The following is a 72,089-nucleotide window of genomic DNA, read 5'->3' as shown; positions in this document are numbered from 1 at the left end:
TCTGGTATCCATCAGGCTGTGTGCAAACTGTCCAAAATATAAACCAGAACTCACAGTATTAACAATAGCAATGTATTGAGAGCCTTTCGCTGTAATTAACCCATGCATTAACCACAGAGGAAATAACAGATAGACAGTTCATGCAGAGGAAGTTTTCAGGGAGGCTTAGGCCCACCAGCCCATTATTATGGGTTGCCTCAGGTTGAAAGTATAATGTTTAATCATACACATTTCTTTTATAAAGTGTAACTTAGTAGTCAGCCTCACATCATCTGTTTTACCAAGGATTGTGCATTATTTTTTTCTGATTTCCACACAGTGTATATGCTCAGTGTCAAAACATCTTTGACCTTCCATGACACCAGACCCAGCATCAAATTGAATACATTTTCTACAGTCATAAATATTGACTGCTGTGTCACTCAATGCAAGCACATCCTTGGTAATTAGAGGGGAACTGGATACTCCAGGCATTAAGTCATTCAGTCAATCAATGAGGCAAGACTGGTATTGCCTCTAAAGTCGAGAGAAGAGTGTCTCTCCTTCTAACAATCAAAATAATTATTTACAGCTGTCAACTCCATGTCTGAGAACGGGACATATTCAGATTTATTTTACTGTATATGAAAATATAAATTGTGTGCTGCTTAAAATAGTTTGAGCGAAGTATATGACATTTAATTTGAGTAAAAAGACAGCTTGACTTAGTTAAAAGGTCGAAAACAACATTTCCCAAAGGCAGGAGTAAATAAACTAGGGGGGAAAAAGCTGATAATACTTTAAAATCACAAATTACATGATGATGTTCGATATTTCATGTTTGTTTATTATTCTGTGATACAGTACAGATTACATTATTCTGTGCTTTTCCTTCCATTTACTTCATAAACACATTAAAACAAAACTAACTTGAAAAAAGTATAGTATAGTATATATGCTTATATATATAATCTCAAAACAAGTTTTAACCATTGTTTTACTGTACTAGTTGGAGGAAAGGAATTGTCTTAACCTAGTCACTATGTTGTTTTTGTTTGTCTGTAAAATAATTGAATATTTATTCATGTATCTAGATCTGGTTTGTGTATAAATTAGTAAAATTGTACTGTGATGGATTTTCCATGTTTTATGTTTTGTGTTGCTTTTAACTAGTATGTCTGCACAACCTGTTTTCTATTAAACTGAAAAGAAAGGAGCTACAGAGCACATTTGGTGACTGTGAAAAGTATTTGTAAAGAAGGAGACATGGGAAAACATGTTCAGTGCACTAAGTGGTATGCAGCGGTGGAGTCGACAGCAGTAGCAATTAGACAATCCTAACTTTGCCTGACAGATTACTGCTGTGCGCGTGCAGCCTGCAGCAGACACACATTATGAGCCATCGCAGGATGTCCACTGGAGTGGAAAGGCACATTACATAAAACAAAATGCAGGAGCTTGGGAAATTAGGAAACCTCTTTTTCAGAAGAGAAAGTGTACAGAAATTCCTCTCTTCTCAAAAACAACAAGAAAATTCAAATTGATATCACTCCAATATGTAAAGCATCTCTTCTCTAGGTCACGCCAGCAAAGCAACTGATGTCATCTTCCTAGTGTCTTCTTTGTCTTTGGTATCTCTTGGGATTCAGTCTATAGCTTCCTTTTTTCCATCATTGGTCTGTTCCTCTTGCAAAGTGCCTGGCCCATTGCCATTTTAACATCTTCACTCTTTCAATGTCACAGATGATTTTTTATTCTCGGATCCATTTATTTGATTTGCAGTCTCTTCTTGTAATTCCAAGTATACATCTCTCCATGCTTCTTTGTGTTATATGTTATATGCAGTTTCTGTATGATTTGTGCATTTAGTGACCCAGTTTCACAGCCAAGTGAACACTGGCATGCCTTGATCAACTACTTTTCTCTTAAGCCAAAGGGGTAGATTTCCTTTGAACAGTGTGCTGTTTCTTCCAAATGGACTCAATTAATGTTTACTGTTCATATGAATGCTTTTGGATCTCCAGTGAAGAAACATTAAAGAAATGTAATATCTTAACCTGGTCTGCTTGAAAAGCTTGTGGTCGTTTCTTCTGTTTCCCAGTTTTGGTTGACTCAAAATTCACTTAGCATCTCAATCAGGATTTGAAGCCTGAAATACAAAAAAAAAAAAAAAAAAAAAAAAACATACAAAAAAATCTTTGGACAGTGGGCAAAGACTTCATTGTGAAGTCAAGCCTTGCATATTGATTTTTAGAGAATATTAAGTGAAGCTTGAAGGACAGATACAGGGTTTTCAACAGTTTTAAGGGGAATGAGGTTAAAGACTTCAAGGGGGTTTAGCTCCCTTGTTTTTGGGATGTCATATTATGTATTTTAAAATTAATTAAATACATATTTTTTTCATTTGTATATGGATTACTTGAAGACCGCAGGGAGTTTTCCATCAATCTGTGTGTCAACCATCCTGATCGCAAAGGAACTGTTTCTGAATTACTCCTGTTAGAGGAAAGCGAACCTCTCTTACTCACTGCAATGACCTTTTCAAAGTACGTCAGCATTTGCTATTAAAACTAAAAATGGAAAGATAGTTGCTGCTAATGGACAATTGAGAGGTAGTAGGATGTCATCCCAGTATTTTACAGCAGTTACTGTGTCTCCATAAAATTCTGTGAAGTCACGGCAGGTATCCACATTGAATCCTTTAGGTTCCATTAAGCTGCCTCCGCTGTAATATCCTTTTTAGAGATAAGAGTTCTCACTGTATATTGATTTGCATACAACACCACAAATCATTGTTTATGCATGCAAGACATTCTCAAACAAAGATGATTTAATGTTACTACCACAAACTTTCGGGAACGCATCTAGGCCTTACTCATCAGCTGAAATGGCGAAAGGACAGGATAGGTAATAAAACCCTTTGAAAACACATAACAAATGAAACAGTAAATCAATACATTAGGACACAATCATGAAGCATTGTAGCATGACTGCACAATGAGGTGAAAATATATTCTATTCAAAATGTAAGCACCGAGTTGCCAAAACTGATTTCTACAAAGAATTTGGAAGAAATATCTATTTTTCGTCATTGAAATAGGTCGCAATGCTTTTTCTTTCTCTTGTTTTTTTCTTAATAATTGTTCATATCATCTATTCATACTATACCACAGACAGTCATTATATTTGAATGCATCTGTCACATCATATGAAAAGCTAACTGGATATCTTTATCTGTAGGCAGGATGGCATGCATTCAAAACTTTGTAAGAAAGATGTGACAGCTTACGAATTTGATAAATTAAGTCTGTCAAGGTTTTCTTGAAACTGTGCAAACGGAATACTAATTCGATTATATTAGTACCTTCACCATTATGTGTGCCCTCCTTTAATACTACAAGATAACCACAATTTAAACATATATGCAAAGGTCATCACAATTATAAGCTTTAAACCATTGGTTTATCGTTTATTTATAAAGAAAATGTCTGTAAGATTTTACTTCTTTAATATAAAATATATTTTACTTTTATTACACTGCAACACACTTTCAGAAACTGCACTTTTGAAATAGAGAGGAATGTGAAAATGCACAACAAACTGAGTGACCCAGGTAATGGAAATGGAAAACCTGAATATAATATTCCAGCTCATTTTCAAGTATTAAATGAAAATACCTATGATTTTTCATTTCGTGTACATATTTCTCATCCCTGTTAGTTTCTGGAGTATGCTTGCTCTGTCACCAGAGCATGATTTGCTGCTGTCATACAGCACTGTAGTCAATTGATTCTGTCATGGCACTATTATGAAGAGAAATATAATCTTCCACATACAAGTTATCAACTGGTGCATCATGAATAGAGCCTGCAATACACATGCGTTGCAGAATAATACATACTCTAGATGCATATATGTAGATGCTGAAGTATACACATTGAGACCAGAAATAGCTAAACCTTCCGATTTATCAGTTCACTAGTCAGGGTAACTTGTTGCTTCAAATTCACTGTTCACTCCATTATTGAAGATGAATGTAAAACAATATAACAAACTAATAATAATAATAATAATAATAATAATAATAATAATAATAATAATAATAATAATAATAATAATAATAATAATAAAACAAATCGGACCCCAAAAGATTGGTCAAATAAGAAATATAAATAAATATCATAGACTGATGAAACCTGAATAGAAACACAAATGTCAAAATGCTGTATTGTGTCTGCAGTAAAACATGGGAGTTGGCAACATGGAATTCACTTGAAAAAATAGGGGACATTGATAAAGGATCACCATCCTTGCATCTTTTAATGTAAATGTCTTTTGGAATGATTGTTGGTGAACAGTTTGATTTTCAAGAAGGAAGTCAAGATTAGATGACCAATCAATCAACTGATCTGCTGGTCAACTGACAGGAGAGCGGGAAAAATATGTTCTGGGGGATGATTAGGACAGAATGGCAAAATAGCAACTTGAGCAAAATACCTTTGATGTCATGTGAGAGACTGTCTAGGGTATGTGTTTGCCAGCAATAGGACCTATTTAAGATGAAAGAGAAAGGTAAAATAATGCAATGTAAAAGGGGACATGTTTACTTTTCTTGCTTGTTTACAGTATATTTAAAAAAGTGAGTAATGCATGAATGTTACATCTTTTACTTTTCACCACAGACTGGAATGCAGAGTCAAGCCAAACTGAAATTGTTTAAAATGTTTTTCGAACGCATAGTTCATGTTGGCCTACTTAGCAAAAGACTTATTTTTTTTCTGCTGCTTTAACTTGGCAGAGGAAAATATTTGGAAAACTCTACTTTAAGGGCAAGGCTTGCGTGAACACATAATGTTCGAGCACTCACAGAAGACTGATTTGTAAGGTCCCATTGGGAATACAGATTTAGCAAAGGGTTCAAATTGGAACATTAGCATTCTGTACAGGTACAATATCTCAACAAATTGACAGGTTTAATACATGTAATTGGATTTACTTCAGTTCTCGAGTGATGATGACAATTCCTGTGTACAGATTTAGAATGCAGTGTGCTGGAGAGTGAGGATATAATGTATTGAAAGGAGGTTGTTTTTCAGAATGTAGTAATTTAAAAAAATATGTACAGGTTATTATGGCTTACAGAAATGTGATAGTTAAAATAAGAGTGATGCATATAAAGAATGCTTTCATAAAGGCATCGAAAATACATAATGTGGAAATACTGTGATTATTGCAGAAGGATTCTAAAGTATAAATCTGCGAGGTGTGCTTTAAATTGTGTGCACTTTTGTTTATATGTTCAGAATTCTGCAAACACATCATCAAATAACTTTTGCATTTTTTAAATGCAGTTTGAAACAAGCAATGTTCACAAGTATCTCCCCTGGCTCTGCTTTTACTTGTATACTTTGAATTGCCTGAAATATGCCAACATATTGCCCTAGAATGGCCTAGTCTTGTTTACATGTTATGTCTTTTTGCAGAATTGATCGCTGGCCTTTTTAAAACTTGTCTGAACAGTGTTTTGTTCTGATCTGTTATGTGTTGATTGTTTTAAACAAAATCTATTGCATGAGAAGTTTAATTTGTGTTACCACTTCTCTGACAGGAATTTAATCTTTTTAATAGTTTTGCAATTACATAATTTTCTCTGGAAACTTACATGTGATATTACATTATGCCAGCAACTTTACTTATTAACTAGTGTTTACTAGTGTTTCACAATGTGCCTTGGTCTATCTTCTTGCATTAAAAGCATGTTTACTGTCAGCTGTTAGCCCGCTGGCCCTACTTCCCAGAAGATGGTGTTTACCATACTAATGACATTATCACTATTTACAAATACTGTTGGAATATAACTGTTATGTTGTCAACTGAATCCACCTTTGCCTCTAACTACCATTCTAAGTAGTTCTAACTACCATTTTTTTTTCTCATGCATCCAAAAATATTATTTTTCACCCAGACAAACTCAGTTCCATTATGAGTAAAGTTCTCAATATGTTAACCTGTGACTATATGACAAATCATCTTAATGATGTAATTGGCAATACCACTTTCCTTTGCATAAATTGTGAAAGATAAAGAAACCAACAGTTCTCCTGTATGTTGTTTGTATTTAGATTTGGCATTTTAAACATTTAGAAATGTCAGATAATCCCATGGTATTGAGTAGGCAGTGGATTGACAAGTGGAAATATTTGGGGTTTAGACCTCTTGTTTTACATTTTTTTTTAATCAATTTTAATATCTAATGGTAGCCTTATGAAGCCATGGCCAATTAAAAAACAAAACATATCTTATGATAATGATAATGGTAATATCAAGATCGAATGATATTTTATCTCATGATCATGCCATGAATTATAGCTGGTTATTTTGAGATCCTGAGATAAATCTCGGTAGAACTTCTAAGCTGTCTGTTATGAAAGCAATATTTGGGAGCTGCAGTACTGCCTTGTGTGAAACTGTTTTTGAACTTGAATTAGAAAAGGATATAGTGGGACTTTGGGAATACCAGGTCTGAACTGGAGTTAATGAGGGTTTCTGAAAATCAACAGAGGGTAGTGAGTAAGTTATGTTATTGGGTCAGTGGAGAAAGAAACTGGGGCTTTTGCAGTTTGTTTCCCAGCTATATCTTTACAGCGGGGTCAAGAACACTAAGGGCCAATTTTCTTGAACTTGGCATATAGAAGGCATACCGATCTCCGAAATAAAGTGGAACTGAACTGAGACACAGAAAGAGAATGCAAGATTATGATTTATTTTAATATGGTATTTTAAATGAGTCCAAAACATTAGTTAGGATCTGTGACACATTACCTGAAAAACGTTGCCTTTGTTGCGGTGTCAGCAGAATCCTATTGAGCAAGAAAGGCCCTTGTGGGTTTCCTCGCTGCAATGGTGTTGTGATTCTCAAGCTGGATATCTCTTTTCTAAGTCTTGCCCTCTGACGATAAAAATAAAAAGCCTATCAAACACCCTGTGAAAGCTGATGCTTCAAACCCATAAGCTCTGTCTTACAGCAGTACAATATGTGAAATGGTAGACATTTCAGTAATCAGTTAAACAAACCAATCAACCATTTTTTTTAAATCTTCCATTGAACGAAATATGTTCCTAGTATGTCTGTTCTACACTGGATTTAAAGTTGGTTTAAGAAAACAACTAATTTGCATGTTAGCTTGCTAAAGGTTTGCACCAGAAATAACCAGCTGGAATAAAGACAGTTATACTGCTTGCAATACAGCAGACAATCTCAGAGTAGGATTATGGTTGCAATGTTATTTTTAGAACAAAATTATTTTGTAAATCAACCACAGTAGTTTTAATAGTTAAACGGAAAATGGAGAAGAGAGAAAAGGAAGAAGATGTGGGGGAGGAAGAAGAATGGCTCATTGCTTTAGTATATGGATATACATCATCTATATACATACAAAGCAACAATATGCTGGCTAATGTGGAATTGATTCTGTTTTTTGTTCTAACAGTTATTCCGTCTATTGGACCACATTCACCTCTTTTATTATATATATCTATTGATATATTCATAACATAACATTTTCTCATGTATTTTGTTTCTATGTGTCCCTACTACGGTTTGTTAAATATGGATTTCAGTATTTCAGTATTTCTGGTCCTGAGCATCCATTTAAATGTGCTAATTGCATGTTTATGTGAGTTAGAGAATATTATTTTAAATTCCAAATAAACTTTAAATAATAAACTATTTGTTCTTAAGATTTCCAGTAAAACATACGATCCCTTCCCAACTTTCCTGTCTGCAGCATACAGAAATCAATACACTATTGTAATGTTGGAGTAAGTGATAGTAGGGTAAACTCTGTCTGTAAGCACTGCAGGCACGCTTGTTACTGCATAACTAAAAGCCCTGGACTTCCTGTGAGAGCAGTAATCAGCTGCTAAATGTGTCCTCAGAAATGGATCAGCAGACATGCATGCTCCAGAATAGCTCTTTCCCAAAAATGTTTAGCTGCAATTATTTACAATTCAGATAATCTTAATAGAGATATTCTATTTTCTTTGTTCAAGATGTGTATGTTCCTTTTTCAAATTGTAAAGGTCAATATTATTTTGAACTCATGGATGGCTAAAAGGAAATCTATGGAGTTCACGTCTATGATTATTGTTCTATAAAGAAGAACACATAATTGTTCATAAGGAACTCTGCAAGACTTTAGAATATCAAGACGATTTATAATCAATCAAACCTTCCATCCATTTAAAAGCTCATAGATTTTCCTACATCTGCTAACTTAAGGATGGCAACTGATCAAAAGGCATTGTAATATCATTTACAAAAGGAGATGTTGCTTTACATTAGGGGTGCAGTGTGGCACATAAATAGTTAGAAATACTTTGGAAAAGGGCAAATCAATGCTTCTCATTTCAACCACAAGTTGATTTTTAGGAAAACAACTATCCGCATTAGACAGTATAAATGAGTGATTCATTGTGTATAAACTACTGCCCTGACTGGCCCTGAACTCTGGTTACATTCCAGGAAAACCACTGCAGAGCTGTCTGCATAATCAACCTACTGTCAATGTCAGCTTCTTCCATTAATGATAACTTGGTGCCCGTGTCTTATATATGTATCTAACTGTGTGTGTGTGTGTGTTTGTGTGTAATATATATATATATATATATATATATACACTCACCTAAAGGATTATTAGGAAAACCATACTAATACTGTGTTTGACCCCCTTTCGCCTTCAGAACTGCCTTAATTCTACGTGGCATTGATTCAACAAGGTGCTGAAAGCATTCTTTAGAAATGTTGGCCCATATTGATAGGATAGCATCTTGCAGTTGATGGAGATTTGTGGGATGCACATCCAGGGCACGAAGCTCCCGTTCCACCACATCCCAAAGATGCTCTATTGGGTTGAGATCTGGTGACTGTGGGGGCCAGTTTAGTACAGTGAACTCATTGTCATGTTCAAGAAACCAATTTGAAATGATTCGACCTTTGTGACATGGTGCATTATCCTGCTGGAAGTAGCCATCAGAGGATGGGTACATGGTGGTCATAAAGGGATGGACATGGTCAGAAACAATGCTCAGGTAGGCCGTGGCATTTAAACGATGCCCAATTGGCACTAAGGGGCCTAAAGTGTGCCAAGAAAACATCCCCCACACCATTACACCACCACCACCAGCCTGCACAGTGGTAACAAGGCATGATGGATCCATGTTCTCATTCTGTTTACGCCAAATTCTGACTCTACCATCTGAATGTCTCAACAGAAATCGAGACTCATCAGACCAGGCAACATTTTTCCAGTCTTCAACTGTCCAATTTTGGTGAGCTTGTGCAAATTGTAGCCTCTTTTTCCTATTTGTAGTGGAGATGAGTGGTACCCGGTGGGGTCTTCTGCTGTTGTAGCCCATCCGCCTCAAGGTTGTATGTGTTGTGGCTTCACAAATGCTTTGCTGCATACCTCGGTTGTAACGAGTGGTTATTTCAGTCAAAGTTGCTCTTCTATCAGCTTGAATCATTCGGCCCATTCTCCTCTGACCTCTAGCATCAACAAGGCATTTTTGCCCACAGGACTGCCGCATACTGGATGTTTTTCCCTTTTCACACCATTCTTTGTAAACCCTAGAAATGGTTGTGCGTGAAAATCCCAGTAACTGAGCAGATTGTGAAATACTCAGACCGGCCCGTCTGGCACCAACAACCATGCCATGCTCAAAATTGCTTAAATCACCTTTCTTTCCCATTCCGACATTCAGTTTGGAGTTCAGGAGATTGTCTTGACCAGGACCACACCCCTAAATGCATTGAAGCAACTGCCATGTGATTGGTTGGTTAGATAATTGCATTAATGAGAAATTGAACAGTTGTTCCTAATAATCCTTTAGGTGAGTGTATAAGAAGGGAGACAGACTGAACCCAGACAACTACAGAGGGATCTGTATAAGCAGCAGCCTGGGGAAGCTGTTCTGTAACATCCTGAACAGCCGCCTCCTGGCCTTCATACAGGAGCACAGAGTCCTCAACAGCAGCCAGATCAGCTTCCTACCCAACCACCGCACCGCCGACCACATCTACACCCTGCATTCCCTGATCGGCCAGCACAGCCACCGCACACAGAAAGGGAAGATATTTGCCTGCTTTTTCGACTTCAAAAAGGCACTCTGGCAACCCGGCCTGTATCTGAAGCTCCTCCAGAGCGGTATCGGGAGAGGGCGTACGATGTGATCAAATCCATGTACACAGGCAGTAAGATCAGCGTGAAGGTGGACACCAGGAGGACTGAAGCCTTCCCTCAGGGCTGAGGGGTGAGGCAGGGCTGCAGTCTGAGCCCCACCCTGTTCAACATATACATCAACCAGCTGGCCACAGAGCTGCAGCAAGGCCCCGGCCCTGGCCTGATGATGGACGACACCCAGATCAAGTGCCTCCTGTATGCAGATGACCTGGTGCTACTGTCACCTACAGAGCAAGGGCTCCAGCAGCTGCTGGACACACTGCAGTGCTACTGTAGAGCCTGGGCCCTGGAGGTCAACATGGACAAAACTAAAATCATGATCTTCCAGAAGAAAGCCAGGATCCAAAGCAGAAAATTCAATTTCACCCTTAACAGCACCACAATAGAGTACACAGCCAGCTACACCTACCTGGGCCTGTTAATAAACTCCTCAGGCAACTTCACCCTCGCTGTCAAGACCCTTGCTGACAAAGCACGCAGGGCGTACTACACCATCAGGAAGAGGATCAGCTACCTGAACCCCTCGGTGCTGCTGTGGTCAAAGTTCTTTGAAAGCGTCATCCTGCCCATCCTGCTGTATGGCAGTGAGGTCCGGGGCCCGGTTATCAGCACCGACTTCGACAAATGGGAGAGGAACCCCACAGAAGCCCTGCACACGAGTTCCGCAGGAACATGCTGAAGGAGCAGCCCCAACAATGGCTGCCGAGCCGAACTGGGGCACCTGCCCCTGGGCTGTGCAGTGCAGAAGAGAGCCCTGAAATACTGGCTGCACCTGAAACACAGCAGCCCAGAGACCCTCCAGCACAGCGCCCTGAGGCAGCAGACACACAGACACCCTCAGCCAGCTGGCCCTGAAGCTCTGTGCCCAGAGCCACACCAACAGCACAGAGCTGTTGAGCAGCCGAGGCAGGAGACAGCCCCCCCCTCCAGCACATCACTGTGGTGCTGCACTGCAGCTACATCGAGCACTGGACTCAACAAACCAAACAGCAGAACAAGCTGGAGCATGTTGGAAGAACAGAGTACAAGGATTTTTATATAACATATTCTACTAACTGTTAGGAATTATTAAGCTTTGTTCTGATATTAGGTAGGCATACTGATTATTTAACCTACTGTAACCATGTAACTCATTGTATTGTATTCTTATTGTAGGATTAGATTAGAACAGATGCTGCAGATTTGACATTGACATATCTCACTGGAAATGTTGCCGTGGTGCGGCGGGGCTGAAACTTGTAATTATTGCAAAAATAACATACTCGCGCATAACTGTGTTTCTGTGTAAGCCTAGACACTTGAACCCACGGCCTTCCCCTCGACTCTGTCTTGGAAATGTCAAACCACAATCTCCCTATATTTATATTATATTTTGAGGAACAGCTCAGAGCTGACAACATAAACAATATACGTGCTGCTCTTCAGACAAACCAGAAATAAGAGTCCCACGTCATCTACTGATAGGCAAACCGTGCAGATATGTCAACCGAGACTTTCCAGTGTGTTAGGGGTTATAATATCGGACACATTCCATGTCTGCCATTAAAAAGGCAAACAGAATGTTAGGGTATATTGTCAAAAGTGTAGAATTGAGAACAAGGGCAGTGATGTTCAGACTGTACAATGCACTAGTTAGAGCTCATCTGGATACTGTGTGCAGTTCTGGGCTCCACACTTCAAGAAAGATATCGCTGCTCTAGAGGCAGTTCAGAGGAGAGCAACCAGACTTACTCCAGGTCTGAAGGGAATGTCCTACTGAGAGACTGATGGACCTGAACCTTTTCACCCTGGAACAGAGGAGACTACGTGGGGACTTGATCCAAGTCTTCAAAATCATGAAAGGCATCGACCACATCAAACCAGAGGAGCTTTTCCAGATCAGCAGGGACACACGCACCCGGGGACACAAATGGAAGTTGTGCTTCAAGGCATTCAAAACGGAAAACAGGAGACACTTCTTCACACAGAGAGTTGTCACAATCTGAACAAACTCCCCAGCGATGTGGTTGAAGCTGCAAATTTGGGAACATTTAAATTCAGACTGGATAGGATCCTTGGATCACTTAGTTATTAATGGACACCAAACGAACAAGATGGGTTGAATGGCCTCCTCTCATTTGTAAACTTTCTTATGTTTTTATGTCCTTATTTGCCACAGCCAAACCCGCTCCGCAAGCAACCCTGACAATACGAGATTGCCTCCCTCAACAAAATAACTCTAACCAGTCAAAAGCTCTCTGACATCTAATTGGTTACTTGCCTCAGGAGGCAGGACAAATATAATGCGCCTGATTGGGTAATTTAGTTCTTGTAAATTACCCAATCTAAGCAGTACTAAGCACAGTACTAAGCATAGTGACAGCTCAGAGAGCTGGAGTTCCGAATCACTGGTTAGAGTTATTTTAAACAAGAAACACGGAAAATCATACATTGCAATTTGGAGCCATTATACAGCCTGATCATCTGCAAGATCTTCATTGTGAAACCCTGGAATATTACTAAAATATTACATTTTATATATTTAAAATTTTGCATTGAATAAATACTGGCATTGACAACTGTACATATTGTTTTTCCATTGTGTTTTCGTTTGTAACAATGTACATTTTTATTACATAAAACATGATCAGGTATGTAGAGCCGTTATTAATGTTTTATATAAACTGTATTATGTTTTATATTGGAAATAATAATAATATGCAGACTGAGCAAAGTAGATTTGTCAAGCTAGCAACAGGCAGTTGTCCAGAGGATATGCTCTGGACATTCTCCTCTCCACTTTGACTTCTGTTCATTATGATAAGAGGAACACCCAAACAGATAAACAGTCTATAGATACCAGTTTGTTTGTGGTTTCCTGTTCTTCTCTCAAGGCTGAAGATGCTACATTATGGTGATTGATTACCTCATTGTGCATTGTTAAATAAATGTGAGATTGGGCAGTTTGTATGCCACAACAGGAAAACACCTGCTTCCATTATGACCCCCCCCTGCTCAGAAAGACCACCACAAACATTCAGAAACCTGATCTCAAGACAACACTTTGGGAAATCTGTCTGTGCCCCTGGTTCACAGGAACCAGCAACAATGAATTTCCCTCACATTTAGTCCACAGATTCTTTACCCACATGCCATGACACATCAGTGCATAGTCTCCCCTCTCACATTGGCCTCCGCTCTTAATGCTGCGGCCCATAATCCATCCTCATGGCCACTGATGCCAGTGTGTGTGCACGGACAGGAGGGAGGGAGATGGTGGAAGCATATGATGCTTACCATATTATTGTAAAAGCAATAAACTAACTAACTCTGCTGATTCCAACTGACAACAGGAGGGTGGCGATGTCCAGGAATAGACGGACAGAGCATTAACAATTAATTTCTCCTGAAAATAACATAATTTTATCTTTCAGAAAAGTTGGAGAAAGGCCTGAAGAAACAATATGAAAATAGATTGAAAAAATATGGATAGTCATACATCTCCAACCTCTTTTAAATCTTTTAAATCTAAGCGCAACTGAAGGATACAGAGTCTGGTGGGACTATGGGCATTTCATTAACTATCCTTTCCATAGTTTAATAGAGTGACTACTGGATTGAAAGAATTGTGCTGTTTGGCTGTGTGACTGAAATGTGAAATAATATGTGATGTTTCAATGTGATGTAAGTGGATACACACTGAATAATGCTACTATGAGATACTGTATTATTGTATATGGGAACTGAGTGAAAAACTAGTTCTAAAATTGTATGTGATAACAAAGCCAATGCTTTGTAATGAATTAATAATACATATTTGCTCTAGTTAAAAAGGTTTTATAGCATAATAATAAGTCTATTGGGCGATAGAATTGGCTTTAGAGCAGTTCCAATTCGGTTGTAACTTTATAGTGAGGAGGAAATTATAGATGACAATGTTTATACAAAGATTTGTACAACAGTCAATACAAGGTTTCGTTTTGTAGAATAAGGATGGAATTATATAATCTATTATTAAAGATGAAGGTTTATTCAAAGTAAATATATATATTGAGACAATGAATGTCCATGAATGGGTAAAATACAAATCAAGACAATGGCAATGTATGTAATAATGAAAATAGGAATAATTTCTTAATAAAACTATGGAAATAATTCCAAATGATGGTTTATTGGTAAAAAAATTAATTGAGAAACAAAGATTAACAACTGCCATCATTTACCTAACAACTATAAACTATGTTGTTGAAGGAGTTGCTGTAATAATTATTAAAATGGTCTCAGATATTTAAGTTAGATAAAAGGACAAAGATAGGGACATTGTTTTGAAAGTTTGACAGCTCCACACAAAAGAGTATCTACACTAGGAAGTAAAGTTGATTCAGTAACACAGGAGATATGATGCTGCTGACGACAGCTGAGTGCTATACTGAAATAATTTATGATAAATTGGAATCAAGATTATTATTATTTTTGAATTGTTCTTATACTGGAAACCTTATAGATTGTGCGAATGTCAACTACTGTATGTGTGATAGAGATGCCTTTTATAAGGAGGATCTCTGATGTTGTGCGAACCACAAATTGTGTCTTCAGATGACCGATTTATTCCACATGGCAGATATGCACATTATGAATCGTGCCGTGAAAGGAACCGATGTCTGACCCGTGGTGGCAGAGGTGCATATGGAGAAAACGCTGGTGTTCTCGTTGAGACACAGTAGGCCGAGGGCGCGGCTTTAAAGACAGCCTCACGGCATCTTGAACAGACCGATGTTGAGGTCCACAACGCTGAAGTGATGGTTGACTTAATGGAGAAATACTATGAAAAAAGGTTTTCCAGATTATAGGGATCTACAAAACATTGTGAAACAGCTCAGATGATGTCCGCAGTAGCATATATTCTTGTATTGATAGATTAATTTATCATTAATTTGGTGGAGATGTCAAATTATTCAAATGAATAGAACAAAAGCCATGCAGTAAGAATACTCCATTGCCCATTGCAGTCCATTGCCCTTCTCTTGAGATTTGTAGAATGTACAATGTTTATAAATTAAAATGCAACAGAAATATATGTGAACTGAATTTGTAAACATAACATTTTGCTGACTTTTGTATTCTCTTAGAAGCAAAAGAATGTATGTATTATGTAACTGGGGATTGACCTTTATGACCTGGGGCAGGATGAAATATAATTTGAGATGCACTGTAAAGCACTGTAAACTGTTTGTTTGGGGTTTCCTGTTATTCTTTCAATGCTGAAGATGCTACATTATGGTGATTGATTACCTCATTTTGCATTGTGAGATGCAGTTTGTATGCCACAACAGGAAAACACCTGCTTCCATGATGACCCCCACTGCTCAGGAAGACCACCACAAACATTCAGAAACCTGATCTCAAGACAACACTTTGGGAAATCTGTCTGTGCCCCTTCCCACAGACCAACATGTCATGCATTGTACTTCTGCTGTTCAATAAGTCTCTTCTGAGGTAGAGTGCTTCCATGTCGGGCCCCTTCCAGGACAGGCATGTTGAATAAATACATTTACCATCTATGCATCCAGACTGGGTTCTTCAAGGTATCTATATGTGCTAATATTACACTATTTATGTGCCATTTGTTTTCTTCACTGCAATTCAAGACATTATTATCAAGTCAATTAAGTGTTTTTTTCTTACTCCATACTCTTAATCTTTAACCGTAATTATGGTTTCCATAGACAACATGAAGTGTTGGTGTGTCCATGGCAGTGGAGAAAACACTAAAGGCAGTGTAATTTTTCTGAAATGACAACAAACAGGAGATTAATACGCAGTGGAGATTGTATATGCAATTAAACAATCCGTCATTCAAAACCATCTGCAGCAATTACTTAGTTCCCAGTGCAATCCAACATTTGCATCACTAAAACCATCCCAGTCACCCACGCTGGTTTGTATGAATACGCTAATGCACAGCAATGTTTGTTACATTGTATAATTTTCAGAATCTAATGTCTCACAGTTTACTACCCATCCCAGGCATAGTGCTTTTTACTACACAATGTCACATTAAAATGAGGAAAGATGATGCTTATCATGCAGCTGTTTTTGCTGAAATGTCAGGGAACATGGGTTTCCATGCACAAACACAGAGAAGAAATTCTTAAACTGTGTTAAACTCTTTGTGCGTGCTGGTATTTTAATAATTTGTTTTACGTAATATGGTCAATGTGTCTTTCCTATATGACCATACTAGGACGTATCAATCAATCCCATACACCATCGCCAAACTTAAAACCACATCCCAGGTGCTTACTGTCTTGTCATTTTTCTTGTATGCAGTATCCAATCAATCTCCTTGCTGTTTTTGTAGTACAATCCACGAAGGACATTATCATTAACATTTGCATAAGGAAACCAAGCTTCCATGTGAAATGGGCGTGGCTTACGTGTGTTTTACGTCATCAGCATATTTGTGATATTGACCCTATTCTGTGGCTGTTTTCTGTGGCTAGACCCTCCAATTTGTCAATCTGATTTCCAATATGGTAAAGTAGATCGATACCTCCCGAGTAGAAAACTGTGCCAAAAGTCCATGGAATACTGTGCCATTTTTTGTACAACAGTACAGTTTCTGGTACAACAACATAAGTTCGTTTTTTGTGTCTTTTTCTTTTGCTAACCTATGTGATTGAAGTCATGACTTTATTTTCTCTCCTGGAATCACTGTGTTACATTGCTGGCTGTGTGACATGTTTGTTTGGCAAATGCACACTTTTCACTCCTTTAATTCTTCACAGTTGTCGGTCTTCACTACTCCTTTAGGCTTTCAGACAATGTGACCAATGTTCCAGTACAAGTACAATTAAGATATCTATCACTTCTGCCAGTGATGTGCATCTTAGGTTATTGTCTCACGCAATCAATGCTCTTGTCAAAATCTGTATGTAAAAAAATCTGTATTTAGAAAAGTCAAATATCCCTTATGAGTTTGTGTTTCTGAACATAAAATCCAATGAAATGCAAGAATATGAATTATGCATTAGCAGCATGTTTTTCAATAATGAAGTATTTGACCTTCAATTCTGGTGTTTGGGAGAAAAGTCAATCAAAAGGAGTGATATACACTTACTTAAATATACTGTTGCCTAGAACAGAACCACTTGGAATTTACCATCGATATAATGTAGTTTGGAAGTGGTATTTACACCTTATTGTATTTATTTATTTTAGTTTGAGTGCAAATTCTCATTTGGGAAAAAATGTATTTATTTACAATTGGGTACTGCTTACTCCAACAAGAAACAAGAGCTCTCTTTTGGAACATTTACAGTGTCCATGATTGTTATAAAAGTTATACTATTATAAATTATATAAAAAGTTATCAATTGTAAAAGTTACGAAATATAGAATGGAACAGAAAAAGCAGAGATACCTTACTTATACACACTCCTACTATCACATGAATAAACTTAACACTTATATAATGTTTATATACACCGATCAGCCATAACATATGACCACCTGCCTAATATTGTGTAGGTCCCCCTTTTGCCGCCAAAACAGCCCTGACATGGCATGGACTCCACTAGACCTCTGAAGGTGTGCTGTGGTATCTGGCACCAAGACGTCAGCAGCAGATCCTTTAAGTCCTGTAAGTTGCGAGGTGGGGCCTCCATGGATCGGACTTGTTTGTCCAGCACATCCCACAGATGCTCGATTGGATTGAGATCTGGGGACTTTGGAGGCCAAGTCAACACCTTGAACTCGTGATTCATCAGACCAGGCCACCTTCTTCCATTGGTCCGTGGTCCAGTTCTGATGCTTACGTGCCCATTGTAGGTGCTTTTGGCATGGGGGTCCTGACTGGTCTGCAGCTACGCAGCCCCATACGCAACAAACTGCGATGCACTGTGTGTTCTGACACCTTTCTATCAGAACCAGCATTAACTTTTTCAGCAATTTGAGCTACAGTAGCTTGTCTGTTGGATTGGACCACACGGGCCAGCCTTCGCTCCCCACGTGCATCAATGAGCCTTGGCCGCCCATGACCCCGTCACCGGTTCACCGCTTTTCCTTCCTTGGACCACTTTTGATAGGTACTGACCACTGCAGACCGGGAACACCCCACATGAGCTGCAGTTTTGGAGATGCTTTGACCCAGTCTGACCCAAGATATGCTTTTAGTGTTGACTTTCATCTTTAATGTGAGGGTAGTTACATCCAAATTGGGTGAACGGTGTAAGAGTTACACCAATTTGTATATGTGGTCCCCCCAATTTTAGGGGCTCAAAAGTAATTGGACAAACTAACATAATCATGAATTAAATTGTGAGTTTCAATACTTGGTTGCAAATCCTTTGCAGTCAATGACTGCCTGAAGTCTGGAACCCATAGACATCACCAGATGCTGGGTTTCTTCCCTGGTGATGCTCTGACAAGCCTGTACTGCAGCTGTCTTTAGTTTCTGCTTGTTCTTGGGGTGTTTTGCCTTTAGTTTTGCCTTCAGCAAGTGAAATGCATGCTCAGTTTGATTTAGGTCAGGTGATTGACTTGGCCATTGCAGAATATACTTAAAAAAGTATTGGGTTGCTTTTGCAACCATAATACCATATTCTCTTGGTGTGGTGACAGCAAGAGAACGGTACAGGCCTGACTGCTTGACCCCTACAGTGAGGGGGTCTGGAGGCTCTGTTATGCTGTGGGGGGCATTTTCCTGGCATGGTTTGGGTCTACTTGTCTCCTTACAGTGAAGGGTCACTGCAGATCATTACAAAGTTATTTTGAGTGATCACCTTTATCCTGTGGTGAAACATTTCTATCCTGATGGGAGTGGTCAATTCCAGGATGACAATGCCCCCATTCACAGGGCACGAAGGGTCACTGAATCATTTGATGAGCATGAAAATGATGTGAATCATATGCTATGACATTTGCAGTCACCAGATCTCAACCCAATTGAACACCTATGGGAGATTTTGGACTAACATGTTAGACAGCGCTGTCCACCACCATCATCAAAACACCAAATGAGGGACTATCTTTAGGAATAATGGTGTTCATCCCTCCAGTAGAGTCCAGAGACTCGTAGAATCTGTGCCAAGAGCATTGAAGCTGTTCTGTCGGCTCGTGGTGCCCAACACCTTACTGAGACAATTTAATTTGTCACCTGTCTATATATATATACAGTAGAGATGCAGCGGTACAGTGGGCCCATGGTTCAGTATGTTTCACGGTCTGTGGGCCATGGTAACTGTATGGTTTTGGTATCTTTATATTTAAGAAAAAAAATAAAACACAACAACCTTTAAACAATTAACTCTTTATATTACCTATAGACAAATAAAACTATCCATTCAGAAAAATGACTGACTAAGCCTGGTTTCTGTCTCTAATGTATGAAATCAAGTGAAGAAAAACAGTAAATTTAAAAGTGCTTCTTAGCTTTGACAACCTGTAGGTGATTTGTCTTCTCTATTTTAAATAAACAAGGTACATACTTGTATAGGCAATATTAAATGTAAAAATAACAAAGTGCAACATCAAGTTGGTACCCTATATATCTATTCCTTTATTTTGAGGTTCTTCTGTCTTAGCTTTGACAGCCTGTAGATGCTTTTAAGTTTGGGAATTACTTTGCTGCTGAAATGTGTGTGGGAGGGGACATTGTAACGAGGTTCAATTTCTTTCATTAGGTGATGAAATCCGGAGTCAGTAACCACCGAATAGGGCTGCAAATCTTTGGCTATGAATACTCCCACTGCTTTCTTTAGTTAGCGGAGTTTTCTATTAGTGGATTGGTCAAAGTTTTGATTTAATCTGGCCCATGGTCATGTTGTTGCTGAGAGAATATTTGTTTTTAGTTTCCCCTCTCTTCATGGGGCCCCTTTAGGGAGGTTTCCTACTGAGATGTCATTGCAAATCGTCCATTGGTTGTTTAAGGGGGAGTGGGTTGTGGTCACTGTGGTTGCCACATTTTGAGACATTGCTGTGGAGTAAAGTTCGTCAGCCCTCAGGAACCCCCTTGCCTGTTCACAAGCTGCACGTCTGGTTCTGTGGATCTGAATGTACAACGTGCGTGTAGTCTGCAGCGCAATAAGCAGGTTTTGGAAAGTATAGGAAAATGACGTAATTCCACGGTTCATGTGTGCGTATTGGACTGTAGGGGGCGTACCGAATGGTTTGACAACATACTGTGTACAGTTGCATCCCTAATATACAGTATTGTGCAAACGTTTTAGGCAGGTGTGAAAAAATGCTGTTAAGTAAGAATGCTTTCAAAAATAGACATGTTAATAGATTATATTTATCAATTAACTAAATGCAAAGTGAATGAACAGATGAATAATCTAAATCAAATCAATATTTGGTGTGACCACCCTTTGCCTTCAAAACAGCATCAATTCTTCTAGGTACACTTGCACACAGTTCTTGAAGGGACTCGGCAGGTAGGTTGGCCCAAACATTTTGGAGAACTAACCACAGTTCTTCTGTGGATTTAGGCAGCCTCAGTTGCTTCTCTCTTTTCATGTAATCACAGACAGACTCGATGATGTTGAGATCAGGGCTCTGTGGGGGCCAAACCATCACTTCTAGGACTCCTTGTTCTTCTTTACACTGAAGATAGTTCTTAATGACTGTCGCTGTGTGTTTGGGGTCGTTGTCATGCTGCAGAATAAATTTGGGGCCAATCAGATGCCTACCTGATGGTATTGCATGATGGATAAGTATCTGCCTGTATTTCTCAGCATTGAGGAGACCATTAATTCTGACCAACTCCATTTGCAGAAATGCAGCCCCAAACTTGCAAGGAACCTCCACCATGCTTCACTGTTGCCTGCAGACATTCATTTGTGTACCGCTCTCCAGCCCTTCTGCTACAGCCAGATATTTCAAATTTTGACTCATCAGTCCAGAGCACCTGCTGCCATTTTTCTGCACCCCAGTTCCTGTGTTTTCCTGCATAGTTGAGTCACTTGGCCTTGTTGCCACGTCAGAGGTATGGCTTTTTGGCCGCAAGTCTTCCATGAAGGCCACTTCTGACCAGACTTCTCCGGACAGTAGATGGGTGTACCAGGGTCCCACTGTTTTCTGCGAACTCTGAGCTGATGGCACTGCCGGACATCTTATGATTGTGAAGGTAAGTAAGCATGATGCGTCTCATCTGCTGCAGTAAGCTTCCTTGGCCAACCACTGCGTCTACGGTCCTCAACGTTGCCCGTTTCTTTGTGCTTCTTCAAAAGAGCTTGGACAGAACGTCTGGAAACCTGTCTGCCTTGAAATGTCTGCTTGGGAGAGACCTTGCTGATGCAGTATAACTACCCTGTGTCTTGTTGCTGTGCTCAGTCTTGCCATGGTGTTTGACTTTTGACAGTAAACTGTCTTCAGCCACCTCACCTTGTTAGCTGAGTTTGGCTGTTCCTCACCCAGTTTTATTCCTCCTACACAGCTGTTTCTGTTTCAGTTCATGATTGTGTTTCAACCTACATATTGAATTGATGATCACTAGCACCTGTTTGGTGTAATTGTTTAATCATACACCTGACTATATGCCTACAAAATCCTGACTTTGTGCAAGTGTACCTAGAAGAATTGATGCTGTTTTGAAGGCAAAGGGTTGTCACACCAAATGTGGATTTGATGTAGATTGTTCTTCTGTTCACTCACTTTGCATTTTGTTAATTGATCAATATAATCTATTAACATGTCTATTTTTGAAAACATTCTTACTTTACAGCATTTTTTCACACCACACCGTTTGCACTGTGCAAACGTTTTAGGCAGGTGTGAAAAAATGCTGTAAAGTAAGAATGCTTTCAAAAAAAAAAAAAAAAAAATATATATATATATAGAGAGAGAGAGAGAGAGTCATATAGAGTCTGTTTAAACAGATTACTTTTTTTTTTTACAGGAACATAAGGTCCTTTGATTTCTTTGTTTGTTTTTTCTATGAAAAATAACCATGTAAGCAGAAAGTCTTTGTTATTCTGTGGCAAGATATTTCATTTGATCATGCTGTGTTTTATCCAAGAGGGTAATGAGGAAAAACATAACGTATTTACATATTTTATAATCAATGACCTTTATGTAGACTACCAGCTGTTGCATTGGAAAACTGCCAATTACAATTTCAGATAATTGTTGGTTATCATTAGAATAATATTTTTCGTAGCTGTATTCTGCCAGCATAGGGTGATCCCACATATTCATATTTTACATTCCTTCATTTCTTTCACTTTGGTCTCAGCCTCCTATGAAATTCTCAGAATACTCCAAAAAGGGTGAGAACACAAAGTAACACCAATTAAAGCACCAAGAAACAGAAAAAGAACTGCCAATATATACATTGGTATCAGCTTTCATTTACCAAAGAGTTTCTGACAAATGTCCTTTGCTGTATTTTTACGGAATATTTAGTATGAAAATGACAGTTGCTTGAAATAAATTATGCAATCAAAATATAATATTTCAAACTAATGATATGTCAAATAATTGTTTTAAATGTTACTGTTGTGATTGGCACAAGGGTAAAAAAACATTATATTACGGTTTAACTTATTATTTTTCTCTGTATGTGTCTGCATGATCAAATTTATAGTGACAGTCAAGAAGAGCAATGTGAGATAATGAGAGGTGGCAAGCAGGGATGGAAAGATAATTACTGACTAAAGCATGTAAATGAACTGATTGGCCATTTGCTTAGGATAAGAAAAAGGCAATTATACAAAACTGAATTTACTGACATATAATAAGAGAACCACATATCTAAAGATGTCCACATGTATTTGCTCTTTTGCATAGAAGTACTATGTGGGAATTTAAGTCATGAGGCTTCATGTTCATGTTCCACTTAGGACACAAAGCAGTGCCATTGTTACTCACTGTAGACGAATCATGTGATCAGCTGAGTGACAGTTTAAAGCCAGTGGATGCAATGATTCAATATTTACTGCCTAACAATAACAATTAGTTGGAAGTATATTGGGGAATGGTTATTAAATACATTTGTATTGTTTTTGCTGCTTTTCACAAACACCTACTGTATATTTGGATATTTGGAGTTGTCAACAGGAGGTACACAAATCTGCAACACACACAAAAAATGACATCCCAGGCTGCCTCTTTGTATACCTGAGTAATCGAATGAGAAGTCACATAAGATCATTTAATTAAAGAAATGTGATGAACATAAATGTTGTAGCCCCTTAGTCATCGAATTTTATTAAATATTTTGAAAATAACTCTTCATAGCATTGCCCAACTCCCATTGCTCCCCCTTGTTTTAATCTTTTAATTCTTCTTCTACCTTAAACTCTGGGTGCCTTATGCCTTGACGATCAGGGAACTTGAGGTATACTTTTTTCAAATGAGGCAAAGATGTTTTCAAGGAACACAAAAGTTTCAGCAGATGAAAAGAAGTCTCCTGAAAGAAGTCAGCAATAAAAGCTGTTGATCCCTTTAAAACAGCCTAATTATTTTGTGCTTTGAATAGGAAATTGGTGGGGGAAAAATCATGTGGAATCAGATTTCCTTTGTATTTCCCTACATAAAAGAGCAGACACTTGAAGCAGCTTCAAAGTGTAATCAAACTATTCAGACATCAGGATGACTACTTACAATTAAACCCAAATTCCCTAACAAGAGACATATAAATCTATTTGCATTGTGGCCTAATAGCGTGATTCATGATCCACAAAAAAAGAGAATAGCCTTAGTAATGATTGTATTATTCAGGGTATCTAAGCTGCCAATATGAGATGACTCACTGTGCTGTGCATCAGGCGCTGCGAAACATCTCACAAAGGTAAAAGAATTAGCAAGGACCTTTTTAAATAATGTTAATGCAGTCTGAATTGTGACAAGCTTAGCTCAATTGCTTCTGAGAGCGGCGTGCGTCTCCCATCATATTATGAGAAGCCAGTCAAATGCAGTGGGGGAATACTTCAACAAGAAAACAAAAGGGATAAAATGGCCAAAAGGAATCGTGCTGACAAATATGCTGCAATATATGGGGCTGGTTGTACATTTAGCAATTATTTAAAGTGCTATGTATTAAGAAGGGAATTCAAGAAACATTGGCATTGCATCATACAAATTGCCTTGTAGAAGAAGTTTGATAAAAAAAAAAACGAACAAAATAAATAAATAATTAAGTCCTTGCCCGTCTAAACTACATTTGATGTCAGGAGGAGATTTATATGATGTATAAAGAAGAATATTGAAGAATGCCTTCACTTCCTCAGCCCTGACAGCAGAAGAGGTTTTATGATAAGAAAGCTGTAGATTACATAAATAATAATAATAATAATAATACATGGTAGTTTTGTGCTGGGAATTGAATCCCAGTCACCCATTCCCCAATCACACACACTTACAGTTAGCTCCATAAATATTTGGACAGTGACACAATTGTCATCATTTTGGCTTTGTACGCCACCACAATGGATTTGAAAGGAAACAATCAAGATGTGCTTTAAGTGTAGACTTTCATCTTTAATGTGAGGGTGAACGGTGTAGGAATTACACCCATTTTTATAGGTGGTCCCCCCAATTTTAGGGGCTCAAAAGTATTTGGACAAACTATCATAATCATGAATTACATTGTGAGTTTCAATACTTGGTTGCAAATCCTTTGCAGTCAATGACTGCCTGAAGTCTGGAACCCATAGACATCACCAGATGCTGGGTTTCTTCCCTGGTGATGCTCTGCCAGGCCTGCACTGCAGCTGTCTTTAGTTCCTGCTTGTTCTTGGGGTGTTTTGCACATCTTGATTGTTTCCTTTCAAATCCATTGTGGTGGTGTACAGAGCCAAAATGATGACAGTTGTGTCACTGTCCAAATATTTATGGACCTAACTATATATGCTTTCAATGGTCTTCTAATACTAGCTCGAAGGTTGCACATGTTACATTACATAAATTACTATACCTATCTGTTTATCATGTTTACATTAGCCTTTAGAAGATGAAGGTCCCTTTGAACAATAGCTCAGAATCAGATTTTGCTCCATTCAATTAATTATGAATAAGGAATTATGTATTAATTTGACAGATGCCTTTGTCCAAGGCGACTTACAAAGTTTACCACAGCACAATTGCACCAGTCATCAAAATGAAATGCTATATTTTACAGAAGCATACTATATACCACAAGTGCTTACACTCACCTAAAGGATTATTAGGAACACCTGTTCAATTTCTCATTAATGCAATTATCTAACCAACCAATCACATGGCAGTTGCTTCAATGCATTTAGGGGTGTGGTCCTGGTCAAGACAATCTCCTGAACTCCAAAAAGAATGTCTGAATGGGAAAGAAAGGTGATTTAAGCAATTTTGAGCGTGGCATGGTTGTTGGTGCCAGACGGGCCGGTCTGAGTATTTCACAATCTGCTCAGTTACTGGGATTTTCACGCACAACCACTTCTAGGGTTTACAAAGAATGGTGTGAAAAGGGAAAAACATCCAGTATGCGACAGTCCTGTGGGCGAAAATGCCTTGTTGATGCTAGAGGTCAGAGGAGAATGGGCCGACTGATTCAAGCTGATAGAAGAGCAACTTTGACTGAAATAACCACTCATTACAACCGAGGTATGCAGCAAAGCATTTGTGAAGCCACAACACATACAACCTTGAGGCGGATGGGCTACAACAGCAGAAGACCCCACCGGGTATCACTCATCTCCACTACAAATAGGAAAAAGAGGCTACAATTTGCACAAGCTCACCAAAACTGGACAGTTGAAGACTGGAAAAATGTTGCCTGGTCTGATGAGTCTCGATTTCTGTTGAGACATTCAGATGGTAGAGTCAGAATTTGGCGTAAACAGAATGAGAACATGGATCCATCATGCCTTGTTACCACTGTGCAGGCTGGTGGTGGTGGTGTAAAGGTGTGGGTGATGTTTTCTTGGCACACTTTTGGCCCCTTAGTGCCAATTGGGCATCGTTTAAATGCCACGGCCTACCTGTGCATTGTTTCTGACCATGTCCATCCCTTTATGACCACCATGTACCCATCCTCTGATGGCTACTTCCAGCAGGATAATGCACCATGTCACAAAGGTCGAATCATTTCAAATTGGTTTCTTGAACATGACAATGAGTTCACTGTACTAAACTGGCCCCCACAGTCACCAGATCTCAACCCAATAGAGCATCTTTGGGATGTGGTGGAACGGGAGCTTCGTGCCCTGGATGTGCATCCCACAAATCTCCATCAACTGCAAGATGCTATCCTATCAATATGGGCCAACATTTCTAAAGAATGCTTTCAGCACCTTGTTGAATCAATGCCACGTAGAATTAAGGCAGTTCTGAAGGCGAAAGGGGGTCAAACACAGTATTAGTATGGTGTTCCTAATAATCCTTTAGGTGAGTGTATTTAAGGATACAGAGAGCAATATTGGATACAAATTAATAAAGCACAAAGTAACATCAAAAAGCAGAATGGCAAATGTATCTACAGCTATAATGGATTCAGTAGGCATACAGGGCCCTACAGCAGTCTGTATAGGTGTAGGAGACACCAGCAACAGGTGATTTGCAGGGTCTGCAATTGTAGATATAAAAAGAAAGCCCAATGTCTGCTACAACAAACCAGTACATACAGTGAGGGAAAAAAGTATTTGATCCACTGCTGATTTTGTACGTTTGCCCACTGACAAAGAAATTATCAGTCTATAATTTTAATGGTAGGTGTATTTTAACAGTGAGAGACACAAGAACAACAAAAAAATCCAGAAAAACACATTTCAAAAAAGTTATTATTTGATTTGCATGTTAATTAGGGAAATAAGTATTTGATCCCCTATCAATCAGCAAGATTTCTGGCTCCCAGGTGTCTTTTATACAGGTAACGAGCTGAGATTAGGAGCACTCTCTTAAAGGGAGTGCTCCTAATCTCAGCTCGTTACCTGTATAAAAGACACCTGTCCACAGAAGCAATCAATCAATCAGATTCCAAACTCTCCACCATGGCAAAGACCAAAGAGCTGTCCAAGGATGTCAGGGACAAGATTGTAGACCTACACAAGGCTGGAATGGACTTCAAGACCATCGCCAAGCAGCTTGATGAGAAGGTGACAACAGTTGGTGCAATTATTCGCAAATGGAAGAAACACAAAATAACTGTCAGTCTCCCTCGGTCTGGGGCTCCATGCAAGATCTCACCTCGTGGAGTTTCAATGATCATGAGAACGGTGAGGAATCAGCCCAGAACTACACGGGAGGATCTTGTTAATGATCTCAAGGCAGCTGGGACCATAGTCACCAAGAAAACAATTGGTAACACAGTACGCCATGAAGGACTGAAATCCTGCAGCGCCCGCAAGGTCCCCCTGCTCAAGAAAGCACATGTACAGGCCCGTCTGAAGTTTTCCAATGAACATCTGAATGATTCAGAGGAGAACTGGGTGAAAGTGTTGGGGTCAGATGAGACCAAAATCGAGCTCTTTGGCATCAACTCAACTCGCTGTGTTTGGAGGAGGAGGAATGACCCCAAGAACACCATCCCCACCGTCAAACATGGAGGTGGAAACATTATGCTTTGGGGGTGTTTTTCTGCTAAAGGGACAGGACAACTGCACCGCATCAAAGGGATGATGGACGGGGCCATGTACCGTCAAATCTTGGGTGAGAACCTCCTTCCCTCAGCCAGGGCATTGAAAATGGGTCGTGGATGGGTATTCCAGCATGACAATGACCCAAAACACACAGCCAAGGCAACAAAGGAGTGGCTCAAGAAGAAGCACATTAAGGTCCTGGTGTGGCCTAGCCAGTCTCCAGACCTTAATCCCATAGAAAATCTGTGGATGGAGCTGAAGGTTCGAGTTGCCAAACGTCAGCCTTGAAACCGTAATGACTTGGAGAGGATCTGCAAAGAGGAGTGGGACAAAATCCCTCCTGAGATGTGTGCAAACCTGGTGGCCAACTACAAGAAACGTCTGACCTCTGTGATTTGTCGAAGGGGTCAAATACTTACTTCCCTAATCTCAGCTCGTTACCTGTATAAAAGACACCTGGGAGCCAGAAATCTTGCTGATTGATAGGGGATCAAATACTTATTTCCCTCATTAACATGCAAATCAATTTTTAACTTTTTTGAAATGCATTTTTCTGAATTTTTTTGTTGTTTTGTTGTCACTGCTAAAATACACCTACCATTAAAATTATAGACTGATCATTTCTTCGTCAGTGGGCAAACGTACAAAATCAGCATGGGATCAAATACTTTTTCCCCCACTGTATTTAACTCGACATTTTAGAATTGGATATGTTGTATACATTTTATTAAGAAAGTTCGAAGAAAGTGTAAAGAATGTAAAAGGTTTAAAAGAAATGCTGTTCAAAATAAATACAAAAATATGTGTTTGACAGTTATACCACTAAAGCGGATTATGGCACTCAAGTGAAACTCACAGTTGCTAATTTGTAAGACACCCCAGATCATAGAAGTGTCCTTATGTAAGAATATCGGTTTTAATGTATTCTCTTTGTGCATGGCTTGATAGCTGGGATGAGTTTATCAGGGCTGTTCTATAACAGATAGCCTGATTTCCTAATTTATTTATTTCTCTAATAACAGCTTATCTCTTGCAGCTTTTAATAACACAATTAATTAGCAAATTTAACATACTGTATATACAGGAATGCAATTCCAAACAAGACATTTGAGGTTGATGTATATTATTTTATTTTACAGATGATGTGAATGAGAGATTGATAGACTTGGTAACTCTACTGTAAATCTACTGATGGTTATTAACCTAACTGGAAAACTGAAAAAAGGTTCTGGCTTTTCATCTGGACTGGAGGCCTTTAACTATAAACATGCTTTTGGCTCTAGCTACATGAAGTGATTTATTGAGTGGTGAGTCAAAATACACATTCCTTAGTTTCTCAGGCTGGTCAATCAATCAGTTAGACTCCCCTTAGACATTTTTCACTGTGCTTTGACCTGAGCTGGTCTTTAACCCTGGTTTTCAGAAGTAAAAAACTTGAAAGCCTAGATAATGTATCTGCCCTATGAAAAGGTGTATACTGTGATGAATGGTACTATGGTTTATGACACATTTTTTTCTTGTGCAATAAAGCATTAAGTATATATATACATTTCCTAACATCAAACAACTTACGCATTCACAAAAATATTAATTATATCACAATTATTTACTATAACCATAGCTAATTATTTTATCCATTCTATCACAGCGTAGGATTATGACATGCGTTAATTTGGTATACAAAATAGGATGGCTGGTTAAATAATATATATTTTCTGTCTCAACATTAACATCCCTTTCTTCCCTTTCTCCTTGACATTTCTCCTTCAATTCGCTGACATTTCATTCCATGGGCAAGACCCAATCAGATGATATGGACCTGTGCAGACTCTGGACAAATGTTATGCAGTACAAAAATAACTTCTCACTTCACCCTGGTGGCATTTGGCTAGTTGCTCATCCATCCCTGGGAACTGCAGGCTGAAGCTGACATCAGCATAAGCCGAATGCAAAAACAGCTTGATATAGGCTGTTGGCTGCATCTTGCACTCTGGGTAGAGGCTTTTTATCAGATGTGCCACTTGACCAGACTTCAAGGAGCAACCTGACCAGACTTCAAGAGCAATTACAACTATGCACAGAGCAAATAAAGCAGATTTATACTATTACTACTACTACTAATAATAATTGTAATATATTGTATTAATATAGTGCCTTTCACCCAGATGAATCTCAAACTTTACAATAGGGGACTGTGAGGAAGTTATCCCCTATAATAATCGGGATGAGCAGCCCAGGTTTAATTAAGTGGCAAGTTCAACAAATAAAACATGGCTGAAAGCTAATGGAAAAAAAAAACAAGTACATATTTTTATTTGTAATCCATGTATATTAATCAAGTCTCCTCTACACATAGAAAGAGGTATTCAATTTTCTTGGGAGTTCTAATCCACCCCATAGTGACCAGTCTAGAGTAAAAACCACACTAACCCACTATTTTCCCTCCTTTATAGCCTTGGATCAAACCAATCGATCGACATTAAGGAGAACCCCGTTGCTTTTAACAACAAGGCAATAATAAATTAACCCACATTATACAAAATACACCGGTTTAAACTGTAAAATTACAAACAACATACATAAAACCAGCGTCGTTATTCCCATTAATGAGAGTTGGGTACGATTCTATTATATAAAAACACATCAATACGATACCTCCCCCCCCACACACATGAATCTAAATCGCTCTCATATCAAAGGAAATCCTTCACTGAACAAAATCATAAAGGAATAACCAAGTGGAAACAATAGCGGACTGAAGAAAATACACATACCAGTAAAGAAAAACAAAAGCCGACAAAACAAATGCCCTACTAGATTTAACACTGTAAGAAAGGAAAATGCTGTTTAAGACGTGATCCTCATATGGTTTCAGGGCAGGAAAACCTCCCCACATAACCAAACCAGATAAGTATTGATTATGTAAATACCATACCGCTATCATAGTGATGTATATGCTACCGAACAGTTTCAGCAGATTAAACAGTAAAACAGATCAAACACAACAGCAAAACACATGACAAATAAAAATAATAACAATAATGATAGTATGCAAGGACATTTCCTGCTTAAGGGATGAGAGGCAAAGCTGCTTCATCACAGGGACTCACTTCATCGTCCACTGAAAGACAGCATGCACCTGATATGATCATTATCTTCATCAACACAATCCCCTTAATGTATTATTCTGAAGATCCTAATTAAAATCGACAGCAGGGCATCCTGTCTTTGCATTCTGCAGTTAAAGGGATTTTTAAACTTGTCTTGTACGACTAGCACTGGACTACATAATTAGACACTTGCCTTAAATTATGTATGAACACTTAAGGTTTTGGAGGCCGAAGTGGTCCATACACACACGCAAAATGCTATGTTTTAGGTTTAAAAGGTTTAAAACTGCAAAAATAAATAAAATGGGAAACATTTTCTTCCACTACATTAAGGAGGTGTGTTAGAGATGTATAGTTGTAGAGATCTTTGCTAGATGTAAGCTCACAAAGCTGCCTGGATTAGGAAAGGTGAATGTTTTGTCTTGGTATCAGGCAAAACACTCCATCTGAAAAATCATTACTATTTTCATGTGATAAAGAGCTTTTTTCTGCACTGTTTCTGCCCTATGTAAATTAGGATCCTTCTATATGGACCCTTTTTTTCACCCACAAACCTGATTCTCTTCAACTTTTCTGCCAAACCAGGCTGACACTTAATGTGTAAATAACCACAAAGGGAAACGGTGCCTTAGTCTGAATTGTGTGGGTGGAGTTGTCACCTCTGGTCCTTGCTATTGTATTGCTATACTATATTACAAGTGTCTTTGTATTGACTGTGCTTTACAGGACTCTCAGGCAAACTGCAACTAATCTATTATCCATATCTAGTGCTGTCACCACTTTCATTTCATCGTGATTGCACTGCCTTCTTCATCCAACAATAGTAATTTATGACACTGAATCAAAGTAAGGGACCTTTTTGTTCACTTCATGAAACCAATTCACTTAATACATTATCTGTCTGTACATCTAAAAATCACTTATACACCCTTGTGTTGATGCAGATAAAAACACTCCTGGAACAAATCAAATCATTGAAACATACCAGCAATAATGCTCCAAACTTAAATTGAATTTGGAATTTTGAGCAAACTTTCTGACAATGGAAATAATTAAGTAAATAATATACGTGTGTGTTTATGTTGTGAACAGTACGTGTAAGAGTCAAAACTGTAGTGCTTCGGACTAATTTGTACTGATGTAAAGCACGCTTTAAGCTGTCACAAACCTCTGATTTTGTTCACATAATTGCGAATGAATGTTGTAGTTGAGGGGTGTTGTTTTTATGATCTAATTAGGCCCGAGCTGGAGTCTGTTGGTTTAAGATAACGATATGCACAACAGCATTTGGGTTTATTCTGGTAACAGCAGACATGCTATGCAGGAGTGATAGGGAATCAGAGGGGAATACAGTAACACCAGAGACAAATCTTACATTTCATTCTAAATGCTGATATGTTTCATTACCAAACATAATAGCAAACCTTATGCTATTGCTATTTATTTATATTTTTGTGTGTCAATTTGTCTCAAAACAAAGCTATTCAACATATTTTCTTAAGCATCAAGACAGTTATTCTCAGATTAAGATTAAGATCAAGCATTATATTTGAGATACATCCACTAAAAAGGCTCAAACCTTCAATATTGTACTGTAATCCAACATTTCCAAATAGAGGTTCAGTTTCTAGTCCGTTCTTTAGGTAAATTTATATTATTGTTATAGGAACGTAAGCTATAGAATGGGTATTATAAAGATTGGATTTAAAATTCTACCACTTTTTAAATTGTAAATCCAATTGTTACACATCTTACAGCTCTACATTTAAGTATTATTATAATATTTGTTAAAGGTACTGAGCTACAAATAATCTTATACAATCTCTGTATTTACTATTATAATTACCAGACTCAAGCTATAATACACTAGCTAACGTTCATTTGTGTTGTTCTCATCTTGCTTTTCCAATACAAAATAATTACAATTAAAAAAGAAAAGATGGTGAAGTGCTACAGTCTCCAGGGTGTTTTAGTAGCACAATTGGTTTGTATCTTGAAGCTAGCAAGTAGGACACAAAATATAATGTGTTCTATTATACATATATGTAAATATATGTAAAGTATTCTGCATTACATTGTGTCTCAAATAGCTTGAACACTGAAATCAAAAAGGTGCATTCAAGGTTTGCATTTGCATGTGAATTCAATTAAAATAATACAAGAAAATTAAATAGTTGCTTTATAGAAAAGAGAAAGGGAACTCATAAGAGAACTGATTGTGATAATATAAATAATAATACCCTTACTTTCTCCACTAAAACAAGTCTTTTTAACCTTTTTCTTAATTTACTATATATTTTAATTCCTTAAAGAAGAAAATATAGTCTATAGACTATATTTTCTTCCTTAAGGAATTAAAATATATTATAGGAAATTTAGAAAAAAGTAATACATTCATATGTTTAGAATACATCTATCTACTAGACCAGACCTGATTACCTTGTACCAGAAGTACTGAGGAGAAATCGATCTGATTGAACTGGAAAGAGAGAAACAATTGAACTGATTAGAGCTACAGTGTGGAAGAGGGTTCTGAATGTATTTTTCATTTTTAATGTATTTTAGTGTATAGCAGCATACAGTTATTGTGCAGATTTGATTTTATACAAAAAACTAAATGTCACATAACCTACAAGGTCACATAGTTCAAAAATATTAATTGTAAACAGTATAACCAAGAAAACAGTCTGAAAACTCAGCAATGTTTTTTTTGTTTAATTAATGACAGTGATTAAAAACAAACCAAGTACAATATCTCTGTTACTTCAATACTAAAACAAACTAGAGACCTGCAAGAGAGGAATCATACACATCTACTATATATACAGTGAGGGGAAAAAAGTATTTGATCCCCTGCTGATTCTGTACGTTTGCCCACTGACAAAGAAATGATCTATAATGGTCTATAATTTTAATGGTAGGTGTATTTTAACAGTGAGAGACAGAATAACAGCAAAAAAATCCAGAAAAACGCATTTCAAAAAAGTTATAAATTGATTTGCATGTTAATGAGGGAAATAAGTATTTGATCCCCTATCAATCAACAAGATTTCTGGCTCCCAGGTGTCTTTTATACAGGTAACGAGCTGAGATTAGGAGCACTCTCTTAAAGGGAGTGCTCCTAATCTTAGCTCGTTACCTGTATAAAAGACACTTGTCCACAGAAGCAATCAATCAATCAGATTCCAAACACTCCACCATGGCCTTGGACTGAATTTGACTACGAATATGTTCACCTACCTTTCTGCTCCCGCTACCAATCACGAGACTGCGTTACACCTTGGAGGGGGTCAGCTGGGTGTTTTACTAATGAAACTGAGTAGTGGCCTGAAACTAGATAGGTCCTGCAGAAAACCAGGCTAGGTTTTTTTTTTGGACCCAGAACCTTTGTAAAGGCTCCATTGCTTCCCTGGTTCCCAATCAGCTGTTAAGCTGGACAGGTACGATTGCAGCGTTCAACTATGATCCGTTCAGACCTGTCCCACACCTCACACGGTTTTACAAAATATATATATTCTGTGCCCCCTTTAACTTTTTTCACATTTTGTTGTTGCATTTAAATTAGTTTTCTTTTTCCACTTATCTACACACTATACTCCACACTGAAATAATAATAATAAAGCTGTGTCTGTTGGGATAGGTCTTTATAAACTTTGCACACCTAGCTTTGGCAAAATTTGGCAGCAAGTTCTCTCAAGGATTTGTTGGTACTTTGCTCTATTTATTTTCCCTTCTATCCTGACAAGTGCCCCAATCCCTGCTGATAAAAAACATCCCTATAACATGAGGCTGTCACCACCATGCTTCACAGTAGGAATGGTGTTCTTTGGGTGAAGTGCTCTGCATTTAGGCCAAAAATGTCCAGTTTCAGACCACAACTTTTTTTTGCCACCTGGCCACAGAATCTCCTGTTCTTTGTTTTTGGATACTTAAAATAGGATTTAAGTGGCCTTTCTTAAGTAATGGCTTCCTTCCTGCCAGCCTACCATACAGGTCAAATGTGTGGAATGCTTGGGATATTGTTGTCACATGGACACGTTGACCAGTTTTGGCCATAAAACCTGTAGCTCTTGAAAAGTTGCCATTAATTTCTTAGCCTCTCTGATTAGTCTCCTTCTTTGCAAAACCATATAGCGCTCTGTGGTTTAGATATCAGGACAATTGGGATGGACAAATCACTGCAGGTCTCTTAAATAATTCCCAATCGTTGCATTACTTTGACCTCTTGCCAGATGGTTTGACGTCTCGCTTCGGGAACCTGGCAGGGTTTTTGATTAGGGTTTTTGATCTTTCCAGGGACTGTATGAATTTTCAAGGGTGATCAAAGAATCTTTCCCAGCAGGGTGGACAATACATCCAGTTTCCTGTCAATCAATTAATAGACTTCTTGAGTTTGGTGGTGAGGCAAGTCTGGGATGATTGTCATCAGCTAGCGGGGAGGTTCATGTAGTTCATGGTGAAGAGTCAAATAATCCAAATAAAGAGATGTGGAGTCAATCAAAAGGAATTTGTGATGAGCACCTGCAAGAAAGATCATTTATGAGGCAGTCTCAATAAAACAATCTTAACCAAGTAAGAAGTACAAATATTTTGATGCTGGCAAGACAAGAGATAACTAGAATCACATACTGTCCTATGATCTGTGTAAGTCTGCTTCTTTCCCATCTCCATATATGGTCAAGCATGAGCAATCCCAAGGTCTGTATGGGGTCCATATAAGGGGGGCTATGTATGATGTATTAGCCCAAAACTGCTGGCTTAAACTGGTTCTTATCAAAGTCTGTTCTTTTGAGTTGAACTATGGCACAGTAATACAGTAAGACAGTAATCTCATTTACACAGACATACAGGAACAATACAGTTCTTCAATGGGAATTGAATATTACCTCCTATTCCATCCATTTCTTTAGAAGTTTCACATGGTATATCTGTATGGGTTTTCATCTCCCAAGTTGGTTGACTTTATATTTCACCTCTCTCACTTTATCAGTCACCTCATATGGACCTTACCAGGTTGCCAGGAACTTGCTTTCCATGGTGGGGACCAACACTTACACCCAGGTGTTATCTCACAGGGTTGGTTGTATGCTGCCTGCTGAGCTCTTCGGGATTGCTCTATATGTTCCCAGACTAGTGAAAGGACTTGTCAATGTCAATGTGTTTGATTAATCTCCGGTGGGGGCAAGGCTGTTCTACTCAGGATTCCAATAATTCCCATAGCTAATGTGCATGAAGCAATTTGAAGGGTGAAATCTTAGTTCAGGCTTGGGGTACTTTATGAATAGAGAACATCAAGCAACATAGGAGGTACTTTCTGTCCTTTTCTATTACTTTTCTATTACTTTCTATTACTTTCCTCAACATCTGGTTCAGTGTCTTATTAAAGCATTCCACCTTCCATGTCTCCCTTCTGAAACCAGTGAGATCCGATCCTGCACCATCCGTTAGTTCTGTCCTCTTCCTCCTCCTCCTCCTCCTCTTGACTTCGCTGATGAGCCGGCTTATACAGTTCGCTCTTTACTCAGTTCTCGCTGCCAGAGGGGTCGCTTGCAGTATCTTGTGTACTGGGAGGGATACGGTCCTGAGGAAATATCCTGGGTTCCTGTCGCTGACATATTGGATCCTACACTCATCTCGGACTTTCACAGAGACCACCTTGCTGCTCCTGCTCCCCAGCCCTGTGGTCGTTCCCAGCGTTGCTGGCCTGTGGCGACAAGTGCTAGACACCAGGCAGGGGGTACTGTCACATTCCCCGTCTGACATTTCCCTATGATACACCTTTCCCCTGTCGCCACTAGATGTCACCCTTATTCTTTGTACCAGTCACTTCTCCAAGCTCCCTTCATTCATTCTACATTCCTGAAACCCGCGTGCACTTCTGCTATCACTCCCTGTTCCCATTTGCTCTGCACCTTCTACTTGGTTTTCCTCCTCTCCATATAAACCCCTCACAAACACTCACTAATCGCAAAGTATTGTTTACACCTAGTATCAATTCCAAGCCTTGTATTCCCTTTGTTGCCTTCTTCATTTATCGACCTAAGCTATTTCCTTCTCTACTACTGCATATCAGATTTCCTACCTTGCACTGTTTGCCTGATTGTCTCCTTGACCAACCCTTTGGGATTCCCTGTGACGTTCTTGTTCACCGACCATTTGACCCCTCGTCAGTTTCTGGACTCCCTTCGCTCTGCTTCTGGGTCCCTTACCTAAAGTAGTCCCTCCTGTGACAGCCACAACATGGCAGAAGATTCTCCTTCCCCTCTCGCTACAGCAAACAGTGCTTGCTCGCAAATGATACTGTAAACTGCACACACTGCCCTTTTAAGAAAAGCATTTATTTCAAATGAAACAGAAAACCTTTACTTTGTCTTCAATATTTCCTTCTGAATCCAAAGCTATACTGTAGTTATCCTATTAGTGACTTGTAATCCTGCAGTTTGTACATGGATACTGTATTGTAGCTTTTGTGATGTGATCTCTGTGAATTGCCTTTATCATGTAACACTAGAAGCGCAGGGCTGGTCAGTTTGAGCGATTTAATTTGTATTACTCTGTGTTCCTGAATTCACTGTGGATACCAGTTCTTGACTTTTCCTAAATATATGTATTAAATATGCATACAACGTTTTAGCTGCATAAACGCTAATCAAGTTCAAGTCATGATCTCTGCCTCACCTACAGTCTACAGTCTTTCATGTGCTTGAAAAACACATGCACTGTATAGCACTACAAGTGTCTTCTTACAACTTTTGTCAGATTGAGTGGACAGTTAAGCTGCAAATAAACACTTGTCTCAATGACTGTGTAGCGACACATTTAAAAAAAAAGTGTTTTGAGGTTTTAAACCAATCATTTTAATGTTTTATGTTAATATTTCAATGTAAATACATCTGTGCTAGTTTTATTTGATCATTTGCCATCCGTTATACAACAGCGTTTAAAGAGCTATCGGCGCTTATAGTGTTAACCGCGAAGGAATGAAGGGAAAACATTATAATAATCTGCTCAATTAAATTGAGAAAATATTGAACGTCGATCAATTCATTCATTGATTAATAGACCCGATTAATCGAAGCAGCCCTAATATATATATATATATATATACACTCACCTAAAGGATTATTAGGAACACCATACTAATACTGTGTTTGACCCCCTTTCGCCTTCAGAACTGCCTTAAATCTACGTGGCATTGATTCAACAAGGTGCTGAAAGCATTCTTTAGAAATGTTGGCCCATATTGATAGGATAGCATCTTGCAGTTGATGGAGATTTGTGGGATGCACATCCAGGGCACGAAGCTCCCGTTCCACCACATCCCAAAGATGCTCTATTGGGTTGAGATCTGGTGACTGTGGGGGCCAGTTTAGTACAGTGAACTCATTGTCATGTTCAAGAAACCAATTTGAAATGATTCGACCTTTGTGACATGGTGCATAATCCTGCTGGAAGTAGCCATCAGAGGATGGGTACATGGTGGTCATAAAGGGATGGACATGGTCAGAAACAATGCTCAGGTAGGCCGTGGCATTTAAACGATGCCCAATTGGCACTAAGGGGCCTAGAGTGTGCCAAGAAAACATCCCCCACACCATTACACCACCACCACCAGCCTGCACAGTGGTAACAAGGCATGATGGATCCATGTTCTCATTCTGTTTACGCCAAATTCTGACTCTACCATCTGAATGTCTCAACAGAAATCGAGACTCATCAGACCAGGCAACATTTTTCCAGTCTTCAACTGTCCAATTTTGGTGAGCTTGTGCAAATTGTCGCCTCTTTTTCCTATTTGTAGTGGAGATGAGTGGTCTTCTGCTGTTGTAGCCCATCCGCCTCAAGGTTGTACGTGTTGTGGCTTCACAAATGCTTTGCTGCATACCTCAGTTTTAACGAGTGGTTATTTCAGTCAAAGTTGCTCTTCTATCAGCTTGAATCAGTCGGCCCATTCTCCTTTTTCCCTTTTCACACCATTCTTTATATATATATATATATATATATATATATATATATATATATATATACACTCACCTAAAGGATTATTAGGAACACCTGTTCAATTTCTCATTAATGCAATTATCTAATCAACCAATCACATGGCAGTTGCTTCAATGCATTTAGGGGTGTGGTCCTGGTCAAGACAATCTCCTGAACTCCAAACTGAATGTCTGAATGGGAAAGAAAGGTGATTTAAGCAATTTTGAGCGTGGCATGATTGTTGGTGCCAGACGGGCCGGTCTGAGTATTTCACAATCTTCTCAGTTACTGGGATTTTCACGCACAACCATTTCTAGGGTTTACAAAGAATGGTGAAAAGGGAAAAACATCCAGTATGTGGCAGTCCTGTGGGCGAAAATGCCTTGTTGATGCTAGAGGTCAGAGGAGAATGGGCCGACTGATTCAAGCTGATAGAAGAGCAACTTTGACTGAAATAACCACTCGTTACAACCGAGGTATGCAGCAAAGCATTTGTGAAGCCACAACACGTACAACCTTGAGGCGGATGGGCTACAACAGCAGAAGACCCCACCGGGTACCACTCATCTCCACTACAAATAGGAAAAAGAGGCTACAATTTGCACAAGCTCACCAAAATTGGACAGTTAAAGACTGGAAAAATGTTGCCTGGTCTGATGAGTCTCGATTTCTGTTGAGACATTCAGATGGTAGAGTCAGAATTTGGCGTAAACAGAATGAGAACATGGATCCATCATGCCTTGTTACCACTGTGCAGGCTGGTGGTGGTGGTGTAATGGTGTGGGGGATGTTTTCTTGGCACACTTTAGGCCCCTTAGTGCCAATTGGGCATCGTTTAAATGCCACGGCCTACCTGAGCATTGTTTCTGACCATGTCCATCCCTTTATGACCACCATGTACCCATCCTCTGATGGCTACTTCCAGCAGGATAATGCACCATGTCACAAAGGTTGAATCATTTCAAATTGGTTTCTTGAACATGACAATGAGTTCACTGTACTAAACTGGCCCCCACAGTCACAAGATCTCAACCCAATAGAGCATCTTTGGGATGTGGTGGAACGGGAGCTTCATGCCCTGGATGTGCATCCCACAAATCTCCATCAACTGCAAGATGCTATCCTATCAATATGGGCCAACATTTCTAAAGAATGCTTTCAGCACCTTGTTGAATCAATGCCACGTAGAATTAAGGCAGTTCTGAAGGCGAAAGGGGGTCAAACACAGTATTAGTATGGTGTTCCTAATAATCCTTTAGGTGAGTGTATATACACATATACACAAGAGACTATGGGGATGAATAGCCCAATAAAGTTGATTTTGTCTTAGATAACAATGATGTGATAATAGAAAAGTCTCACTTTTAAATTTACAAATATTGTGTTGCACAAAAGAGTTGATAATGTGATCTACAGGTTGGCCTTTAGGCACCTCTGTTTGTTTTCTGATTAATATATTTTGTTTGCATTAGTGTTCACTAACCTACTGGTTTCTGAGTCTCAGACATGGATGATTACTAATAGTCATTTTTCAGATTCTTCAGTTTACATGTTTTTCTTTCTATTCTGTGAGTTGGATTGCTGCAGTGGTCTATCATTTCATCACTAAAATAAGCCAGGGTTTTATTTTATTAGTGCACTGTTAATTACTGTATTTTTAGGTTTGTTAGAAAACTATATTAAATACAGCATTGTTCAGTAATCCCTTTTGCATGCAAGCTAAGAAAAGTAAATTAATTCCAAACTATGGAATCTTTTTCCCCAAAAGAAGTCTTAATATAAAATACTGTTTACAAATGATTGCCACTTTTCATAACTGAATATAAATAATAAGAACAGTTAATCTTTATTTTAATGAAATTGTGGTTTCCAGTATTCACAGTGATGACACAGTCAGTGATGTAGAAAACAAATCCAATTAACTGTGATATTCATTAGACTGTGAATTTACTTGTGACCCCCATGAGTCATTTGCTGAAAATATCCAGACTTATTTGATACATACAAAGGATCAAAAATAGTTCTGAGGAAACATAGTATATTTTCCTTAATTTGCAACTACATGTACTTTTCTTTTAATGATAAGTTTAAACACAATCCCAAGATTACTGTACCACTAACTTTACCCTTCTCAAAACAAACCCTGCTTGTTTGTGCACAAACAATGTTGAATATCAGTCAACAACTCAGCATAAAGGACTTTACCTCAGGTATGACAGTGAAAGCTCATGTTGTACAACCATTTATCAAGAAAGTGGCAATCTCACAACTGAAGCTGGAATGATAAAAAAAATAAAAACCCAGAAGCAATCAGATCACAAACCCAAAGTGTCATATAACCAAAGCTCTGGACACAGTGTAAGAAGTCATGGGGATTAATTAGTCTGTTAATACAAGAAAACAACATCTAAACATGTTGGTTGTCAGAAATACAATGATATGAGCATGATGCAAAGCAATACATATAAATATATTGTAAGTAGGCGAGTGGCCGGGTCTTTGATCACCGTTATGTGCCTGCTCAAATGCTCTCTTTTGCCACAGACAGGACCATGGACAGCACAGCCAGGTCTCAGTGGATCAGGACCAGGGACAACACTGGGGGGAAAACAAACTCACAGTGCAGCCACACCTGCCCTGAATTAAGAATCACCCAGACTGCAAACAGGTGCAGCTGCTCAGTGAGAAGGATATTTAACTGTGGTTTCTGTTTGTCTATACATTACATTATCGTCACTTAGCAGATGCCCTTATCTAGGGCAACTTACATTTGTACCCATTTATACAACTGGGTATTTTACTGGAGCAATCTAAGTGAAGTACCTTGCTCAAGGATACAACAGCACTGCCCCACCAAGGATTTGAACCCAGAGTCCAGACCACTGGACTGCTCCATAGTGCTGGCTATGTAGATGGTGGCTGGACAAGGAGGGATGCTAGAGGAGAATGAGAGGAACAAACTGACTGGATTGATTATTGGATGACAAATTGGACTGGCTGAGGACCCTGAACGGAGTTTGGATTAGTTTGGATAACTACAACCCTAGTAACAACCCCAGGACAAGTCCATTGAGCACGAGACTGCCTGACCCCTCAAGACTGTTTGCTTGCTGTATTGTTTGTTATACCTGGGAAAAAGCTTAGCTGTCCAGGGTTAGCTAGCTTTTTTGTGTAGCAGACCATCCCTGCTATAGGTAGTGCTTCCTACAAGGAGCTTTGTATTATTTTTTTTATTTTCCAGAACAGATCCAAATCAACCAACCCATGGTCTGTTTTACACCATTCCTCTCCCTGAGTCATGTGTTTTGACATTGTTCTCCATCTATCCATCATAGGCTACATTAGCACAACCCTGCACCTAATTACAACATGCATACATATACGCCACATCTGGAATGTTACTCTTCGTCTATTTGATGTGAAACAACTTGATTTAACATATACAATATAGATATAATAGGTAGTGTGAGTATAAATTGTGAATGAAGGAAAAGGTTTATGTTGACATTGTTCATCTTTAGGAAAAATGCTGTATCACAGATCCAAATTTAAATCTAATGTAATAACTATAAATACATTTTACAGACCCTGGACTAAGAGTAGGTTTGAAACATTGCTTATTTTCAGAGTTGGGCAATGTAACGTGCTACTGTAATAATATTACTTGTCTTAATAACGAGTTCATACAGTTACTTTCCATATAAAATAAACAAGAGGTTTCTCACTACATTTATATAAATTGAGGTGTTTAAATCGGAGGCAAGTAGCAGTAAATTCAACAAGACTTACTTATGTGCACACAAACAGTATGCACAGCATTGTAATGTCTATGCAGCAGCACCACTCGGACTGTTTGGTAATTAAAAGAATAGCCTCCCGTTATTGAGGAAATAACCCCATGCCTTGCACACATGCATGTTTGTGTACCTGCTGCTGTCATCAGATGCACAGAGCTGAACTGTAAGGTAGGCGTCATTATGAAATGCATTTTTTCTCCAGGCAAGTCATGCCCACACATGATTTGAAACACTGGCATTGGTCATTGGAGTAACTGTCAATCATTTTTTTATGCAGCCAATCACTTTTCAAGAGATTCTTGTCAGTCATTTTTTTAACATGGCCCATCACTTGCATAAGTCACATGTCAGTCTTGTGATGTAGCCAATCGCCTTCTTCATTTATAAAAGTAAGGCAGGATTCAAAAACTGTTTTTGTTCAAGATTCATGTAGTTTAATGCAGACAATATTGAACATAAGCCTTTGCCAAGATTTCTGCTTTCTTATTATCTGGTATGGGTTAGAGATGTAACTTTTAATTTCTGATGATATATATTCAAAGGTTATCTCAATTAAAGTAAATGATTACGTGCTGTTAGTTTTGTGAATGGTTATAATGAAGCTAGTAAATTGCAATATTGTGTTTGATTTTACAGTGTTGATTTATTTTGTACCTTAACAACAGTGAATTCTGTTATTGAGATGTTATTGAGTGCACGGCAATTTCTAACGACCCCAACACTGCTTATTTCTGAAATAGGTTAATAATGTCACAGCTTTTAATTAAAAACTACAGTCATTATCCTGTCTAAATACAATTGAAGTCAACTGGGTTGTCCGTGTGTGTCTATGTGTATATATACAGTACCGGTCAAAAGTTTTAGAACACCTCATTCAGATGGTCACAGATCACTCAGTTTCGATCAGATTTCTTTTGTTCAGAACAATCTATCGATTAATCCAGTATATTATATTATTTGATGTTATATCAAACAGAGAGAAGTTCAGATCCAATTATGTAAAATCGCTGGGTAGTAGTACACTGTAATTTATCATCTTGACATTTTAAACTCTCTATGGGTGTGTGTTGCTTCTACCAAAACGTGGATGGTCTCGTTTTGATCAGTAGACTCTCTGGTTCCAGAATATGTCATAATAATAAGGGTACCAGAGGGGTTTGTCAGCTTAAGGGGTTCAATTTTATTAAACAAAATGATTCCATGATTTATTTTTTTATCTCCAATTGTTTATTTGTTCTATGCTTTAAATTTAAATAATAAATTGAAAAATGGAGGTGTTCTAAAACATTTGACTGGTTGTGTGTGTGTATATATATATATATATATATATATATATATATATATATATATATATATACACACACAACCAGTCAAATGTTTTAGAACACCTCTATTTTTCAATTTTATATATATATATATATATATATATATATATATATACACACAGCTCTGGAAAAAAAATAAGAGAACACTTAACATTGATTTCTGAACTTGGAGTGGTCTCTTAATTTTTTCCAGAGCTGTATATTAGAAATAAAAACCTTGAAGAAACAGAGGCTTCTGTTTCTTTCAAGGGTTTCAAACTGTTTGGTGTCCTACATTCAGAAGAAACTCAGTTTGAAGAATGCATTGCTATTATGTTATTTGTGTAAAAAGACTTTGTACTAATTATTCAAATGTTTGCTGTAACTCGAGGCTAGCTGATGGCTTGTCTTCATTTCTGGATTAAAAGGATTAATTCAGGTTCTAAGTGGTTTAACTTCTTGGGGCCTTTCTGAGAGGTACAGAGTGCAGCACACAGAGGAAGAGTGGAGTTAGAAGCTGAGGTTTGATTGAAAGCAATTTCAGCAAACGTATGTATCTTCTTATCTCTTCAGATCCTGTTCAGAACATGTTGGGTCTTTGTGCTCCCGAATCTGTGTTTTCAGTAGAACCTTTGTGAATATGCTTCCCTCCTTTGAAAGGAGTACACTATCATACTTTTCTTGTCCTTGGTGATTGGACAGTTCAAATTCAACAGTTCAACCATGATCAAGTGATGTCATGGTCCTTCATGGGTGGTTGTAGTCAAAGCACAGCCCACCACTGTAGATTGGATGGGTGTCCAGCCAGTGGTTGATGGCTGGTCTGCATTTCAACAGATTTGTGACTTGTCAGACCCATTTACTTGGTAACTTTATAAGAGCATTCTGGAGGTACCTCTGCTGAGATTAAGTATCCTAGTCTGCTTTGGGTTCAGGACAGGCGCTCACCTTATTTACATAAGGTGATACTGGATGACACCAACATGATTTGCCAGAGAGTTTTATCACCTAGCCTGGCAGACATAATTATTCTATTCAGGGAAGAAACGCAGAGACAGAGAGAGGAACTTGGTTTCAAATTCATCTCAGAATTTAATGTTATTTCATAGCAGAAATGATGATGCTACATCTATATTTGTAGACATTCATTTTTTAACAGGATATTATTTTAAATAAAGGTCATTATTAATTTATAAATCAAGAAGCTTTATTTACAGTACAGTGAGCTAATGTACATGACTTTCCCATCAGTTGTTCCTCATTTATAAAACACAAAGTGACCTCTGATGCATTCAACTGGTACAATATTTGGAAAGTACTACTAAAGCCAATAAATGTAGGTTCACAATTGCCAACAACTGTTGTGGACAATATGTGAATCCTATCACATTGCAAGCATATTCTATGGGAGCATGTCTATTCATCCCCGTCAATTTGCCCCACACAAAAACGTCCCCGACAATTGGCCACCTCAACAATTTGCCCCATCTTATGTTTTCCACATCAGCATTTGTAACCATGAATGCATAAACGTATTGTAGAGCCATAGAACACACACATATATATATATATATATATATATATATATATATACTCACCTAAAGGATTATTAGGAACACCTGTTCAATTTCACATTAATGCAATTATCTAACCAACCAATCACATGGCAGTTGCTTCAATGCATTTAGGGGTGTGGTCCTGGTCAAGACAATCTCCTGAACTCCAAACTGAATGTCTGAATGGGAAAGAAAGGTGATTTAAGCAATTTTGAGCGTGGCATGGTTGTTGGTGCCAGACGGGCCGGTCTGAGTATTTCACAATCTGCTCAGTTACTGGGATTTTCACGCACAACCATTTCTAGGGTTTACAAAGAATGGTGTGAAAAGGGAAAAACATCCAGTATGCGGCAGTCCTGTGGGCGAAAATGCCTTGTTGATGCTAGAGGTCAGAGGAGAATGGGCCGACTGATTCAAGCTGATAGAAGAGCAACTTTGACTGAAATAACCACTCGTTACAACCGAGGTATGCAGCAAAGCATTTGTGAAGCCACAACACGTACAACCTTGAGGCGGATGGGCTACAACAGCAGAAGACCCCACCGGGTACCACTCACCTCCACTACAAATAGGAAAAAGAGGCTACAATTTGCACAAGCTCACCAAAATTGGACAGTTGAAGACTGGAAAAATGTTGCCTGGTCTGATGAATCTCGATTTCTGTTGAGACATTCAGATGGTAGAGTCAGAATTTGGCGTAAACAGAATGAGAACATGGATCCATCATGCCTTGTTACCACTGTGCAGAGGCTGGTGGTGGTGATGTAATGGTGTGGGGGATTTTTTCTTGGCACACTTTAGGCCCCTTAGTGCCAATTGGGCATCGTTTAAATGCCATGGCCTACCTGAGCATTGTTTCTGACCATGTCCATCCCTTTATGACCACCATGTACCCATCCTCTGATGGCTACTTCCAGCAGGATAATGCACCATTTCACAAAGGTCGAATCATTTCAAATTGGTTTCTTGAACATGACAATGAGTTCACTGTACTAAACTGGCCCCCACAGTCACCAGATCTCAACCCAATAGAGCATCTTTGGGATGTGGTGGAACGGGAGCTTCGTGCCCTGGATGTGCATCCCACAAATCTCCATTAACTGCAAGATGCTATCCTATCAATATGGGCCAACATTTCTAAAGAATGCTTTCAGCACCTTGTTGAATCAATGCCACGTAGAATTAAGGCAGTTCTGAAGGCGAAAGGGGGTCAAACACAGTATTAGTATGGTGTTCCTAATAATCCTTTAGGTGAGTGTATATATACACATACAGCTCTTGAAAAAATTAAGAGTTAACATTGATTTTTGAACTTGGAATGGTCTCTTAATGTTTTCCAGAGCTGTATATGGGTATATATCTTGGTTAAGGAACATCAATGTAAGCCTGGTATTGTGGGAGAAAACAAACATCCTCAGTAAGGTATTGGGCACCATGAGCTACCAGAACAGCTTCAATGCTCTTGGCAGAGATTCAAGAGTCTCTGGACTCTGCTGGAGGGATGAACACCATTCTTCCAAAAGATATTCCCTCATTTGGTGTTTTGATGATGGTGGTGGATAGCCCTGTCTAACATGTCGGTCCAAAATCTCCCATAGGTGTTCAATTGGGTTGAGATCTGGTGACTGTGAAGGCCATAACATATGATTCACATCATTTTCATACTCATCAAACCATTCAGTGACCCCTTGTGCCCTGTGGACGGGGCATTGTCATCCTGGAAGAGACCACTCCCATCAGGATAGAAATGTGTCACCATAGGATAAAGGTGATCACCATAACTCTGTAATGATTTGCAGTGACCCTTCCCTCTTAGGGGACAAGTGGACGCAACCCATGCCAGGAAACTGCCCCCCATAGCATAACGTAGCCTACGGACCCCCCTCACTGTAGGAGTCAAGCAGTCAGGCCTGTACCATTCTCTTGGTGTCCTACACATGCACTCGCATCTTTGTGACTGAATCTCCTGCCATATTTGTGCCCCAATAATGAACCCTCTTTCAAAGTCATTTAGATCCTTTCCTCTTGCCATCTTGATCCAAAATCGAGATCAACTGTGCCTGCTACTTAATTGTATCATGCAGTTCACCTGTTTGGAGGCATCTGCATGCGTTTTATTCCTCCACTCATTTATTCAAGTTTTGCCTTTAATTTGTCACCTGTCTGTCTGTATATATATATATATATATATATATATATATATATATTATCCTGGAGTTAAATGGTATCAGAGTAGACATGGCTTCCAGTCAAAAGACAGTTGGGTTAAACAATAATAAGGGATAATAATAATATTATTTATGTATGTATATAATAATAATTTCTTTAAGAGGTGGAGTTTTAAGAGATGTAGCATCTCCTCTGCTTTGAAAAGGCTAAACAGGGTGTTTCTTGTGTGCAGTGAGCTGGGGCTGTGACAGGGGGCAGGCCAAATGGGTCACAGCACATAGGGTCTATCAGCAGCTTTGCTATGAGGCTTTCAAGACCTTCCTAGTGATATCCCATAGTCCCTTGGGAACTGTTTTTGAAACTGAAAGATAGCCAAGTGCAATGAAAATAATGATTATCATAATCAACAAAAACAGTAATAAAAGAGAGAGAGAAAAATCTATAGCAAATACAAAGTAACTAAGATAACCATAGTGTAGATAATCAATAAGTTAAGTCAAGTCCCCTCCCTATTTAACCAATTTAGTTGAGTGGATAAGAAATAACCAAAATATTATTAAACTTAGCTTTAGGTTTTTTTTAACCATGGCAGATAATCTTACTTCAGCAGAGATGATACACCTGTCAGATTTGCTCACTTTCTTTTCTTTTTTCTTTTTATTTTCAGTGGAAGTAATATTAGCTGATGTGAGTGTAATTATCCCATGTCTAGAACAACATGAGATATTTCAGGTATTCCTAATGAGAATAATTTAAAAAATACAGGCTGTGTGAGTACAAGTATGAAGCAATATTATACATTTCATATTTATGTTTATCATTCCACAAGACTGGGAAGAGAAGTGAAGTGTCATATTCATAACACTGCCCCCCTTTTAAAAAAATGAAACAAACAAAGAATAATCAATTACATTTGCAGTGTTATTTAATAAATGCTCTTCATTATATTGTGTGCTATGTTGATTCAGATAGGGCTATCTTTTAAAAATCCATAGGTTTTTTTTTGTTTTTGTTTTTTGTTTTTTAAGCAGTGCATTTCTGCCAGTTATATAAAATATATTAAATTCCAATAATAGTAGCTTCTCTTTTGTAAACTGTACAACTGTAAATCCTGGGATAGAGGATTGTATAAATAAAATTAAAAAAAAAATTTAAAACACATTTTTTTTTAAATTAAGTAAAAGGTGTTGTCATTGTCCTCTTTTTTTGCTGTCTTTACTTTCCATTTAGACATTGCCCTCCAAGGACTGGTGTTTTGTACATAGCAAAGTCTCAGTTTAAAAAATATTGCTGTGCCAATCTGTTTAAGATTAAGATCCCTTTCCCATTACTCTTGAATACAAATAATTGCATTTGATTCCCTTCTTGAAAAGAAAAATACTTCAGGAAATAAAGAAAGTGCCTTTAATATTTGTATATGATTATTACTAAAATTAACAAGCCAGGAATACAGCTGTTAATTTCCACCATTTTTGAATGGTGTTTTACTTAAGGATGTCTATTTCTGTTTCATTGTCATCATTTTAATTTAAATTAACTCAAATGCAATTCTTCAATAAAGAAAATGCCTTTGAGATTTTTTTACAGTTTTTACTCATTTTTAAAGAGAATAAGTCTTATTTGTTGTACCCATGGTATCCTACTTATCAATCAACTTATCAATCAAAGCCAACATATAGGATAAATGTAACTGCACATACCCTGGCATCCATCATTATACAAATTGAATCCTTTCTGTGTCACACAATCTCCACCTTTTTATATATTTATATATACATAAATACACACACACACACACACACACATGAATATATATATATATATTTATATATATGTTTAATTTATAATCACATGGTCCAGAGGGCTTAGAAGCAGACTCTAAAGCCAAGTGATTAAAGAGGCCAATTACACATCAATTAAACATCACATTCTATTCTACGCCTCATTAGCAAGGTGGTCCCAGACTCGCAATTTCAGCATAACGGATATAGTATACATTACTAGATGGTGGCATGCTATGTCCTTTATAATTTCAGTCATGTTAAATACACCCATGCCAGTCTTTCATGTTATGATCAGTATGGCATTTATATCTTGCCTTCTTATTGTGGCACTGCTCCATTTCTCCAGTGCTTTTTAATTGTTTTGTGTATATCTCTTGACAAATGGCATTATCTTTTCAGTTTGGAAAAGGAGTTTATTTTGCAGTGGGAAATGTAATGTATGAATTAATTGATACTGGTCAAATATAATTGACATCATGAGCTGGTTTAGTGCTGGAGTTGTTATAGTCCCTTCCGATGATCCATTGATTCGTGACTGGTGAGATTTAGATTTTGGAGGAATGTGAATGGTTAATATTATCCACTGATCTAGAATAAGAAGAGACCTTGTTTAAAACTGACTAAACTTCAGCTTCTACCGCTTGTCCCAAATTAGTCTATTAATTCTAGAAGCAACCATACAAGTTGTTATAGACAGCTAATTCCCCTCCTCCACTATTTTAACTTCTCTCTCTCCCCATCTCCACCGACTCACAGGGCAGGCCGCCAGCTTCTCTAAAGGCTGCTCCCCTTCGATGCTTTCCATGACAACCCTAGACATCTCAGACCACCACTTCATCTCCTCCTCCCTTTCTCGCAAACTCCAATCCCCCTCCTCCTCCCTCGTCTCTCACTGCAGATGATTTTCCTTCTTCTCTTCCAAGATTGCAGACATCTGCAAGCTCTTCAACAGTCCCCCCTCCTCTCCCATCCCCCCCAAGTCTCCCAACGATGAAGCTTCCTTTTCTTCATTCTCTCTCGGACTCTGATCTTTCCTCTCTCCTCCAAGGTCACAAACCTAAACATGTGCCCTGGACCCTCTCCCCACTTGCCTCCTCCAAGCGACCACCCCTGATCTACTCCCCTTCATCTCTTCCATCCTCAACTCCTCACTCCTTTCCATTCTGCATTTAAACAAGCTGCTGTCATCCCACTCCTCAAGAAACCAACCCTTGATGCCACCTCTCCTCAGAACTACCGCCCTGTCTCCCTACTCCCCTTCCTCTCAAAGACCCTCGAGTGTGCTGTCCACCGTCAGCTCTCTGCATTTCTTTCCCATCACTCACTCCTTGATCCTCTGTAATTCGGCTTCCGCACAGCTCACTCCACTGAGATGGCTCTCCTGGCAGTCACTGACTCCCTCAGCTGTGCTCGGGTGGCCTCCCTCTCCTCAGTCCTCATCCTCCTTGACCTCTCTGCAGAATTTGACACTGTCGATCACTCCATCCTCCTCTCCTGCCTCGCTGACCTTGGAATCTCTGGGACTGCTCTCATCTGGTTCTCCTCCTACCTCAGCGACCAGACCTACCAAGTGACCTGGTGAGGTTCCTCATCCACCCCCAACCTCTCCTCACAGGCGTTCCCCAAGGCTCCGTCCTGGGCCCCCTCCTGTTCTCTCTCTACACTCCCATGGGTTCTCTTACCATTTTTATGCAGATGTCTTTTCCCTCCTCTGACACTCTCATCCCCTATCACATCTCCGCAGCAGTGTGGACCTACCCCCCACACTGTCACATGAGAATATACTGTGACACATTGCAGGGTGTCTCTGGGGATAATGGCTGGACAAGGCTGGAAAATATATCAGCCTTTGAAAAGCTATAGCACTCAGATTACTCCTAGATCAGGTTAGGACGTTATCTAATACCAGCCAGGTATCCCTAGCTAACTCAAGCCACTACTCAGTTCTCCGATCAAAATATTCAGGCAATGGTTGAAGTCTTTACGTGGTCATCACCTACAACCCAATGTGCATTCACATTTATCTGTCACTCAGAGTAAAAGAAGGTATAAACGACCTGTTAAGAAATTAATTTAAACACAAGACTTAGTGCTGTACCTTTATTGTTTTTATCTGTACATAAGTGTATCCCCATTGCTGAAAACCAAATGCCCCACATCTTTATAATTCATAGGAACAGATTCAGAAAAATGCTAATGAAAACGAGACTTTTTCAAACGTTTCTTTTTCTTAAATAATTGCTTCCGTGATGGACACCGAATTCTTAGTCCTACTGAGCTATTTTAACTTCTTAACAATTCCCTTAGGCTACTTTTTCATTTCTTGGAACACACTCATTTCATGAAAGAATTACACTATTATGTCAACTTCGCAGGCAGTTGCTGTTCTGACCTTAATTTCTTTTACAGGCGGGGAATGGAGTTTCTTTTTTCCCCTTTTTATAATGATGCTTATAACTACCCTACTGGTTTCAAACTCTTCTGATCATACCCTTGTTCACTTTCAGCTTTGCAGATTTTTTATAATCTTTTCACATAGTTGGAGGTGGGTGTTCCAGTCACATGACAATGTGTGAGTGGTCAATTCTGTCAGCAAAAAAGTGTAGTCCTCTCAAATTATGCACAACTTTAATCTCTCTCTGTTTTGCCCACAAAAACATACCCAAGTCAATCATATCCCTCATTATAATACAAATACTTCTGATTCTCATTTTAGTTCCAGTGGGTTGTTAAGCTAGCTGAGTGGTCCAGCTATAAATGCCCAACTTTCTGCTATCCAATTGTGGCGTAATGAGTAGTTTGGTACATATGCGTCAATCATCTGCTATTGTAATGCAGTGTGTTCTGGCTCCATCCGCATTTTCTCTCTCTATCATTTTTTATTAAATATGATGCTTTTGAAGATCTGCAATAAACCTCCAGAAACCAGGGAGGCTCCTTGAGTTTCGTGTTAAAAAGCACAAGAGGGCTTGAAATTCAAAATATTCTTGTAAATGCATATTGCACACAATGTAATACAGATCTGAAAATGATTGTTTATAACCTGCAGATAGACAAGATTGTCAGAATTCATGTTCCGATGGAATGTGGTGCAGCATATCAAGAATCTGCTTATTGCTTTTTTCACAAAGAGTCTAGTCTTGTGGGCATGGATGGCTCATGAAAATGAAAAGGAAAAGGAAAAACTGTAATAACAATAAGAAGTGAGTGTTATTAATATTGTGTGGGATACAGCAGCAAACTTGCTGTAGTATGTAATCAATGTTGTCTTTTTTAAATGTTATAGATTTGCACTACAATAACTTTTATATTTGATGCCCGTAAATTAGCATTGCTTACTTAACACAAAGCTATTACTGTATAGCAAGTCAGTTACTGCGATGAAAATAATGTATTTCATTTTATTTCATAACTTGATACTGTATACCAAATAAAAACAATAAACTGTTATATACTTAAGTCATAACAGAATTTATCATGTTATAGAATGGAATATACATATTGAGAATGTGTTTTTGTCTTTATGTCATATGCATCACCAGGTATACTAATTTCACCTAACACAGAAGTGAGGGTAAAAATGAAAATGATAGTAACAAGCAAGAGATACATTACTATTGAATAATCAAGAAGAAAAAAGTATATATGACTGATATGACTGCACAGGGAGACACACTACTCTTCTACTTTCCTGACCTCTGATTCCTAAATCACATTATTATTAATTATATGCAAACATAAAGGTGGCATTTTTTCCTCAATATATATTACCATCAAAGGATAAAAATAGCAGGACTGTGAAGGAAGCCATCAACAATATATACAGTATAAATATATAAATAGATTCTAATTTTGCTTGTCATAAAAAATGGGTAAAATACAGATAATTAAATATATATTATATATAGATAGCTAGATATCACATATTAAAATGTGCTTCTTCCCATTAAATTACACATATTCAATATTGTCAACAGGCATCTCCATCATCCATTCTAGATGACATAGAATTCAAATTTAAATTATCTTTTTCAAGTGCTAATATAAACTAATTTACACAAATTACATTTCTATGAATCAGTAAGAAATCAAATGATTTAATTTTCCTTTCACCTTCATTCTAACCTAGTTGCCATGGAAACCTGCTGAGAGCTAATCAGAGAAGAATGAGAAGAGACAGATTTTAAAGTACAAAAAGCAACACTTTTGATGTCAATGTACTGTAACCGGGAAAGTAAACAACACCATACTTTCTAGAAGAATGCCTCCAAATTTATTTATTTTTTAAGGGCCTACTTTCAGATAAACACTAAACTGTACACTAAAATGATCAAATAGGAAGTAAAAAATACAAGAATTTCAGTTATGCTATACATGTAATAAGCATCAGGTGTATCACTGTCTTACAAAAATACATTTAAACATTATACTCATTAGTGTGTGTAGACCAAAATGCAAAATGTGATGCCTGTGTGTACAGTGGGGGAAAAAAGTATTTGATCCCCTGCTGATTTTGTACGTTTGCCCACTGACAAAGAAATGATCAGTCTATAATTTTAATGGTAGGTGTATTTTAACAGTGAGAGACAGAATAACAACAAAAAAATCCAGAAAAACGGATTTCAAAAAAGTTATACATTGATTTGCATGTTAATGAGGGAAATAAGTATTTGACCCCTTCGACTTAGTCCTTGGTGGCAAAACCCTTGTTGGCAATCACAGAGGTCAGACGTTTCTTGTAGTTGGCCACCAGGTTTACACACATCTCAGGAGGGATTTTGTCCCACTCCTCTTTGCAGATCCTCTCCAAGTCATTAAGGTTTCGAGGCTGACGTTTGGCAACTCGAACCTTCAGTTCCCTTCACAGATTTTCTATGGGATTAAGGTCTGGAGACTGGCTAGGTCACTCCAGGACCTTAACGTGCTTCTTCTTGAGCCACTCCTTTGTTGCCTTGGCTGTGTGTTTTGGGTCATTGTCATGCCGGAACCCACGACCCATTTTCAATGCCCTGGCTGAGGGAAGGAGGTTCTCACCCAAGATTTGACGGTACATGGCCCCGTCCATCGTCCCTTTGATGTGGTGCAGTTGTCCAGTCCCTTTAGCAGAAAAACACCCCCAAAGCATAATGTTTCCACCTCCATGTTTGACGGTGGGGATGGTGTTCTTGGGGTCATTCCTCCTCCTCCAAACACGGCGAGTTGAGTTGATGCCAAAGAGCTTGATTTTGGTCTCATCTGACCACAACACTTTCACCCAGTTCTCCTCTGAATCATTCAGATGTTCATTGGCAAACTTCAGACAGGCCTGTACATGTGCTTTCTTGAGCAGGGGGACCTTGCGGGCGCTGCAGGATTTCAGTCCTTCATGGCGTAGTGTGTTACCATTTGTTTTCTTGGTGACTATGGTCCCAGCTGCCTTGAGATCATTAACAAGATCCTCCCATGTAGTTCTGGGCTGATTCCTCACCGTTCTCCACGTCCACGAGTGCATGGAGCCCCAGACCGAGGGACACTGACAGTTATTTTGTGTTTCTTCCATTTGCGAATAATCGCACCAACTGTTGTCACCTTCTCACCAAGCTGCTTGGCGATGGTCTTGTAGCCCATTCCAGCCTTGTGTAGGTCTACAATCTTGTCCCTGACATCCTTGGACAGCTCTTTGGTCTTGGCCGTGGTGGAGAGTTTGGAATCTGATTGATTGATTGCTTCTGTGGTCAGGTGTCTTTTATACAGGTAACGAGCTGAGATTAGGAGTACTTCCTTTAAGAGAGTGCTTCTAATCTCAGCTTGTTACCTGTATAAAAGACACCTGGGAGCCAGAAATCTTGCTGATTGATAGGGGATCAAATACTTATTTCTCTCATTAACATGCAAATCAATGTATAACTTTTTTGAAATGCGTTTTTCTGGATTTTTTTGCTGTTATTCTGTCTCTCACTGTTAAAATACACCTACCATTAAAATTATAGACTGATCATTTCTTTGTCAGTGGGCAAACGTACAAAATCAGCAGGGGATCAAATACTTTTTTCCCTCACTGTATATGTACAATAGGACTGAAATGCCTGCACAAAAAAAAAAAAATCCAATGCAGTTGGCCTATTCCACCTAATTCATTGACTGCTGTCTGTTTAAGAAGATCTGACTGACATTTTGATAAAAGTGTTACAGTGAAGTCTATACTTTTCTCATTGATTGCTAAATCCAACCCCTGACCACCTGAAAAGACACCACACTTTAAACGCACATTTCCATCTGAACATCTTTAATGTTTCTGATGATACCTTCTTTTTCATATCAAAGTATAGACTACACAAATGAAGACAAACCACCAATTCAAACTGGATAGCCCAAATCACAGGCTGAAATATTAAGGAGAATTCAGATACATGTATTTTATTACAGTAATTATTTATCTAAAATTGACAGGGTCCATTATCTTTCCTCAACTCCTTACAGGTCTAAGACAATAGTGAAACTAGAAAGATTTCCACATGAGTAACATAGTTGTATACATGACACTGCTTTGTTGGAGGGTTAATAGCACCAGTCTGTTCCAATGTGTCAGAACATTATATTAGTACTTGCAATACCAGCTCCATGGCTCTTAGGAGATTACAACACCTGTGCTGACATGGCATATTACATGTGTGGCTCCATGAAGATCTTTTGTAGCATACTATTATTATAAAATGATTAAAGACAATCAGAGCACCAACGCAAAAGTTTTGTTATATTTCTTTTCATGTAGTCTTGATTTACTCTTTAATGTACATTACCCTTAATTCTGCATATACAGTTACTTAAAAGAAGAGTTTACAGCATATCATTAACTGAAGAAATAAAGCCCCATATGAAAGCTGGAGCCTAACCAGACAAAAATGAATGCAGGAATACATTCCCCAACTACAGACAATAGATGCTTGCAGTGACAGTAACATTGTTACATAAATACCACATTTCTAAAGAAAAGTGTTAAACTGTGTCTTTATCCAGTCCTAACTTAATAATCATATCACAGATGATGTCATAGATATTGTCAGGAGAGTGTGTCAAGAGGGACAGGAGGATAATACATATAAATAGAATAGAGTGATGTCTCTTGTGAGTGAGGGTTATAGAGTGAAAATGCTGTCTATGCAAAGGTATATGTATTAACTATTTAACTATTAACTAATGTAATTGACCCAATAGAACTGTTAACTAACGCCCAATAAAAAAGGCTGGGGTTAAAAGGGAATGGTTTATCTGAATTTGGTGTATTGTTTATGACTCATCTCCTAAAATTACTGATGACTCATATCAGAGTTGATTAAGGAGGGGTCAAGTGTTGTCAGTGGACAAGTGACAAACCATGGCAAGGGGAATAATGTAAAAAGACTAAGGGCCGGATTAAATCAAAACTTTGACCAACCCGCTAATAGCAAACTACAAACCTGTACATCATAGCAGTTACATTTATGATTAGAAGAAAGTGGCATCTTACTAAAAATGAAGTCGCAACTGAATACAGTTCTGTAGTTTTCTATTAGCGGGTGGAACATCCGGCCCTAAATCTTGTCTTACTTAATTTATATACAAACCCGGTCGTGGTAAATTAAGTCTTGGCTGAGGATACAAATCAAATAAAACATCCTCTTAAAAAAACAAGGCAGCAAAATATAACCATTTGCTATCGGCAAAATAATAACATAAATACATCACAAAATTATACAATTACCTCCACTATAATCAAATTTATCAGGCTTTGTTTGCAGCCCTTGCCATTTAAGACTAAAAAGGCAATGTGTTAGTTTTATCACTTGTGTGTTAACACTGGTTATCAATTGCATAAAGATCAAGAACCGTTTTTGTCCCCTTTTGAAATCTATTAAAACATAAGAAAAAACTGTTGCACCAACTGGTTCTCTTTACTGTTTTTCTCCTATCAACAGTCAAGAATCGACTAGATGAGATTGCTGTTTTTGGCTGGAAAAAGAAAAGGAAGCCATTAACAGATAATTAACCCCCAACCACCTTTTTCGCATCTTAGGGAACTCATCCAAATGCTGACGAGGATTTGTTAAGATGTCACGCTGCTTTACAGTGGAATTTTATGTTCTTAATGCCAGATAACTAAATACAATACATCACTTGCCCCCCCACAATCACTGTATGACTTTAATTTGATAAATTAGTTAGGGCCTCTTAAGTATAGCCTTAATTGTTCTGTTGCAATATCAGTCCTTTTTTAAACTATGTTTTCACCACTAGATACTATCATCAGGTTAAGTGTCATCTCTTAACAATAAATTGTGATAAGAAATCCTTTTTTATTATTATTCTTTGTCGGTGGGTGATAATAAAATAGAGAAACAGAGAGTTGGGTCAAATGATTAAAATCCAACAGATGTAGTCTTTAGAAGTACTTAATGCAGATGGAAATATGAGGCTACGGATATGTTTAACTATGGATTTTATTTTATCCCCACTTAATTAGTTCCCAGTTTGTTTGTATGGATTGATTTGATAGTCTTTTAAGATGGAAAACTCTTAAAAAGGCAAAACTGTTTTGGGGGTACTAATTCAGCACACTATGGATTAGACACTTAAAAAAAAGGATGGATTATAGACAACATTGAACTGCAGAACAGCAAATAAACATTTGGATTATGTACACAAATGGTAACCAACACACTATTTTTAGATGGCACAAGTATCTTGGGTGAATATGTGACTACAAGTTTACATATGTAACCAGACTGATGCTCTGTCTGACAAAATCCTGGGAGTTTCAACAAACTCCTGATTTCTTTCCTCCTCACAGGTTAAATCTCAATCACACACTGTTTACAATATTTACAATATTTGAGGCAGGGCACGAAGTCTGGCATCAGCAGGATAATCCTGTCCTGAAATCATTTCCCATTTGTCATTGGTTTTGATGGGCTACATACATACATACATACAGTGAGGGAAAAAAGTATTTGATCCCCTGCTGATTTTGTACGTTTGCCCACTGACAAAGAAATGATCAGTCTATAATTTTAATGGTAGGTGTATTTTAACAGTGAGAGACAGAATAACAACAAAAAAATCCAGAAAAACGCATTTCAAAAAAGTTATAAATTGATTTGCATGTTAATGAGTGAAATAAGTATTTGACCCCTTCGACTTAGTCCTTGGTGGCAAAACCCTTGTTGGCAATCACAGAGGTCAGACGTTTCTTGTAGTTGGCCACCAGGTTTGCACACATCTCAGGAGGGATTTTGTCCCACTCCTCTTTGCAGATCCTCTCCAAGTCATTACGGTTTCGAGGCTGACGTTTGGCAACTCGAACCTTCAGCTCCCTCCACAGATTTTCTATGGGATTACGGTCTGGAGACTGGCTAGGCCACACCAGGACCTTAATGTGCTTCCTCTTGAGCCACTCCTTTGTTGCCTTGGCTGTGTGTTTTGGGTCATTGTCATGCTGGAATACCCATCCACGACCCATTTTCAATGCCCTGGCTGAGGGAAGGAGGTTCTCACCCAAGATTTGACGGTACATGGCCCCGTCCATCGTCCCTTTGATGCGGTGCAGTTGTCCTGTCCCCTTAGCAGAAAAACACCCCCAAACCATAATGTTTCCACCTCCATGTTTGATGGTGGGGATGGTGTTCTTGTGGTCATTCCTCCTCCTCCAAACACGGCGAGTTAAGTTGATGCCAAAGAGCTCGATTTTGGTCTCATCTGACCCCAACACTTTCACCCAGTTCTCCTCTGAATCATTCAGATGCTCATTGGCAAACTTCAGATGGGCCTGTAAATGTGCTTTCTTGAGCAGGGGGACCTTGCGGGCGCTGCAGGATTTCAGTCCTTCACGGCGTAGTGTGTTACCAATTGTTTTCTTGGTGACTATGGTCCCAGCTGCCTTGAGATCATTAACAAGATCCTCCCGTGTAGTTCTGGGCTGATTCCTCACCGTTCTCATGATCATTGAAACTCCACGAGGCGAGATCTTGCATGGAGTCCCAGACTGAGGGAGACTGACAGTTATTTTGTGTTTCTTCCATTTGCGAATAATCGCACCAACTGTTGTCACTTTCTCACCAAGCTGCTTGGCGATGGTCTTGTAGCCCATTCCAGCCTTGTGTAGGTCTACAGTCTTGTCCCTGACATCCTTGGACAGCTATTTGGTCTTGGCCATGGTGGAGAGTTTGGAATCTGATTGATTGATTGCTTCTGTGGACAGGTGTCTTTTATACAGGTAACGAACTGAGATTAGGAGCACTCCCTTTAAGAGAGTGCTCCTAATCTCAGTTCGTTACCTGTATAAAAGACACCTGGGAGCCAGAAATCTTGCTGATTGATAGGGGATCAAATACTTATTTCCCTCACTGTACATACATGTCCAGCTGAAGGTACCGACCATGTTACCTCCACTAGCACATCACAGGAGCACAATAAAATAATAATGCAAAATCGCCACATCTACTGATAAGTAATCAAGGCTTTCCTTCTGAAAATTATGTTGACCACCAGCAGGTTCCATGCAACTCATAATCTCTGTAAATTCTAAATCAGTTTGGTCATAACATACAGATCTACATGAATATGCAGCCCTGGGACCCAGGTTCGAGGCTAGACCCAGGCTATGGGAAGAATTCTGTTTTGCCAAGGAATAACAAGGGGATGTGTTATAGAAGCAATGTTAGACTTGTATGTATTTCTAGCCATATACTCTTGATTTACACAATGTCCTAGTACTGAAATGTGAGGCTATGTCTGAGAAATGTACATTATATGTGTATGCTAAGGCACAAAGTGGAGACAGCTTTTAATTGATTGTCAACCCAGCCGATAATGCATCACCTATGCTTTTTATCCCCATACATCCTGTTAGCATAAATATAATCCTGTGATTTGACTTACTGAATTTATGTCTCCATACCAATACATGTAATGAAACCAAGAGTGATTAGTCTATAGTTACCTGCACTATTCCGTCATTCTCTATAAATAATAAACCAATAGGTGTGCTGGCCAGGTATGCCAAGTTAGTCATCTTAATCAGGGACCCATAGTTGGCACTAAATCAAATGTATAGGTCCGATGGCATGCACACAGATTTACAGTTATGCACAGCATCACATTGTAGAGACATGTACCAGGCCATTTAGTGGTCGGGCAGAGGATTGGTGAGATGTAATTAAGATGTAATTGCAATCATATTTTGTCATTGCAAAACCAAAAAGTGGGAATCTAAAAGTTTTAGCTATGCAGTCGTACTGGGGCACAGCTGTGACTTGTATCCAGGCACCAGGGCTCCAGTGTTTTTATACTTCCAAGTTTAGAGCAATTCAGAGAAAGTGTATAAAATATAAACAGTACAGAAAAGATGAGGAACGCTCTTGATTTCCTGCACATACCGTAGATAAAATATATTAAAATAATAATAATACAATTTCTTCTGCGACATCTCAAATATATTTCTAGTTTCATGCTTTAATGGAGTTGTTCAGCATTACAACAATCGACACTCACTGATCTTCAAGAACAGTGGACTTGGACAGTTATTTTGTTGTTGTTGTTTTTTTTTGTTTTTTTTTAGAAAAACATTCAGGTATATTTAATTTAGTTGTTTGTGCTCTATCAGAGAATTTATGAAAATGTTACCATGGCGATGGTAACTTCTGTTATCCTAACCTATTTTTGTTATTCACTTATATGGAACTTAAAAAGTTATTTTTGGAAGTTGGCAGTACCGACTCCAAAACACAGAAACTATAAAGGAAATTTCACAGTTTATCTTTCGGAATTAATTGATCCAGAATTGTTTACAGTCCCACATCATAGATAAATATGGTGATTGGTCTTTCTAAAATGTACAAGGTGGAAATGGAGATCAGAGCAGAGGAAGAATCATATACATTTTTATATGTACAGTGTTTCATAAATATATTACAAGTACATGAAAACATTATATACATATATTGACGTTATATTATATACATTATGTATATATGTGTACACTATATATACATATTCCATATTAGTTTACAATTTCACATATTATCAGAGCTAAGTTTCTATATTACAAACACCCATGTTGCCTTTTAATAACAAAAAAAAACAGATAATAGAGGATGCCTGCAGACATTTAAAACTGACCCTGGATTTCTTCTTTAGCTAAAGTGTAACATTTCTACTTCTGTTGGAGATGGACACTGATGTATGTCGTAGCTGGAATAAACACAAACTTATACATTACAAACCAGAGCACATTCACACCACAGTCAAAGCCATGGAAGATACAGGAAAACAGCACACCAATACATGTTCTTCAGTTATATTATGCAGTGGCATATTTAGGTATTAATCATGTTAAGTCATCATGTCTTAACCAAAAGGCAAACTCCAGTTCCAAGTGATTTGGGGCTATAGCAACTGTAAATTAAAAAAAACATAATAAATGTTTTTGAGGAGCAGAAGCACTTTGTGTAGTCTTTAGTAAAAAACAAAACAAAAACAAAAACGTTTTCATACAGACATAATCACGGCTACTACCTAGTAAGGACTATGAATAATTTTGACTCATACACAAGAATATATTTTGTTCATCTATAATTGCAAGCTGATATGCAAGTTTGTGAAGTGCTGTATTATATCAGAGTCCATTGTTAAATGGAGTAGAAGACTATACAGATGTTAAATTAATTAGCTGCCATGTAAGGTGTGAATACATTTGTGTAACGTAGTTTCTGCTTATTTACTGGAAGTGTCGATAATAAGGAGAAAAGGCAGAGCTAGGCTGTTGTTATCATTGCCCGGAAATAACAGTCATATCTTCATATTAGTTAATTCAGCTCTAGACCTTTTGTAGAATGGTTTGTTACTGCCTGTTATAATTTAATTCATATTGTTGTCAAAATCATAAGCATGGTTGTAATGAGAAGACATTGAATATATTAGGTCACATTATTAGATCAATATTCTTTCCACAGGTGTATTTATAATAATATTAGAAATATAAATATGGGTACAAATAGCAACCACAGTGCTTAGAGATCTATATTACAATAAGGCAAATGGGTCTGCTACTTGTTGGACACTGACTGAAGCTTCTTAGGAGATGATGGAGGAAAATGTGACAGCATGATGTTTGTTCAATTTGAAACACAGCACGGAGCTGTGAATCATTAACTGTGCGTAAATAGAGTTCATAATTTGCTAATATTTGAATTCAAGAATAATTAGCAGAGGGTTCCTCCTTTTTTTGTGCCCTAAATACATTTGAATATGATTTAGTGAATCTGCTTTTAATTTTAAGCAGCTATGCTGCTGTAAACTGCATTTAGCATAGCTATCTGGGTGTTCAGTGGATCATGTGGTTATCAATTTAGGAAACTGGCGAAAAAACTAAATATGATAAATAGAAGATTGACTGAACTGCAATTTCAATGATCTAACAAAGAGAAACAGATTTTGATTGTTTGTCTGCAATTCTGCTCTCCTGGCTAGTCTGTAAAGGCACACAGCTGGTCTATGGCATCTCTGAAGTCACCATGTTTTACTTATCACAATTAGAAATATCACATCCTGAAGCTGTAATTTTGACAGATGACATGTTTTTGAGAGGGTTACACATTAAAGTGTAACTGAACTGAACAAATACATTAGAGATAGTTTATTTATTCTCTATTGCCAATACACAAGGACTTAAAAAAATGAAATTTTAGAGACTGCCATGTTGTCCTTTAACATGAGCAAATTTAAACTAGAAATTACAGATTTTTTTGTTGTTTGTTTTAAATTTATTATTTAATTTCACACCTCCATATTTAGTATTGGGCAGACATTAAGTCATTGAGTATTACATCAGTCAGGATAACAGCATGAATGTAACAAACATTTGTGCACATACCACATACAACGTTAAGGACTAATCCAGCTTTAATGTTTGTTTTTGTAAAAAGATGTCCTATTCCAATTGGTTATACATGTATACACTCACCTAAAGGATTATTAGGAACACCTGTTCAATTTCTCATTAATGCAATTATCTAACCAACCAATCACATGGCAGTTGCTTCAATGCATTTAGGGGTGTGGTCCTGGTCAAGACAATCTCCTGAACTCCAAACTGAATGTCGGAATGGGAAAGAAAGGTGATTTAAGCAATTTTGAGCGTGGCATGGTTGTTGGTGCCAGACAGGCCGGTCTGAGTATTTCACAATCTGCTCAGTTACTGGGATTTTCACGCACAACCATTTCTAGGGTTTACAAAGAATGGTGTGAAAAGGGAAAAACATCCAGTATGCGGCAGTCCTGTGGGCGAAAATGCCTTGTTGATGCTAGAGGTCAGAGGAGAATGGGCCGACTGATTCAAGCTGATAGAAGAGCAACTTTGACTGAAATAACCACTCGTTACAACCGAGGTATGCAGCAAAGCATTTGTGAAGCCACAACACGTACAACCTTGAGGCGGATGGGCTACAACAGCAGAAGACCCCACTGGGTACCACTCATCTCCACTACAAATAGGAAAAAGAGGCTACAATTTGCACAAGCTCACCAAAATTGGACAGTTGAAGACTGGAAAAATGTTGCCTGGTCTGATGAGTCTCGATTTCTGTTGAGACATTCAGATGGTAGAGTCAGAATTTAGCGTAAACAGAATGAGAACATGGATCCATCATGCCTTGTTACCACTGTGCAGGCTGGTGGTGGTGGTGTAATGGTGTGGGGGATGTTTTCTTGGCACACTCTAGGCCCCTTAGTGCCAATTGGGCATTGTTTAAATGCCACGGCCTACCTGAGCATTGTTTCTGACCATGTCCATCCCTTTATGACCACCATGTACCCATCCTCTGATGGCTACTTCCAGCAGGATAATGCACCATGTCACAAAGGTCGAATCATTTCAAATTGGTTTCTTGAACATGACAATGAGTTCACTGTACTAAACTGGCCCCCACAGTCACCAGATCTCAACCCAATAGAGCATCTTTGGGATGTGGTGGAACGGGAGCTTCGTGCCCTGGATGTGCATCCCACAAATCTCCATCAACTGCAAGATGCTATCCTATCAATATGGGCCAACATTTCTAAAGAATGCTTTCAGCACCTTGTTGAATCAATGCCACGTAGAATTAAGGCAGTTCTGAAGGCGAAAGGGGGTCAAACACAGTATTAGTATGGTGTTCCTAATAATCCTTTAGGTGAGTGTATAATGTTAATTATACATTAACACATACAATAACTGTTTGTCGTTACAGTAACCATGTAGTTGATGTATACATGTTCAATTTATTTTGATTTATTTGTGCCAGAGACACGTATTGATTGCAATTTCTAGGTAAACGTACAGAAAAAGAAAATATATTTTTATGCATGTCAACTGCTACTATTATCTTAAATGCATCAAGGGGTTAAGGTTTGTGTACCATGCTAGAAAAAAGTGTTACTTAACTGGCTTGTATAGGGTCAAGCAGAGTACCATGTCAATCACCTATAAGTGTTCTCTGTTCCTATTGCTCAATTCTCAGTGGGAAATGCAGCTAGCCTCAAGTTACAGCGTACATACGAATAATTCATACCGAGTCCTTTTGAACAAACTTTAATTGCAAACACATACTTCAAACTGAGTTAAGTCTGATCAACGGACACCTAACAGTTTGACATTTTCTAACTCTTTCACCTACCTTTGAAAACAGCAAAATACCTCTGAAGTTTTTCCTGTAGAACAACTCTCCACAAGCTTTTGAACTCCAACACGAAACACGAATTGATTAGTATATCAATAATATATTATTTAAGATATTAAGGGGGTTGTGTTGAGAAAAATTAATGGTTTAGTTTACTTATTGAAGTGAAAAAGCTTGCCTAGATAATGTATGGTCTCAATGCCTGAGGAAAGAGAAAATACATTTCTTTATTCTGCTCCTTAAAGCAGAGATGAAAATGTTATTGTTAAAGCAGCCTTAATTATTTGTTGTGCTACCGAGAAAGATTTGTGTGTCAAACATACTGTATATGAACCTGCAATAATGGCATTTAAATTGAATTTGGAGCGGGACTGTGACTCAGGATTTTCCTGGATAACTTCATGGAAGGAATTCAAGCTTCTGGCATCAGCCTACAAATTACACTTTTGCAAGGAATAATGCTAAGCTGTGTGATCTGGCCTAGAAAGTGAATAGGCATAGAGCTATATGGTTGTCTCAAGGTCTGATCGCAGAGAAAATGCATTTCTTTATTCTGGCAGCCTTTGTGTTTCCCTGGCTCCTGTGAGTGCGTTGGGTTTTGTTTATTCAGAGTGAATAATGAGATGTGCACTATCTGAGCTCCACAGGGTTACAACAAGAACAACAACTACTACTACTACTACTACTACTACTACTACTACTACTACTACTACTATTAAACTAGTAAACTAATTCTACAGATTATTGTATTTAAATGTATTCCTCATGTATGTTAATGTTAATGATGATAACGATGTTATGATACAATGATAACGAATGATGTTAATGAACAACACCAAGGTCATTTACAGATAAAGATTAGTATCCACTACCTTTTTTATCTTAATTTACAATTAAAAATGGATTCCACAATGTGGACACATTGGAATCACCACAAACAGACATACAAAAGAGCCAGACACAATAAAATTCAGGAAGTATTTAGTACATTTTTTGTCAGAATAAACTCAAGAATTCCTAAATGGATCGAAACAAAGTGGAGTGTCCTCTTTTCTGGCCAAGAGTGCTCTCTGCAAATCAGTGTTTAAATTGAGTCATAGCATACCATGTGTTTGTATAACCTTAAAAAGCCAGATATAAATCAATGGAGTGGTCAATGGATTCAACACTTTACACCCCCATATCTTAACGCAGTTGCTTCAACTCAAATCTAAGTTAAAAACAAACTCTGAAAATGTATCAGTCCAGAAATATAGTATAATGAGCAATATTTATTAAATTATTTGTATAATTGAGTAATATTGTTGCAAATGAAGGGTGTGATTAATTTCAAGTTTAAGTATACATTGGCAGTATAGTATTGTAGCGTAAGGTACACTTATAAATTTCAATTAAAGAAGTGAATTTATTGTATCACCTTATCACGAATCCTGGAATCTTGTAGAACTTGTAATAATTGGACGCAGACACCAATTCCAAAGATATAAATTGTCAAATTTATTCAAAAACAAAGACTAAATGTAGCACTACACTAATTATACAAAAGGGAAAAACTAATTAAAATTCAACTCTAGATCAACAAATCAAAGACAAATCACTTCCGTGACCAAATCAAAGACCATGGGATCACATATGATAACACACAAATCGTTAAACAAAAAAGGTTATAAACACATTGACTACAATACCGGTTAGTAAGACGAAGGTGAGTCTCTCATTAGTATTGTTAGTCAGACATCAAATAACTACGCAGGTTAGTATTTATGTCAAGTAACTTCTCGTTATATATATATCAGTCTCATTTACGTTTAGGTAAATTTCAGACTAAACAGTTTAACAGGAATGAGAAGATATTTCTCGGCGTTGACAGATTTTATTTCTAATATTATCAACAAAACAGTTTAATGCAACACACATTTATATTTAAGAAAACTAAATGATATTACACATTCTAGATTTATGAGTCACAGATTAACATTTCTAATTGATTTCTCAAATGTCATGAATCATGAACTCCAAACTGTTAACTTATCTGAACTTCATCGCAGAGAGGCCTCTCTGGCTTCGGGCTCAGATAACAGCACACGGCACGAGGTCCGTGTGGTTTGGAACAAAGGCAGTCCGGTTCAGCTTTGTCCAAGAACTTCCACTCAGTCGATGCACCTGGAAGTTGGGGTTTCGCGAATGTAGAGTCTTTTCCAAACAGATTTTCCACTGGTTTGAAGGCTCCAAGGTTGTGCACAAAATCTTCTTTGTAAGCAGGGTTTCCACCGTAGTTACTTGAAGACAAATTCTTTGAGGAAAGCAGGGCCCTGTTTGTTCCAAGGGTCAAGTTTCTTAAGACTCAAATAGCTATTTAAATGACTGACACTTTCGTATGCAGTCGACTTAGTCAATTGTCCAGCCGTAAAACTCCACTGATCAGGTGGGCACAGGCGGGCAGCGCAGTCTGTAAAGTTCTTTATTTAATAAAGTCCTTTAAAAGAATTCTTCATACGGCTCAATCTCCTTCTCCCAGTTTAACTATTCTGTTGCCGGCAAAGACTTGGTTGGTTTCTGGTTCCGGTTCGGGCAACAGAGCTACAGGTTGAGCTGTGGCAACGAGTTACTGGTTCAGGTGAGAGAGAGAGAGAGAGAGAGAGAGAGAGACCGTGCGCTGTCCTTTATACACCTGTCAGATCAATATGTGATTGGTTCTTGAGTTTGTGAGATTGGATTTCGGTTTCAGCCCCCAGTGTCCTATTGGAGGGGGGCTTGATTTATGACTGATGTCAATCCATGCCATCTTTTGGAAATGCCGGTTGGCCCGGGTTCGTAGCTCTGTGTCTGGATTTCGGCTCTCGTCCATTTCAAAGAGTTTTTTATTACCTACAGGCCCCTTTCTCCAGACATCTCATAGCAGGATTCCAAACTATTTGGCCTATTCTCGGTGCCATCCACCCAAGACTGTCACTTTTGATGTAAACCAGTTCCCAGCTGATGAGTTAAGGAAATCTGATAACTTTGGGGGGGGAGAGGTCTTCTTTAGATCAGTGCTTCATCTCAGAGCTAAAATGCTCTTATCAAAATACACCCAACATAATGCTACAGTATGCCACACATAATATTTGTAAATATGAAAATATCAAACAAAATTCAGTAAAGCATAATGAATGGATATTAAAATAGATTAAAATCCTAACCATCCTTTTTCAGTTTGTTAATTGCCATGTGCAGCTGCTTAAGTAGCAAATGCTGCATTTTAATAGGTGGATTAAAATATAATTATTATAATCTACAAAGCCTTCAAACTCACAGCATACAATCCCATCACCACAGCTAAGAGATATTTGTAACCCAGATCATCACCTAAAATTCTTCCAAGTGAATAAAATGGACAACGACACTTCTGAATTGACACTGAGAGGGAGAAAATGCACTGTTGAAAATCTATTACTCTCATTGTCACGGCTCTGAGAAAAGCAGAAAAGCAAATAAACATGTGTACAGATTAAGCAAGGCTCATTCAGAGTCCTAGGGAGAATTGCGACTTAATGGAGTAACTCATAACCTACTGAATGCTGGATTGAAGGTGACAAATATCAAATTCAAGCAGGAGGAATTAGGCATAACATTTAAGCACCATGTGCCCCGCTCTTTTGTCAAGAGGGTGCAGGTGCCAAGACAGAAAGCGCTATTGAACTACTACTAGTGCACATGAAAACCCAGTTCAGGAAATATTGTTGTGAGCGCAGGCAAACATCACATGGGCAATCACTTGGTACACTTATTACGTTCTTAAACTTTAGCACTGTCTGTACTAGTGAAAAGAGACATGTAATTAAAAAATAAATAAATCATACACAGACTGAAATAGAAAATGAATTATTACTCTATTAGAACACATCTATAATTTTGTGTGACCTTTCTAGCACATAAAAGAACTGTAGCCTATGCCACAAGTTTTAAATTTCATATATTCATTTATATGTGTTTCTCAAAGCCCGAAAGCTTCCAAAACTCAGGGTTGTTGCAACACATACAGATTACTGATAAAATGTATAACTTTTTATTTAGTCATGTATTAAAATAGACCTCAATATGCGTACATGTGTAAGCAGAAGTGGGTTTACATTGGTCAGAACACGATAAAATCCATTGCCAATCAGAAGGTTTTGTATTTGTTTTAAACTGAGTATGAGTCTGAATGAGATGTGTCCCTTAAAGAGCATCACGCTGGTGCTTTGTTTTATATGTCAAGACAATTGAGCACAGGAAGACTTTTTATGTAACTGGAGGAGTTCAGTGAACCGGTCAACCTACAAGGCCAGCTGCACTCCTGAGAAGGAAGTGTATTTTCTGAAAAATGTTTTGAGTTCAATGATAGCAAAATACAGTCATTTGTTGCATTGTCCTTTGACATGGTTCATCACACCATTCAAAGTAATCATACTGATTCAAATTTTCTTGGCAATGCAGGAATATTCTTCAGGTCACCCACTCATTTCAACAGCTATTTCTTATTTAAGTTTTACAATGTGTTGCTTCTCTCCAAATATTAGACCCATAGGCTGAAATGCATTTGAAAGAAAAGCACCTAAATTCACATTCGCATTCTGCACCCTAGTTCTTCGGCTATTATTCGAGTGATGGATCTTTCACATTCCGACTTGTCACAGAAATATTCTTTTGCCTTTGAGGCCGAATCTGCAATTTTAATTTTAATCACAGGATAACAAGGATTAAATAGACCAAAAAAAGAAGGAAACAAGCAAATGAAGTTGAAAATAGATGATTGTGAAGGTCAGTCTGCAGTTTGATGTGGGGAATGTTTTTTTAGTGGCGTGCCAAGCTGAAATGAGGCTGTGTGTTTTGTAGGCGAGTCATATGATGGACTCAAGTCTGCAGATATAAAGTCTTTCTGATCTCAGCTGGATACCCACAGCAAGTGTGGGATAGGCTAAATCTTTATGTAGTGTGACAAAAAGCTCACCGTTTTCACTATCACACAAATATATATACACTGTATGAGAGAAAAAAAAAATGTATTATATGGTAGGGAATTGGCTTGACTTTTTTAAAAGGAGTTACTTTGGATTCTGATATATATTTTTGAAGATTTAGTTTTTCACCATGGGAGGGCTACAGTGCTGGGCTTGACAAATAGGCGGGGTCTTGGGAAATAGACACAAACGGCAGGGAAATATCGTGCGAATGAAAGTGATTTATTATAGCTGCAGTGTAGGTTGTTAAATATACTTCTTTGAGGTCCCTGTATATAAAAAAAGCAAAAATAAACAAACAAATGAGATTACTACGTTGTTTGTCTGTATCCCGTCCTTATATCACACTGAAAATGTGTTATAGGCTTTGCCATGTACTATTTCCATGCTTTGTGTTCTAGGACCTGAAAGAATGACAAGATGTGTACTTAGCACCTTATTCTAAATGCAGCTTTTAGAGAGATATATAAAAAACTAATTGAATGTATAACTTATAAGCTGAGGATTTAACTTTGACCTCTGGTCCAGTTAGAATGGAGTAAAACATATTCACTATAACACAGACTACACTTAGATTTTTTGTTGTGGTTGTAGTTGTTGCAGTTTTGTTTGTTTGCTTGTTTGTTTTTTACATACCCAGTCTGTACTGTCAAAATAATTTATTGACAAAGTTAAAGTCTGTTAAGTGTTAGGTAGCTGTCATGTGTAACTGCAGATATATTCCACACCTCCTCCTGAAAACTGTGACAAAATCATAGTATTGCTTTTCCCAAATTACTTTATTAATGAAAACCGAGTGAAATGCTGGCAGCATGCCTACAGCACAGTACTTTACAATTATGACACCTGTCAATGTCAATTGCAATTGCATTCATATTTCGTCACACAAAAGACTGAAGACTACATCTTCTTAAACAGAGGATAATAATGGATAAACCCAAACAGGCTTAGGCTTTCCAGTCGACATTATAATTGACAAGTGCATAACAATGCCAGGTTCGCTGAATCAGATATGATTATAAAGAAAAATCAATGGCAGAAATATAGTTTTTGTTTGTTTGCATTTAATGTACGTATATACTGAACATAAATATAAATTCAACATGCAACAATTTGACTGCGTTACAGTTCATATAAGGAAATCAGTCCATTGAAATACATTCATTAGACCCTAATCTATGGATTTCAAGTCTCAAGTTTTGAGGGAGTGTGTGATTGGCATGCTGACTGCAGAAATGTCCACCAGAGCTGCAGTCAGGTCCAGACCCTGGTGAGGACAACGAGCTGCAGATGAGCTTCCCTGAGGCGCTTTCTGACAGTTTGTGCAGAAATTCTTTGTTGATGCAAACCCATAGTTTCATCAGTTGTCTGGGTGGCTGGTCTCAGACAATACTGCAGGTGAAGAAGCCGGATGTGGACGTCCTGGGCTGGTGTGGTTACACGTGGTCTGCTGTTGTGAGGCCAGTTGGACGTACTGCCAAATTCTCTATAACGGTGTTGGAGGTGGCTTATGGTAGACAGATTACAGCTCTGGTGGACCTTCCTTACGTCAGCAGCCAATTGCACACTCCCTCAAACTTGAGACATCTGTGGCATTGTGTTGTGTGACAAAACTGCACATTGTAGAGTGGCCTGTTATTGTCCCCAACACAAGGTGCACCTGTGTAATGATCATGCTGTTTAATCAGCTTCTTGAAATGCCAAACCGTCAGGTGGATGGATTATCTTGGCAAAGGACAAATGCTCACTAAGAGGGATGTCACATTTGTGCAAAAATAATTAGAGAAATTAGTTTTTTGTGAGTATGGAAAAAGTGTGGGCTCTTTCATTTCAGCTCATGAAACATTGGACCAACACTTTACATGTCGTGTTTATATAGGCTGATGCAGTGAAAAGAAACACAACATTTGTACTATTGGGGTAGTATGTTTTAATAGGATCACAGATTGTTATCCACAAAGTTGTTTTTATTTTTATTTTAAGCATTG

Source organism: Amia ocellicauda, chromosome 2 (assembly GCF_036373705.1).
Source record: "Amia ocellicauda isolate fAmiCal2 chromosome 2, fAmiCal2.hap1, whole genome shotgun sequence".
Classification (NCBI taxonomy): domain Eukaryota; kingdom Metazoa; phylum Chordata; class Actinopteri; order Amiiformes; family Amiidae; genus Amia; species Amia ocellicauda.
Note: the sequence above shows the minus strand (reverse complement) of the source record.